At 44.8% G+C, this 65968-nt stretch overlaps 2 protein-coding genes and 2 pseudogenes across 4 annotated transcripts in view; 3 read left to right on the top strand and 1 right to left on the bottom strand.

The window, feature by feature from the left end:
* Window positions 1-2798, bottom strand: part of LOC143517657 (caspase recruitment domain-containing protein 11) — a 22701-nt gene extending 19903 nt beyond the window's left edge. For both annotated transcript variants that reach the window (XM_077010390.1, XM_077010391.1), the window contains exons 1-3: window positions 2607-2798; window positions 563-799; window positions 1-43 (exon numbers count right to left, since the gene is read on the bottom strand). The exon at window positions 1-43 is cut by the window's left edge and continues 95 nt beyond it. In XM_077010390.1, coding sequence (XP_076866505.1) covers window positions 1-43; window positions 563-799; window positions 2607-2613 — 287 coding nt within the window. In that variant the 5' untranslated portion in view covers window positions 2614-2798. The remainder of the gene's footprint in view (window positions 44-562; window positions 800-2606) is intronic.
* A 2790-nt stretch (window positions 2799-5588) lies between these two features.
* On the top strand, window positions 5589-17458 carry cdc42ep1b (CDC42 effector protein (Rho GTPase binding) 1b). Its single transcript, XM_077010405.1, has 3 exons — window positions 5589-5937; window positions 10208-12178; window positions 16063-17458. Exons 2-3 carry the CDS (start codon window positions 11716-11718, stop codon window positions 16641-16643), a joined length of 1044 nt encoding a protein of 347 aa, XP_076866520.1. The 5' UTR covers window positions 5589-5937; window positions 10208-11715; the 3' UTR covers window positions 16644-17458.
* Window positions 17459-35555: 18097 nt separating this feature from the next.
* On the top strand, window positions 35556-37729 carry LOC143517672 (GTPase IMAP family member 8-like; annotated as a pseudogene).
* A 382-nt stretch (window positions 37730-38111) lies between these two features.
* Window positions 38112-53058, top strand: LOC143517649 (interferon-induced very large GTPase 1-like; annotated as a pseudogene). Its single transcript, XR_013132005.1, has 3 exons — window positions 38112-39294; window positions 47278-47348; window positions 47545-53058. The product of XR_013132005.1 is annotated as an interferon-induced very large GTPase 1-like (transcript).
* The last annotated feature ends 12910 nt before the right edge of the window (window positions 53059-65968 follow it).

The following is a 65968-nucleotide window of genomic DNA, read 5'->3' as shown; positions in this document are numbered from 1 at the left end:
AGTCCCCGTTCACCACGCCCCCTCAGGATGTCCAATAAACGGCCTGGGAAACATCACAGCAACCAATCAATCACTCAAATACTCATACATCATAATGAGCTGTCACAGAGGAGAGGCGGAGCCAGCCAGCAGCTCGGTGGGAACTCTGGGAGTGTGAATCACTTCTACAGAGAGAGAGAGCTGATGTCAACAGACATTTAGCAGCAACAGACGTTAAAGTCACTTCAGAAGGGGTCAAATGACTGAAGGGGTAAAATGGCTGAAGGGTTGAGGGGGTAAACGGGCAGTGGGGGTAAGTGGGCACGTGGGGGTAAACTGGCAGTGGGGGTAAGTGGGCAGTGGGGGTAAGTGGGCACGTGGGGGTAAATGGGCAGTGGGGGTAAGTGGGCAGTGAGGGTAAGTGGGCAGTGGGGGTAAGTGGGCACGTGGGGGTAAATGGGCAGTGGGGGTAAGTGGGCAGTGAGGGTAAGTGGGCACGTGGGGGTAAGTGGGCATGTGGGGGTAAATGGGCAGTGGGGGTAAGTGGGCAGTGGGGGTAAGTGGGCACGTGGGCAGTTCTGACCTGCTTTGCTGATGCGCAGCGGTAGCTGGGTGGAGTTGAGGACCTCGTCCTCGTCCTGCTCATCGATGACCTTACACTGGCGCAGGTACGGGGTCAGCTTGGCCGGGTTCAGGACGCGGGTCAGCTTGTGCCTGACCCCCTCCACCCGCTCCCACAATTCCTCATAGTGCTCCTCACCCCAGGGGGGCGCCAGCGAGCAGACACAGTCACTCACATCCAGTGGCCGCTCACTCATCACTGAGAGAGAGAGAGAGAGAGAGAGAGAGAGAGAGAGAGAGAGAGAGAGAGAGAGAGAGAGAGAGAGAGAGAGAGAGAGAGAGAGAGAGAGAGAGAGAGAGAAGGGTGGAGGAACAATATTTTGATATCAAGCGATGAGGACCAACAAGTTGACCTGAAGTGTCCAGGTTCTTACAGCCGGACAGGTTCACACCCCTGGAGGGTTTTAGTGTCTGGAGCAGATGTGTGTGTGTCTCAGGTGTGTGGTGTGAGTGGTGTGAGGGGTGTGTGTGTGTCTCGGGTGAGTGGTGTGAGGGGTGTGTGTGGTGTGAGGGGTGTGAGTGGTGTGTGTGGTGTGAGGGGTGTGTGTGGTGTGAGGGGTGTGAGTGGTGTGAGGGGTGTGTGTGTGTCTCGGGTGAGTGGTGTGAGGGGTGTGTGTGGTGTGAGGGTTGTGTGTGGTGTGAGGGGTGTGTGTGTGTCTCGGGTGAGGGTTGTGTGTGGTGTGAGGGGTGTGTGTGTGTCTCGGGTGAGTGGTGTGAGTGGTGTGAGTGGTGTGAGGGGGTGAAGCTGAATGGGGTGTTAGTTTACAAGCTTGTCCAAGGGGGAAGACAAAGACTGGCATGTCTCACTCCTGAAGAATGTTAACTGAGATGTGCACAACCTCTTTACACCGTGAGACGCATCAGAGGCAGATCTCTCCACTCACAACCCAACACCACCCCAAACCTAACACTCTCCACTCACAACCCAACACCACCCCAAACCTAACAGTCTCCACCCACAACCCAACACCACCCCAGCCCCAACTCAACATACACACACCTCTACCACCTCAGATACCAGTCTACATACACACCTCAACACCACCTCAGACCAGCACAATTAACCTCCACACACAACTCTGCACGACACCTGACACGTTATATTGAAATATGTCTTATTCTGTTACATTGTTAAATGAACTCTTTAATGTAACTCTTATATCCTTCATCTGGTGAATTTGTACAGACACTGTGGGCTGGTATTCCAGACATGCATTAAGACTAGTCGTGGAAAATATGTCTTATATTTAAATTAATCTTACTCTGGTTCTGGGAAACAGGCGTTTTAAGATCAGGTGGATGTGAATAACGCGATAATAACGGTTTGGCTGTGCAGAATCAGCGACAGATACGTTCAGAATGCCACATGGTTATGTATTAACGTTGATATCTTTTGAGTTCTTGAATTAGAATTAGGAAATACTTGCCCGACAAATATCCGCGGGCAAATTTATTGTTTTCTCTTAATCTGTTGCGTCCCCTGAGCGCAGATACCGGGCAGGTTGGGGCAGGATGTTGGAATCCGTAGATTCTCATCATCGCGGCTGTCACCTGACCTGTCCCCTAACTAACCTGTCCCCTCTCCTCCCCTAACTAACCTGTCCCCTCTCCTCTCCTCCCCTAACTAACCTGTCCCCTCTCCTCTCCTGACTGCGCTGTCGAAAAGACACTTTTTCAGTCCGAATAAGTAGTAAAGACACAAGTATCACTAATACCTAATAACATATGTGTCGAATCATTAACGACGAGGCAGGACACTCATCGCAGGAACTGGTCACAAATACAACTAAAAGACAGTTTACCATAAAATACTGTTACTCGAAAGAAAGAAAGAAAGAAAGAGGTTTGTGTGCGTATCAATACATTATTGATGTGTAAACATCTGAAATTATGACTATAACCTAATCTCTCCTCCGGTAAAAAAAAAAAAAAAAAGCGCACACACATACAGCAGATCACAGCAGTTTCGTCATGCATTTGGCGTTTTAAAAGTCGTAGTTTCTTACCACTCATTGCCTTAAAGAAATATGCCTGTTCTTCCAAACCAAATCTGAAGTTACTGCAAATGTAGAAGACGGAAAACAGGTTTGAACCTCCACCCTGTCGAGACTGAACACAGCGCGCGCAGATACCTGTCCCTCGCTCTCGACCCACATACCCACACACCTCACACACACACACAGACACACACACACACACACACACACACACACACACACACACACACACATCTACAGACTATCCACGCCCTTCGCACACAAAGCGCAATGCTCAGTTAACGGTGTTGACCTACCCGTGTACATTTGTCTCTGATCACCTTAATAAACACACAGTAGGTTGTCGTTAATCATTTGACGTTTTGTTGGGCATTGGGTCTTCCGGAATACCGACCGTCAAACACAAAACTCACACCGTAGAGTTCAGCGTGGATGACTAGAGATGTAACCACTGAGATTGCTGTAGTTTATCTCATTCCACGGGTAGTTTATAAAGATGGACAAAACGGGCGGTCACAGCAGGACACGTTGTTGTACATCACCTTTTTACACCAGACATGCTGGTTATCGTTTAACTAGATTTGAGACTCCATCAGTAGATTCGCTCCCGAGAGTCAAAATCAGACTTATAGTACGTATGATCAGGCCATGGAAATACTGCTGATGAACTCATGGCCTGGATCAGACAGGAATTCCGTACCGGCGTGAGAATCTTCTCATCTTCTGAGAGCCTTTCTGTGCTGCTCAAAGGTATTCTTCATTGCAGTTATTCATGGGAATGTTTACTCAGTGAGTCGTGGTGTGATTAAAGGCTGATAACAAGTATAACCAGAGCTCTGAAGATTAAATGAACAATTTAGGGTGAAGTTAAATAAAACAAAAACACATACACACAGTTAGAAACTGGGACAGCTACAGTACCCTGAACAGCCAGTAGGAGGAACTCTTATTCCTGTCAGACCAGCTGCTCAGTGAAGGGCAGCGAGATTCCAGCGACCTCCCAGGGTCAGTTCAAAACAGCCTACTACATACTGCATACTGCAGTAAGGGTGTACTGGATACTGCATACTGGTCCTCGTAGTAGTATGCATTATTCTATCCAGTATTCAACAAATGCAAATCATACTTCACATGAAGATACGAAGGTTCCGCCCTCTCAGATTCTCTTCCACCTTTACACCTAGTGCATCATGGGATTGAGACACTATGAAGATTCCTCTGGCTGCATAGAATATGGGCATGTTACAGACTGAAGTTCAGTCCATCTTGTGGTTCAGTCAACGCACAAATTGGTATGAGCTCTGGCTGACCTGAATTCTCCCTGGACAAAAACAAGTTCCCACACTACCAGAGAGAAAGTACCCTGCGTTCTGCCCACGCACGCAGTCATGCCCAGGAATACCGTGGAAACTCTTAGTCACGCTGCCATAGGCACCTCAGAGACTGCTGAGGAATTCCATAAGTTAGTGACTCATTAGCTTTGAACATGGTGAGGGGAGATACAGCGGCAGCTGATTGGCTGACAGAGAGGGGTGATATGGGACAGCTGATTGGCTAACAGAGAGGGACGAAGACAAGAACCCCCCGAGCAAGCAGGAACATGAAGGAGAAGAAAACAAACCCAAATGAGGGAGAGAAACCGTGAAAAACAGAGTCAGACAGAGAGAACACAGCAGGACAGGAGAGAGGAGGGTGTGACTTACCTGCAGTAACTCACCAGCACAATATATTAAAAGTTACAATTTCCAGGAACCAATTAAAACACACATCACACAAGTCTCACACACTGCTTTCCTGTCTTGATATCCTACTTATGACATGCTTTGGAAATGGGTACATTTAGATCTAATTGATTCAGCTGATTGTTCAAGGCAGAGAGAGAGGGAGAGGTGGAGAGAGAGAGAGAGGGAGAGGAGGAGAGAGACAGAGAGAGGGAGTGGAGGAGAGAGAGTGAGAGAGAGGGAGAGGAGGAAAGAGAAATGTATCTGAGGAAGTTCCTCTCGTGTTGTGCTACTGCAGAGTATGAATGTGGCGTCCCAGAGAGACACAGCCGGACCAAATCATTGGACCAAACCATTACACCAAACCATTGGAGTGACCGACCCCTGCACTCTTAACGGCATGGGTCGGTCCGCCCCAAAGCCAACAGCACAATCGGCACTTTGTCTGGGGAAGAATGACCCTGTCTCACTCTGAGTTTGGTGGAAACACAGAAAGGACTGGAGTGTTGGCATCAGACTCAAACACTGTGACATCAGTCAGATGCTGCAGGGCACAAGGGGGTCTGGTGCACACACAAAGCCCCAGCTCTGTGGATCAGACGCTGCTCTGTGGATCAGATGCTGCTCTGTGGATCAGACGCTGCTGGGATTTAGGGTGTGTGTGTGTGTGTGTGTGGAACACTTGTTTTAGGGTGTGTGTGTGTGTGTGTGTGTGTGTGTGTGTGTGTGTGTGCTTTTAATGGATTGGGTATTGAGAGTAGGAGGGTGTGGGTGCCATTTTAAAGCATGTATGTGTGTGTGTGTGTGTGTGTGTGTGTGTGTGTGTGTGTGTGTGTGTGTGTGTGTGTGTGTGTGTGTGTGTGTGTGTGTGTCTGTCTGTCTGTCTGTAGATGAGACAGTGACTTAACTGATTTGTGTGGGTCACACAGAGGTTAGCAGGGTCACATTGTGCTCCAGAATTAGATGTTTCACAGAACATCCCTCACTGCGTGGTGCAGCTCCTGACGGCACTGGACACAGCAGCAGTGTGTGTGTGAACACACTCTCTCTGTTCTGCCCTTTCTCAGAAACCAAATTTCCGGATCAGGGCACGTCAGTGCTCCGTTTCTCAGTACGTCTTTAACAGCGAGCTGGAGTGTCTATGTGTTGTGTTAGGTTAGGTTAGAGTAATTATAGCATTCTAAACAAAGCCAGGAATCCATTGAATATAATTACTGAAAAGCAGACACATGATGTACCTATCCAATGGCAATTACAGTTAAGACTTCGGTTCCGCTTCTACGCACGTGAAGCCTCGTTCATCCTCGCGCCCCCCGCCCACTTCGCCGTCTCTCCGCGCGCGACACACACTCAGGTTTATACTAGTGCTCTGCCCCGCGCGCCACACACACTCAGGTTTATACTAGTGCTCTGCCCCGCGCGCCACACACACTCAGGTTTATACTAGTGCTCTGCCCCGCGCGCCACACACACTCAGGTTTATACTAGTGCTCTGCCCCGCGCGGCACAACTGCAGCTGCGCGTTCTTAGTGGCGCGTCTGAAACAGCTTTAATTCACAAGTAGAACGGAAGAATACGTGTTTGTTTTTATTCTCGTGATTCTGTTATCTTTATTACTGGTAAGTTTTTAGTGCGTTTGGAACAATGATTTATACTTATTGTACTTATTACCCACAGACATATTGACGATGTGTAGTTAATAGTGAAATGATGAGTAAGCTATTTTTGCAACCAAATTAATAAGCAAAATAGTGGTTGTCGTGACTCGTGACTAAATTCAATTATGTCATCCTTTTGTGGAGGAAGGATTGTGCGTTCGTAGAAAGCTAGACCACTTCGGGAGAAGTGTGAGTTGTGTTGTGTGTGTTGTGTGTGGTGTAACCCGTTAAATATAAAACACGGAGTCAGAAATGCCTGGCGCGCTTATTTGTTATAACTTAAGAATTAATTTCGATTTTATGAACGTATATGATATATCTATAATGCTGCATGAGAGAGAGAAAAGATGAAGATGGGGGTGAAGGTTGCGGAGCAGTTTCAACCCTAACCCTATAACCCTGGACTGGGATTGTGATGGACTGTGGGTGTTATGCCTGTGATTGTGATTATCTGTGATTGTGATTATCTGTGATTGTGATTATCTGTGGTTGTGATTATCTGTGATGCACTATAATGGACTCACTGACTGTGATCAAAATTATGATGCTTGTGATGGCATGTGATGGTGGTTGATTATGATTGGGTGTGAATGTTGGTAGTGGATTATGATGGTGTGTAATGGTCAGTAGTGGATTAGATCTGTCCATTGGCCTGTGTCTGTCCCTTGGCCCGTGTCTGTGCCTTGGCCCATGTCTGTCCCTTGGCCTGTGTCTGTCCTTTGGCCCGTGTCTGTCCCTTGGCCCGTGTCTGTCCCTTGGCCTGTGTCTGTGCCTGTATCTCTGTCTGTGCACAGAAACCTTTGCTGCATTCAGCACCTGTCTCCTTCACTCAGACACTCAAACACCAAACTCAACTGTGATTTATTCCAAAGGCATCTGTTCACCTTCAGAAATGTCTGGAAATATCAGCGACTGGGTTTGTCAGCATGTGTATTAAAACTGGAGGGAACAGACAAGCTTTGAAACAGCACAACACCATTACGATAAAAACAATAAGATCTTTCCTATAGTGCCTGTCTGATCCAGTAATAATCAGACACACATATGACCTGCAGGATCATTTGAGATATCAAACCTTGAGTTCCTGGATCATAATTCACGTAGGGCATGCTTCTGGTGTTGATTGATTCTGTCTGTGGTAGGCACATACAGTATATGTTAATGATTTGTTCTGTCTGTGATAGGCATATACAGTATCTGTTAGTGATTGGTTCTGTCTGTGATAGGCACATACAGTATCTGTTAGTGATTGATTCTGTCTGTGATAGGCACATACAATATCTGTTAGTGATTGATTCTGTCTGTGATAGGCACATACAGTATCTGTTAGTGATTGATTCTGTCTGTGATAGGCACATACAGTATCTGTTAGTGATTGGTTCTGTCTGTGATAGGCACATACAGTATCTGTTAGTGATTGGTTCTGTCTGTGATAGGCACATACAGTATCTGTTAGTGATTGATTCTGTCTGTGATAGGCACATACAATATCTGTTAGTGATTGGTTCTGTCTGTGATAGGCACATACAGTATCTGTTAGTGATTGGTTCTGTCTGTGATAGGCACATACAGTATCTGTTAGTGATTGATTCTGTCTGTGATAGGCACATACAATATCTGTTAGTGATTGGTTCTGTCTGTGATAGGCACATACGGTATCTGTTAGTGATTGGTTCTGTCTGTGATAGGCACATACAGTATCTGTTAGTGATTGGTTCTGTCTGTGATAGGCACATACAGTATCTGTTAGTGATTGATTCTGTCTGTGATAGGCACATACAGTATCTGTTAGTGATTGGTTCTGTCTGTGATAGGCACATACAGTATCTGTTAGTGATTGATTCTGTCTAACACACTCTAAAGGTTTCACTGATATTCCAGAGCAGCTGGTGTGGAATCAGTGGTGTAATCAGTGGAGTCAGTGATGTGACTCTGATATAAGAGGTGATGTGAACTGAGAACCCATCTTTTAATCTGCCATGACTGTGTGCAAGTGTGTGTGTGTGTGTGTGTGTGTGTGTGTGTGTGCATGTGTGTGTGTGTGTGTGTGTGTGTGTGTGTGTGTGTGTGTGTGTGTGTGTGTGTGTGTGTGTGTGTGTGTGTGTTTCACTATCCTCCAGCTGTTCATCCTCACACACAGGAGGGCTTGACTAAAATTATTCACTCTTTGTTATCTCACTTTTAGCCCCAACACTGCTCCCCCCAACACTGCCCCCCAACACTGCTCCCACCAACACTGCCCCCCCTCCCCCCAACACACAATGCTTGAACTTCTACATATGTGGTTAACTTGCTGATATTTGTGCTGTTCACTGTACATTTTATCAGCAAGATACCAATTAATTGGATTTTGGCATTTAGAAATGTGTTTAAGCAAGAGAGAGTGGGAGAAGACTGGGACTGTATCAGTGGGTCACTGCACCAGAGTGCTACTGAACTCTTAGGGGAGGGTTACTGGGACACACACACACACACACACACACACACACACATACACACACACACACACACACACACACACACACACACACACACACACACACACACACACACACACACACACACACACACACACACACACACACAAACACACATATACACATCAAGAACAATAACAGAAAAGTAAAAGATTTGCCACAGGAGATCTCTAAGTGTTTGTTCTACACTATGTTATAAAACTATGCTGAGTGGTGCCACATTGCATGATCTTGGTCTATTTGGGAGACTTCCTTTATGGAGGTGGTTACACAGGTGCTCCAATATCATCCTTCTCTCTCCCTCTCTCTGTCTCCCTCTCTTTCTCTCTCTCCCTCTCTTTCTCTCTCTCTCTGTTTGTTTGTGGATGTGTCTACACACTGGTACTGTTAAACCCCTCATGTGTGACACAGTTCCACATACCAGTGCTGCATGCGTGTGTTCACACTATATGAGTTTGTTTACTGTTACAGACACATATACAACACATACACAAACACACATACACTTACACACAGCCCCCACACACATATACACAACCTTTACACACATACTCACAACATACACAAACACACATAAAACACTTACACACAGCCTCTACACACATATACACAACCTTTACACACACATACAACACTTACACACAGCCTCTACACACATATACATAACCTTTACACACACATACAACACTTACACACAGCCTCTACACACATACACACAACATACACAAACACACATACACTTACACACAGCCCCCACACACATATACACAACCTTTACACACATACAAACAACATAGGCCTACACAAACACACATAAAACACTTACACACAGCCTCTACACACATATACACAACCTTATACACACACATATGACACTTACACACAGCCTCTACACACATATACACAACCTTTACACACATACATACAACACTTACATACACACAACATACACACACATACACCATTTACATGTGCCTTACAGACCGCCCTAACACATATATACGCAGTCCTTACACACAAACACACAAGATGTTGTTTAACACCTGCAGAAACATCTAAAAAACAAAAAAAGGATCTGAGAAGACCAAAGGAGTCTGGTCAATTTGTGTGTGTGTGTGTGTGTGTGTGTGTGTGTGTGTGTGTGTGTGTGTGTGTGTGTGTGTGTGTGTGTGTGTGTGTATTATCAGAACTGGAGTGCTGTAATGGTAAATACAGGTGGGTGGAGACAGCACTGTGTGTGTGTGTGGTGTGTGTGTGTGTGTTACAGTAATAGCTTTTACAGTAATAGCTGCCTTTGTTTTTACAGAAAACATGAAACTTTTTATATATTTAAGGTTTTGAAGCTTAGGTTTTCATTTTTGACATGATGTGTGCAGGCATTTGTAAATAAGACAAAAATGATCCAACATTTTGTTATTGGGTAACCTTATGTGTATAGAAAATTTAAGAATTGTAGAAACATATTAAATGACTGCATTTTGTGCAAAAACATCATGAATTGTACTAATTGTATAGCTAATTGTATTGTATTGAAAATGTGACTACAGATTGGACAAAAGGATGTTAGCAGTTATAAAAAACACCGATATAAACATGTATCTAATCCCATAGTTTGTTAATGGTTGAACATTACTTCCTGGCTTTTGTTACAGAGAGAAGAGAAAGTCTAACAGAGCTTGTAGGTGATAAATTGGAGACAAGGTCTGCAGATTATATAAATAAGATAAAAGTATTTTGTTTATTGTTTTTGATAGCTCACATCACAAGACTTCCTGCCAAAACAGGACCCCACAGTCAGCACTGGGTCCCAGCCACAGACACAGTGTGTGTCCCAGCCACAGACACAGTGTGTGTCCCAGCCACAGACACAGTGTGTGTCCCAGCCACAGACACCGTGTGTGTCCCAGCCACAGACACAGTGTGTGTCCCAGCCACAGACACAGTGTGTGTCCCAGCCACAGACACCGTGTGTGTCCCAGCCACAGACACAGTGTGTGTCCCAGCCACAGACACCGTGTGTGTCCCAGCCACAGACACCGTGTGTGTCCTAGCCACAGACACCGTGTGTGTCCCAGCCACAGACACCGTGTGTGTCCCAGCCACAGACACCGTGTGTGTCCCAGCCACAGACACTGTGTGTGTCCCAGCCACAGACACCGTGTGTGTCCCAGCCTGCAGACAGCTAGATGGTGAATCCAATAGAGAGCAAAATCCACCGAATCCGCCACTACTGAACACACTCCTCCAGAGGGGCCACTACTGAACACACTCCTCCAGAGGGGCCACTACTGAACACACTCCTCCAGAGGGGCCACGACTGGACACTCCTCCAGAGGGCCCACGACTGAACACACTCCTCCAGAGGGGCCACTACTGAACACACTCCTCCAGAGGGGCCACGACTGAACACACTCCTCTAGAGGGGCCACCACTGAGCACACACCTCCAGAGGGGCCACTACTGAACACACTCCTCCAGAGGGGCCACCACTGAGCACATTTCTCCAGAGGGGCCACCACTGAGCACATTTCTCCAGAGGGACCACGACTGAACACACTCCTCCAGAGGGGCCACCACTGAACACACTCCTCCAGAGGGGCCACCACTGAACACACTTCTCCAGAGGGGCCACCACTGAACACACTCCTCCAGAGGGGCCACCACTGAACACACTCCTCCAGAGGGGCCACCACTGAACACACTCCTCCAGAGGGGCCACCACTGAACACACTTCTCCAGAGGGGCCACCACTGAACACACTCCTCCAGAGGGGCCACCACTGAACACACTTCTCCAGAGGGGCCACCACTGAGCACACTTCTCCAGAGGGGCCACCACTGAGCACACTTCTCCAGAGGGGCCACCACTGAGCACACTTCTCCAGAGGGGCCACCACTGAACACACTCCTCCAGAGGGCCCACTACTGGACACACTCCTCCAGACGGGCCACGACTGAACACACTCCTCCAGACGGGCCACCACTGAACACACTCCTCCAGAGGGGCCTCCACTGAACACACTCCTTGTTTCCACTCTACAGCCTGCCGCTCACCCACTGTAGACTACAGTTATTAAGACATTGGAGCAGACTGAACACACTCCCAGTGTTATAGTGGCCTGAAACTCGTGGAGACACTTTATGATTTCATATCACGAAAAACAATGATAGGTTGCTCTTTTGTTGATTGATTCAAGGATTCAAAGGGATTGAGGTCTCTTCTTGTGGATCTGCACCTTAAAGGGATCTTATTTTGTGTCACCATGAGTCTGGGCAAGCTGGCGAGCTTTAAGGGTCTGACGCTGACGTCTCACAGCAAGGGGCGCGTTAAGAGCGACCTCTCTGCCGACATGATCAGCCTGCCCCTCGGGGACTTCCGCCACACCATGCATGTGGGCCGTGGGGGCGAAGTGTTCGGTGACACCTCGTTTCTTAGCAACCATGGAGGTGGGGAAGGAGCTGAGTCTGAGGGCAGCGGCCTGGATGGCTCAGACTGGAAGGCTTCCCGTTTTTTCTCACGTACGCTAGGCCACGTGAGGCGGAACCCCCAGCCCAGGCTGAGAGGAGAGTCACGTGACCTGTCCCCACCACCTCCGCCCGTCTCACCCATCATAAAGAACGCCGTCTCTCTGCCTCAGCTGCCCCTGACCACTCCCAACGGCCACACACAGGGGGCGCTGTTTCCCAGTTCCTGCAGCTGCCTGGAGCAGCCCCTCTACTCCTACGGTAAGAAACCTCAGCTGACCAGAGACCAGACATGTTTGTGTGGTTGTCCATGGTCAGGTCTCTTTGGCAGGGCCTCTGACTGGGCCCCGGATAATAAACACTCGTTTCTGAGTCATGCCAACACACACACACAGTTACAACTACAAACACACCTACGTATAGTCACTAACACACACACACACACACACACACACACACACACACACACACACACACACACACACACACCATCCCAGACAGTCACCGTTCTCCTATCCCAGGAATAACTGAATGAGGATGTGAGGATGTGAAGCTTTTCATTTGGCCAGGTGTGTACTTGGTACTTGGGGGTTTGTGTGTGTGTGTGTGTGTGTGTGTGTGTGTGTGTGTGTGTGTGTGTGTGTGTGTGTGTGTGTGTGTGTGTGTGTGTGTGTTGGGTTTTCATTGCAGAATGTCTGGAATTCCCCCTTGTCCTGGGAGCACTTACCCAACACTGAAAGAATTCAGCCTCAAAAAACAAAAAAGTGCTTAGAGGGGGAACAAACACTGGCAGTGTGTGTGTGTGTGTGTGTGTGTGTGTGTGTGTCTCGCGCTGTCTCTCTGTCTCACTTCATCTCTCTCACTGCCTCTGTTTTTCGTCCCACTCCATCTTCCTCTGTCTCACTTTGTCTCACTTTCTTACTCCGTCTCCTTGTCCTTCACTCTCTCTGAGGTGTCCGCTGAGCCACATAAGTTCTCTCAAGTTGCTCCCAAAGTGAGCTCATACATAATGGTATACGTGTGTGTGTATGATTGAGAGAGAGTATGTGACTGTGGTAAGAGACCAAGCACGTCCACAGCTGTCTGCCACTGCCACCTTGTGGACATCAGGACATAGTGCAGACAGTGGCAAATCCTACAGTGTAGTGAGTCAGGTGAAGGGAAGGAAGCAGAGGTCACAGCTGCAGCACGACTGATCCCCACATCACTATAATTCACAGCACTGATCCCCACATCACTATAATCCACAGCACTGATCCCCACATCACTATAATCCACATCACTGATCCCCACATCACTATAATCCACATCACTGATCCCCACATCACTATAATCCACCGCACTGATCCCCACATCACTATAATCCACAGCACTGATCCCCACATCACTATAATCCACAGCACTGATCCCCACATCACTATAATCCACAGCACTGATCCCCACATCACTATAATCCACCGCACTGATCCCCACATCACTATAATCCACAGCAGTGATCCCCACATTACTATAATCCACAGCACTGATCCCCACATCACTATAATCCATAGCAGTGATCCTCACATCACTATAATCCACAGAAGTGATCCCCACATCACTATAATCCACAGCACTGATCCCCACATCACTATAATCCACAGCACTGATCCCCACATCACTATAATCCACAGCATTGATCCACACATCACTATAATCCACATCACTGATCCCCACATCATTATAATCCCCACATCACTATAATCCACAGCAGTGATCCTCACATCGCTATAATCCACAGCACTGATCCCCACATCACTATAATCCACAGCACTGATCCCCACATCACTATAATCCACAGCATTAATCCACACATCACTATAATCCACATCACTGATCCCCACATCATTATAATCCCCACATCACTATAATCCACAGCAGTGATCCCCACATCACTATAATCCACAGCAGTGATCTCCACATCGCTATAATCCACAGCACTGACCCCCACATTACTATAATCCACAGCAGTGATCCCCACATCACTATAATCCACATCACTGACCCCCACATCACTGATCCCCACATCATTATAATCCGCACATCACTATAATCCACAGCAGTGATCCTCACATTGCTATAATCCATAGCAGTGATCCCCACATCACTATAACCCACAGCACTGACCCCCACATTACTATAATCCACAGCAGTGATCCCCACATCACTATAATCCACATCACTGATCCCCACATCACTGTAATCCACAGCACTGACCCCCACATCACTATAATCCACAGCACTGATCCCCACTTCACTGTAATCCACAGCACTCATCCCCACATCACTATAATCCACAGAAGTGATCCCCACATCACTATAATCCACAGCACTGATCCCCACATCACTATAATCCACAGCACTGATCCCCACATCACTATAATCCACAGCATTGATCCACACATCACTATAATCCACATCACTGATCCCCACATCATTATAATCCCCACATCACTATAATCCACAGCAGTGATCCCCACATCGCTATAATCCACAGCACTGATCCCCACATCACTATAATCCACAGCACTGATCCCCACATCACTATAATCCACAGCATTGATCCACACATCACTATAATCCACATCACTGATCCCCGCATCATTATAATCCCCACATCACTATAATCCACAGCAGTGATCCCCACATCACTATAATCCACAGCAGTGATCTCCACATCGCTATAACCCACAGCACTGACCCCCACATTACTATAATCCACAGCAGTGATCCCCACATCACTATAATCCACATCACTGATCCCCACATCACTGTAATCCACAGCACTGACCCCCACATCACTATAATCCACAGCACTGATCCCCATATCACTGTAATCCACAGCACTGATCCCCACATCACTATAATCCACAGCAGTGATCCCCACATCACTGTAATCCACAGCACTGACCCCCACATCACTATAATCCACAGCAGTGATCCCCACATCACTGTAATCCACAGCACTGATCCCCACATCACTATAATCCACAGCAGTGATCCCCACATCACTGTAATCCACAGCACTGACCCCCACATCACTATAATCCACAGCAGTGATCCCCACATCACTGTAATCCACAGCACTGATCCCCACATCACTATAATCCACAGCAGTGATCCCCATCTGTGATACCCTCATTTTCCTTGTGTTACTAATGCTCATTAAAACATGTTTGGTTTCAAGTAGTCTGTAGTTTTTGCACACTCCACCTTGTACTCTTAGATGTACTAGATGCACTCTTGGTTAAGAAAGCAAAAATGTCAGGATTTTTTGAGCTATTTTACTATTGTGTTTGAGATGAATACTGCTTGTGAATCTGATGTAAAGTCATTACTGCTGTGATGTCATAGTTCTGCTATTGTAGAGGCTTGTTCTTGGTGAGACCTCTAGGAATGTGCTGTTTCTTACAGTGACGAACTCTCCGATCCCGAAGTTGCTGTTTCACGCTGAATGTCCGTGTAATTTGAAATAAATCCACTCCACCACGTCTTGAAATGAAAATTGAAGTTTAATCTACCTTTTTAACACTTACAATACAAACATGAACTAACTAAAATATCCACTGATTAAATAAAAAAGTTCTAAATGTCTGTCGTTGTCTGCAGCAGCACGTAAGAAAACTGTTCGCTTCCAAGACTCCTAGTGATCTGAAAAGAGCAACGTGAGAGTGCATGGTAGCTGACTCGGCCAAGTATTAAAACGACAGTACACATTTTTATCCATATACCACAGATAACCTAAACATATGAATTCTAATTCTTTTAATTTTCCAATGTAATAATCATTTTAACCACAAAAATAAACAACAGTACACATTTTTATCCATATATCACAGATAACCTACATATGAATTCTAATTCTTTTAATTTTCCAATGTAATTATCATTTTAACCACAAAAATAAACATCTAAGAAATTATAAATCCAAACAAAATTGTTTATAATTTTTAAACATTAATTTCTACTTAAAACACCATAAGGTCTATCTTGGCCGCTACAGCTATTATGTCATTGCTCTGTTGTGACATCATAGTTCTGTTGTGATGTCATTACTGTGCCACACCCTCATAGTTCTGTTGTGATGTCATGGCTCTGTTCTTCTGCAGGCCTCCATTCGGGCTTTGTTACATTGCCTCGTCTGACTCGCCTCAACAGGAACTCTGCAGAATCGTCACCGTTGCCGGAGCATCGATGTGGCTCTCTGCCAGATGACATCACTCTGCCTCTCACACGCTCTGATTCTTTCAACTCCTTCACCATTGACCTTGGCCCCCCCCTCATGACTGAGCTCCTGACCTTGATTGACAGGTCCTGTACCTTCACCCGGACCAGTCAGGACCCAAAAGTGGAGGAGGAAGAGGAGAACCCAAGCTCGCATGTGTGCTCACATGCTGCTTCTCTTACTACGACTCTGCAGAGAGACAGTGTGAACAGCAGAGGGCGCTCCTGCAGCCCTGACTTGGTCCAGCAACACACAGAGAGGGGTGAGAACTATGCTGCTCTTAAAAGGGCAATGCCAGATGCTTCTCTGTGGTCCCCAGTGAGGGTGGAGCCCATTATGGAGGCGGAGAGGTTCCAGCAGGCAGCTGACATGCTGGCGCGTCATTATGGAGGAGGCGGTGTCTTAAAGGGGCAATGGAGGTCTTCACACTCCTCTCCTGAGGAAAAAGAGGGAATCAAAGTGTAATTATTTTTGAACACATTTAAAAAGACACAGTACTGCACAATACATTAAAGCTGAAGGAAAGAGTGAGAAGAACCTGGAGAAAAGAGTGAGAATGTGGAGAAAAGAGTGAGAAGAACCTGGAGAAAAGAGTGAGAATGTGGAGAAAAGAGTGAGAAGAACCTGGAGAAAGAGAGCAGAACTTCACTGGCTCCACTGAGCTTCTGTCTTGTTTCTGTCTTTGCTCAGATTAAACAACAGATTTGTTTAACATCACTATAAGATATAAGACGCCTGCATTAATGTCCATTACAGGAGTCTGAGATTACAAGCACACTGTTTGTGTAAGAGAGAAAAACAGAAACCATGGATATAAGGCATGAATGTGGCGTGAAAACAAATATTACTTACATTTTTTATTATGTTGTGCTTTTCAAGACTAACAGGGAAGTGTTATTACATATCTGATGGTTTCTGTGCAAATATTGCCACCTAGTGGACATTCACTGTTCAGACTTCAGCCAGAAGATTCAGAGTTCATTATGGAATTGTCACCATGACTGTCCCTAATGTGTTGTTATCTTCAGCCCAACTAGAGTGTCTGTAATGGATTCTGTAGTGTTAAGGTCAAGTAGAACATAAATATTCTTAGTCATGTTCATATAACTTGTGGGACTAAGATTTTATACATACAGAGTAGTATTATAGTAGTATAAGTACTGTTCATTGCGTTTGAGATGCACTTAAAAATGTATGTGCATGTCTTGTCTGAGAGTGTATAAGTTAAGACATAATTCTAGTTATATGCATAATAACAGACATAATTCTGTAATAAAGCTAGAACTGTAATTAATGCTGTGCTGCTACTACCTTTGTTAAGTGGACACACACACACTCACACACATGCACACACACCCAGCATACTACCTCCTTAATACCCTCACACTGCATACTGACCAGTGTTGGGAACATTACTTTTAAAAAGTAATTAGTTATAGTTACTCACTACTTGTTCAAAAAAGTAACTGAGTTAGTAACTGAATTATTCTATAATAAAAGTAACTTGTTACCAGGAAAAGTAACTATTTGCATTACAGTTAAAAAAAGTTATATGACAATGAATAAGGATTTTTTGAAAAAGCAGTTTTCACAGTCAGTTGAAATGAGTAGATCAGAAAGGTGTTTAACTTTTGATATTTATTGCACATGAACAGACCAGTGCAGGATAAAATCCTTTAAAATCTTTGTAAAAAAAAAAAAAAAAAAAGCAAAAGTAAACAGTAAACACTATATAAAGTGCATTTACATCTATCATATTAAATTTAATTCTCTCAACCTGAGAGATGCAACTCTCAACTGGTTTGTTCACAACAGAAGTAAACTTAACAATAAAACCTTTATTCTTAATTAAATAAATCAAATACCCAGTCTGGTAGACATTCAGGAACTATATATATATATATATATATATATATATATATATATATATATATATATATATATATATATATATATATATATATATATATATATATATAGTTCCTATAGTTCAGGAACTATATATATATATATATATATATATATAGTTCCTGAATGTCTACCAGACTGGGTATTTGATTTATTTAATTATTTTATTAATAGTATATATATATTTAATAGTATATATATATATATCCATGTTCTTCCTTTATTGTTTGTGTTATGTATGATAATAATAATTTTCATATAAAAAATGATGTTCAATAAAAAAAAAAAGTGTCCTTGTCCGGCAAGAGTAAGGCAGGATGAGCTTTTTGAATTATTGAACAGTTTAATTTGCAAATAAAGAACGCGCAACAGAGAGATGATGTTCAAACAACGATGAACAAAGGACACGACAGAGATGTACACTTAAATACGCATGCTAACAAAATATATGTATGAACCAAGAAACACAAACAGACAAACATAAATGCACAAACAGACGAACAATCACAGACAAACATATACATACACTGGCGATCCTGAGAGAGGACTCTCAGAATAAGGCTAATTTATATAGACATGCATTTTTCACCAATAAAGAGTCAGATGTCTACAGTAGTGAAACATATAACTCAATAATATTTACATTAGACAGCATCAATAACCATTACCACACAAACACCCACTGTGTAGGTTGTGAGGCTTGGTCAGGTATGCCAGACAGAGCATGTGGGTGTTTGTACAGGTGATTCCGGAGGCAACATATCTTCCATATTAATGCTTACAATCCCAGGAGAAACATTGAGTCAATTCTGTCTTTACTGTTAGGACCCGCTATATGTACATGTATAACAGCTCTAGAAAATGATTTATGCATTCAGGAAACCCACAATTATTAAATTGCCCCCCCCCCCCCCCCCCCTTCCCCGTGTCTGTATGTCCAGTGCTGGGTGGTGCTCTCTCCTGGGTGTTGTCCTCTCTGTCCTCCCTGTGTCTGTGTTAATTGCCTGTGTTAAACTTCAATACTCTATAGAACATTCTACACCATATGTCTATATTGCCTTAGCTAACTGGCTAAAATGACACTCACAAGGGCCAAGCAGAGCCAGCAGAGTGGAACACACCGACGCTGTCCAGTGGACCGCTCTGATCCTATGGCCAAATGTTGGACACTTCAAAACATGACTAATTAATATAAACGGAATCAACAGAAACCAACAAATAGCGGTCATATAATTATATTGTAGTTGAGAGTCGTGGCCTGGTGGTAGGGAACTGGTCTTGTGACCGGAAGATCGTGGGTTCGATTCCCAGACCTGAGGCCATGACTGAGGTGCCCCTGAGCAAGGCCCTTAACCCTCAATTTCTCACTTGTATAAAAAAAATGAGATAAAAATGTAAGTTGCTCTGGATAAGGGTGTCTGCCAAATGCCATAAAATGTAAATTGTAAAATGAGAGGGTGTGTACTGTTGGATTGTGGGTAAAGGTGGAACCATAACTGTAGCAGTTGAGCACTTTGGACTTTAATAAACCAGATAAAGAAGATCAGGGAGTTCTAACAACAAGCGTCATCGGTACAGTACTCATGTATGATCCTGAAATGGAGTCTGAAATTGGTGAGTTTACTTTTACTAGTCCATCTGCTTAATATTTTATATTCACTTACTTCACAGCTCCTCAAATATTTCTATCGGGTTATCACACATTATTTGCTACAAACTGTATAACACTAATGTAGTTTCCCTTAAAAGACAACATAATGCTCCTTTCTTAAACGTATTTAAGCTTTCAGCAGTATATTGAATGAACACTAGATAATTCATCTGTCAGAAGGACATATGAGCTTCAAATGTGTCACGTAGGGCAATGCCCCCTCTCGTAGCTGTCACTCTGGGTTCCCTCGTGTCTGTGTTCCTTGCCTGTTTGTCCCGCCCTGCTCGTTGGTTTTGATGGATTCCTTGTTTGTTACCACGCCCCTGTGTCATTGTCATCACCTGTCCCTAGTTTAGTCCTGTGTATATTAGTCCCTGTGTCTCCCAAGTCTAGTTATCGGTCTTTTTGTTTTCTCTGTGTTTTGCCTGTTCGCCCTAGTGCTGCTGTTCCGTGAGTCTTCCTTGTTGTGTTCACTATGTCTGTCCGTATTTCGTGAACAGTGATGAAGTAACTTCAGTAATGAAGGAATGTTTGACAGTAATAAATTATTACAGTAATTAACTGTTACTGTTCCGAAATATTTTTTCACAAGTAATTTAATTTGTAATTCATTTTGAAAGGCGTTTACATCCACTCTTCTACATTTTACTGAACATGTAATCTTACCTGTTAACTGTGACTCTTCACCTACGCCAGTACCTTTTAAGATATGATAAGACTGTCCTTCATTTGACCCACACTGGGGATATTTACAGTGTTACAGCAGCAAGGCATATAGTGCAAATTTAAACTAATATCACTGCCATTTCTCAGTAAATTCGCATTCTGCTTCTTGCTCCTGCACTCTCTATTTTTGCCCCCATCTGTGAACGTTCTGGGATCTACACTGCAGCCATTCTGGGATCGTGGTGCTTTACTCCCAAAGGAATGAATTTTCGTTGCCTTGTACTTGTGACAATGTGCAATGACAATAAAGCTTCTTTCATAACCTTCTTTCAAATAGCTCAGATTTTTTTTCTTGTAACATTTATCCAAAACATACCCCCAACAAAAAACATATATACCTGGGACCATGAGGACAGTGAATAGATGGTCACAGGAGACTCATGAGGTACTGCAGGACTGCTTTGAGACTACAGACTGGCCGGCACTCTGTGAGCCGCACAGAGAGGACATCGATGGGTTTAGTGAGTGCATAACGGACTATGTCAACTTCTGTCTGGACTCCACTGTCTGAACCAGGACTGTAAAGTGTTAAACAAGGCATTCTGGGGGAGAAACGGAGGGCGGTATTATCTGAACGTGAGTTAAGTGGAGGCATGCTCCAACACAGATGAGAAACCAGGTGTACAGGTACAAGTGAACTATCTCAGACTGTCTCACATAAACGTGTTCAACTAATAACAGCCAGGACGTCACACCAGTTCCCAACCCCTTCACACCTCACTAAGTCAGCAGTTCAGCAGTAGGAGACACTTTCAGATGTTTCTGTTTCACAGAGACATTTCCAAACTGTCTCTGCCCTCTTCATCCTAAATGCTTTAAACAGTCATCACTTCTGTGAACATTGTCTATAAATTTTTTCTGTGTTAAAGGGTTCAGGAATCATTACCGAAGTTTGGATATTGACCATCCAAACAGTAAGTAGAACTCCCTATGTTAACTCCTTATCTTTTAGCTCCATGTCTTTATTGTTTCATTATTACTTAGCATTTATGGTGAAATACTTACACTACCTTTCAAAAGTTTGGGGTCTCCTAGACAATTTTGTGTTTTCCCTGAAATCTCATACTTTTATTTATCAAATGAGTTGCAAAATTAATAGAAATATAGTCCAGACACTGACAAGGTAGAAATAATGTTTTTTTTTTATTTGAAATAATTTTCTACTTTAAACTTTGCTTTCGTCAAAGAATGCTCCCTTAGCAGCAATTACAGCATTGCAGACCTTTGGCATTCTAGCTGTTAATTTGCTGAGGTAATCTGGAGAAATTTCACCCCATGCTTCCAGAAGCCGCTCCCACAAGTTTGATTGGGTTAATGGGCACTTTTTTCGTACCATACGGTCAAGCTGCTCCCACAACAGCTCAATGGGGTTGAGATCTGGTGACTGCGCTGGCCACTCCATTACCGATAAAACACCAGCTGCCTGCTTCTTCTCTAAATAGTTTGTGCATAATTTGGAGGTGTGCTTTGGGTCATTGTCCTGTTGCAGGATGAAATTGGCTCCAATCAAGTGCTGTCCACAGGGTATGGCATGGTGTTGCAAAATGGAGTGATAGCCTTCCTTATTCAAAATCCCTTTTACCTTGTACAAATCTCCCACTTTACCAGCACCAAAGCAACCCCAGACCATCACATTACCTCCACGATGTTTGACAGATGGTGTCAGGCACTCATCCAGCATCTTTTCAGTTGTTCTGCGTCTCACAAATGTTCGTCTGTGTGATCCAAACACCTCAAACTTTGATTTGTCTGTCCATAACACTTTTTTCCAATCTTCCTCTGTCCAATGTCTGTGTTCTTTTGCCCATATTAATCTTTTTCTTTTATTAGCCAGATATGGCTCTTTCTTTGCCACTCTGCCCTGAAGGCCAGCATCCCCGAGTCGCCTCTTCACTGTAGACGTTGACACTGGCGTTTTGCGGGTACTATTTAATGAAGCTGCTAGTTGAGGACCTGTGAGGCGTCGATTTCTCAAACTTGAGACTCTTAATGTACTTGTCTTCTTGCCCAGTTGTGCAGTGGGGCCTTCCACTTCTCCTTCTACTCTGGTTAGAACCTGTCTGTGCTCTCCTCTGAAGGGAGTAGTACACACCATTGTAGGAAATCTTCAGTTTCTTGGCAGTGTCTCGCATGGAATAGCCTTCATTTCTCAGAACAAGAATAGACTCGAGTTTCAATTGAAAGTTGTCTTTTTCTGGCCATTTTGTGAGTTTAATCAAACCAACAATTGTAATGCTCCAGATTCTCAACTAGCTTAAAGGAAGGTCAGTTTTATAGCTTCTCTAATCAGCAAAACTGTTTTCAGCTGTGCTAACCTACTTGCACAAGGGTTTTCAAGGGTTTTCTAAATATCCAATAGCCTCCTTATACAGTTAGCAAACACAATGTACCATTAGAACACTGGAGTGATGGTTGTTGGAAATGGGTCTCCATACATCTATGTAGATATTGCATTAAAAACCAGACGTTTACAGCTAGAATAGTAATTTACCACATTAACAATGTATAGAGTGTATTTTTGATGCATTTATTGTTAGCTAAATTGAAAAAAAAAAACTGCATTTCTTTCAAAAATAAGAACATTTCTAAGTGACCCCAAACTTTTGAACGGTAGTGTAGCTGTGAAATGCTTAAAATACTACAGTACACTGCCCAGTGAGGGAATGTAAGGTACAAACAGACCCACCATCACTGTTATTTAAACAGTATTCAGGGTATGAATACATACTGTGACAAAAATCTTTGAAACAAGAGTCTTTGTTTACTACATTGTACACTTTTGTTAAATGTGTATTGATCTTAGATTCAAACATGAAACATCAGGTGAAAGGTCTGTTGACATGTAAATGATAAAAAGATTTAAAAAAAAATCCCCCTTGTTATACAATACAGTACACATTTCTTCCCATGATCTTGTAGTGTCTGAACTGAGGATTGTGGTTCTGGGGAAGGATGTAACAGAGACCAGCAGAGTGGGAAACTTCATCCTGAGAAGAGACGCATTTGAGAATGAAGCTCCTCCTCCTTCAGTAGAACATCACAGTGAGAGAGTCAGAGGACACGTGGAGGGGAGATACATCACCCTCATCAACTCACCCCACCTGTTTGATACTGAACTCACTCAAGAGGAACTGACTCAGAGAGTGAAAGAGTGTGTGTCTCTGTCTGATCCTGGACCTCATGTGTTTTTACTGGTGCTCCAGTCTGATAATTTCACGCAGGAGGACCACGAGAGAATCAGAAGTGTCCTGGACTCTTATGGTCCACTGTGTCTGAAACAGTCAGTCGTGGTGACTACAGGTGAAGACCAAGACACAAGAGGATGTTTATCTACATTCATCAGAGAATGTGGAGGGAGACACCACATATGTGAGGACATATCTACATCTAATGAAGATCAGGTTGTAGGGGTTTCACCTACTAATCCTTTAAAGTAGATATAATTTGTTTTACCTTAATTATTAATCAGTCTCATTAATTTTAGAATCAGTCTCATATTCTAATTATACCAGAACCACAAGTTTAGTTATCAACTAAAGGTAATGAATGGTTTGGTATCTGAAGGATTTAACTATGAATTCTTTGGAGGTTTTGGCAACAACCACTTTTGAATGACATCAACACAGACAATTTGGTGAAAATAAATGATACATTTATTTAAAACCAACTATTCTAAAACAGACGGCATCAACTAGGTATCAGTATATTAACAGTGAAGACTGGGTATCTAGCAGAGGTGGGACCAAGTCAGTGTTTTGCAAGTCTCAAGTAAGTCCAAGTCTTTATACCTCAAGTCCCGAGTCAAGTCTCAAGCAAAGACACTCAAGTCAAGTCAAGTCTCGAGTCAAGACAGGCAACAGTCAAGTCAAGTCCCAAGTCTGAAACTTGGAATTTCAAGTCCTTTCGAGTCTTTTTTTTTTTTAACCAATGTTGCAGGTATATTTTAAATGTAAATAATAGACATGCGTTTTAAATCTGTATTCTCCTCAAATCTTGATAAAACGTGCAACTGAAAACACGAAGTATAAAAAAAATTAAAATTACACCTCTTTATTGCACAGTTCAATTTGTTAAACTTAGCTGCAAAAATATTCAATTTTCCAGAAATAAATATTATGTGAAAAAGTCATAAGTAGAACTCCACGTTCAAATAAAAAGTGCTGATATTTTCACAGTACAATACAACGAACCATAACAGCATTTTCCCTCTCTTATCTGGTTTCTTGGAGAACATGTGTGAGTGACACAAGACAAACAAATATAAGAACTGAACAATTAACAGGAATCTGCAACTTTAGACATTTCAGTAAACTATTCTGCATTGCATTTCTGGCCAAAAGTCTGTATGTCATTTGTGCACGATGAATGATGTCCCCATAGCTGAAAACTCGCTCCACTTTTGTCAATATATTTTTTTCTCGACGTAGATGTCTTCAAATACACAATCCATGCTGAGATAGAACTGGATATTATGATGGTGACAGAGAGAGGCTCTCTTCCCCGAGTTCAGATACAGAACCCAGGGTTGCCAACTCTCACGCATTGAGCGTGAGACACACGCATTTGACCGTCTTCACACGCTCTCACGCCACACATCCGATTTCTCACGCCGGAAAAAATCTAGTTTATTTACCTCTGATCCACATCTATGATTCAATGAGTTACTAGTTCGCTCTGGCACCAACCACTGGCGATCGATCGATCGCGATATAATACTTAATTTGTGTCCATTTTACACCCCGCCCGGTAAAAATGTATGTTCGCCAACCCCCCATTTGATTGGTTGTGCTGCAGCTCATGCACACACACACGTACAGAGTGTGGAAAAGCAGAGGACTGGTCGAGGGGGGAGGTCTGCATCAGAAGGACGGAAATGAAATTAATGGGGCGCACTTTATAAATATTAATATGCGTTTTAAAATTTAGATTTGGGGTAAAAAAAATGAAGTCTTTGCAAGTAAACAGGTTCAAGTCCAATTCAAGTCCCAAGTTATTGGTGTAAAAGTCCAAGTCAAGTCTAAGTCTCTGAATATTTTTTCAAGTCAAGTCAAAAGTCTTAATATTAATGACTCGAGTCTGACTCGAGTCCAAGTCATGTGACTCGAGTCCCCACCTCTGGTATCTAGTGTGTGTGTGTGTGTGTGTGTGTGTGTAAAAAAAAGGGGAAGTGTGCGCGCTTGTGCGCGTGTGAGGAGGCGGAGTTGTAATCTCAGTTCTCCTATGGAGAACAAAGCAACTAAAATGGCGCTGACTTTAAACAGTAGAGCAGCGCGACTGTATGTTAATGAGCTCAGCTGGTTTATTCCAACGTGGTCAGAACAAAGAGTAATGGCGCTGGCTTAATAACTAAAAATTAATGTAGTGTGTCTGAGAATGGGAACTACAAGTTGTCAAATATTCAGAAGATAAAACATGGAGATTGCATGCCAGGTGGAGAACTTGTGTGTACAAATCTTAACGAAGTTTATGAAAATAAAGTTAAACACAAACATTCAGAATGTATTAACAAAAAAACTTAGTTAACTCTGTAGTTCAAATAACTATGCCCTTTGATGAACTATGCCCAGCGGTAAGAGTCTCACGTGTTGAGGATTTGGGGTTTTGTCGTCCTCCCTGAATTCTCCTGGAATTGGGAGGGAATTTCCACAGGCTCCTCGTTGATTAAACGACGTCGTCCAGGTGTGCTGGGGAATCGTCCAGGAACGCGAGTCTCGTTCACGGTTTAACAACAGGGAGTTGATCGCCTTTGTTTCAGTCCGTGTGGCCGCGTTAGCTAGCTTGATTGAAGCAAATCGGTGAATCTGTCGTCACGGTAACGTTGATCGGTTGGTTGGTGTAACTCGGGCTCGTTAATGAGGTAATACGACATTCAGCTGTTTGCTGTTAGTCATATCAAAGTTTGCGTGCTCTCAGAGAAAACCGGAGAGAGAGGAGTGGCGGAGCCTCTCTTTAATAGGTCTAACCTATGTGTCGGTCAAACCAGAGAGAGATATTACGGAGCCTCTCTTTAATAGGTCTAACCTATGTGTCGGTCAAACCAGAGAGAGAGAGATGAATGGCTGTTCAGGGTATTTAAACACCTGAACTGTAGACACACCCTTACTTCCGTCAAAGCAAGCTTGTTCCATGTGTTGCCAGTGGTACTGCCACCTGCTGGTTTAGCATGGTACCTACATTCCCCCCTTGGTCTTCAGACTGGGGCTGACGTCACAGTCCTGAAGAGCACAAAAGGTTATCCATGCAGTCCATGTTCCTTGTAGCATCCACTGGGAGGTGATCAATTCCATGAGTCAAGTTGTCCATCCCGCTCATAGCATGATCCATGAGATGGCTGGGAGATGCTGTAGAGACACATCTGGGCAACAAGTTCACTACTGGGCAGTTCTTGAACAGTAACTAAGGTTAACCAAATCAAGAAAAACAATGAAAGAATAATGCATGGCTTAGATTTCTCTTGGCTTTATACAAAGAAAACAAGGTCACATGCAGGGTTAAATGCCTTTGATGGAGGAGAGGAAGTACATCAGGCATGGAGAAAGGTGTGGAGTTAGCACATGTTGGTGTTAGTCTGTTGGCTGGAACAAACCTAACAATGTTTAAAGTGAAGGATCTCGTTGGACCACGACGGACATTTGGGTTAATGTCTAGTTAGAGTGTGGTTCCTTGTGGGATCTAAAGGTAATTGTAAATTGTAAAATGTAAATGGGGGTTTAACTGAGGTGTAATGCCTCATCCTATCTTGTGACAGTGAAGTATTTAAACAACCAAAATGCATTTCTAATGCTGCTATTGCTAAGTGTAGACTTGAGCATCAGGAGCTGTCATCATGCACTAACTAACATCTCTAGTGGTCCTGAGGAATAGTTATGCAATTTATGCCAGACTTATTCGCCAAGTCTGCATCACAGTGGTAGCGGATGTGCTTTCCTATATTCTGTGCACATTTGAGAAACGGTTTCACTAGTCTTGTTAGATAAAGCTGGATTGCCATATAGCGTCTCAAAAGTTAATAGCTCTTGCTATGCTGGTAGAGAAGAGAATACAAGATGTGTGAGGGGTAAAATGTAGTATAGCAGTTAGGAGGTAACGCCGGGTACACCCCCCTTAGTAAAGAACCTATTGCAAAAGTACAGAACTGTGAGCGGAGATGATGCCAGGAACATCTCCCTTTAAAAGATCAGAGATCTGGAAACATAGCTACATGTTTACAGGCTGAAGGTTTACATGTAACTTCGTATAAAGTCAGTTCTACCTCCCCCCTGGCTCAGGCTGGAGGTCCACTGACTGACCCTTATCTATGGCTGTCCCCCCTTCCACTGGTTCTGCCTCTCTTTCCACCTCTTGGCTCTGTCCCTGTGACGAGAGTAGTGAGAGGGGCCTGCAGAAAGAACAGTGTCTGAATTTACAGGGAAATCATAGGGAGGATCTTGGAGCTCTTTGGAGTCTCCTTCAAGCATACTGGGCTGCACAACAGTCTCCCAAACTGCGTGGTCTTTCTGATCTCACGCATCGACAGGTCACCTTGGCGTGCTAAAAGTGTGACATGGGTTCTCACACAAGGGTGGAGATTGTGCAAAAATAGGGATTTGAAGGTTCGGTCTTCTGTGAGACCTGGTCCATTTCTTCCCTGGAAAAATGTTTGTTTCAAGCGATTAAAGTAATCCCTGGGATGCTCTGAACGCTTGTGCTTAATTTTAATGGCTGACATGAATGCTGACGCTTCGTCAAAATAAGGGGAATACTCCTCAGCGAGGGCTTTGCATAGCTGAGTGTAACTATCCCTAATGGAAAACGGCTGTGATTCTATGAATGTGCGAACTGATCTAGAGGTGGTTTTCCAAATCAGCTTCACTTTCTCTCGTTCTGTTGCATAAGGCAAGTCCGAGAGGCTACACTCAATTTCTTTGAGGTAGTCTTCAACATGGTAGTTTGACCTTGCTGGGTCGAATGGCTCCATGTCCTTGGCTAGTGAATCTAGTAACTTTAACCGAGGGAAATGTTCAAGGACATGTCTATTAGAATAGGAAGGTGGACCTTCACTATCCAAGTGGTGTAACTCTTGGTCAATAGGATGCCTACTGCCTCCTGTCTCTCTCTGCCTAGGTGGCAGTAATGAGCCTTTATGCATCTCAAGTTGAGAAATATCTGTATTTCTCCTTGAGGAAAAAGCTGTAGCATGTACGTCACTGTGCCAGCCTGTTATCTGCTCTACCTGGTGAGACGTCCCTTGTCTGTACGTTCTGCCAGTGGTGTACATCAGCATGCCTTCTGCCGTCCTGCTCTGTGTCTATAGGGGGCAACAGTGAGCCTTTGTGCATCTCAAGTTGGGAAATTTCTGCATTTCCTCTTGAGGAAATAGCTGGAGCATGTACGTCACTGTGCCAGCCTGTGCGTGGGTCAGTGGAATGATGCTTAGCATTCATACAAGGCTTCTTAACTGTGGTACCTAATGAGATGTCCCTGGTCTGGACATCATGCGGAGGATAATGGTCACCAGCATGCTTTCTACCTTCCTGGTCTCTGTCCATAGGGGGCAACAGTGAGCCTTTGCGCATCAAGTTGAGAAATACCTGCATTTCTCCTTGAGGAAGAAGCTGGAACATGTACGTCACTGCGCCAGCCTGTGCGTGGGTCAGTGGAATGATGCTCAGCATTTAAGTAAGGCTTCCTAGCTGTTGTACCCGACGGGATGTCCCTGGTCTGGACATCATGCAGAGAATAAGGAGGGCCAAAAGACATAGCAGGATTAGTATTACTCTTTTTGTTACTCAAGAGTAAGGGGGCAGAAGCTAGGGACGAGTATGAGGGCTCTGCTGACTCGTAGCAAGAGGATGCAGACAGGGCATCTGCTCTTGGAGGGTGATTCTCCACAGAGGCTTCACTTTGAGCTTCAGAAGCTGAACCGTCAGTAGTATCATATGGATACTCTGAGGAAGAACTAGTTGCATCTAATCTAAGACTCATGGGGACTGGAGCCGGGGCCTTAGGATGTATGACAGGTGCATCATCACCTGTGGAGTGCTGACTATATGGGCTTTCTACTGTAACTAATAAAGAAGGTCTAGAGGTGCCAGATCTAGTTGCAAGGAAATCTTGCGCACTCGCACAAGCAAGCTCACTCTCCCTTTGGAGGCGGGCAGTTTCTGTTAAGCCCGTGTGACGTTCACTTACGGTGAGCACGTCATTCAGCGCATGAGTGGTCAGTTGGAGGTTGTGGCGAAGGCTCTCAACCTCAGAACTGAGCTTAGCAGTATCCTGTTTGAGGAGTCCATTTTCCTTGCGTAGTGCCTCTACTTCTAAGCGAGCCTGCTGCTGACATAGAAGGAACATTTTAAAAACTACATCTGGAACGGTAGGGGTCTCCTCAAAGTAGTCCTTTAGAGGTTTGTCAACATCCTTCCTACCTGGTTCAAGCATCTGAAGGAGCTGAAGCAAAGATTGACAAGTATTCTGTTTTAGAAAAGCCATGGTTAGTCTAAATGTACTTATAGACTAGCTCAAAAAAGGGACAAAATCAAGTCAGCTTCAGTACAATCTGGCTTAGCTATTGTGCCAGGACCTTGTGTCTGGGCAGGTAAAAAGGGTAATTACCTAGGTGGACAAGCCAAATTGAAACTTGGGTAAAAAGAATTGTGCCAAGGTTCTTCAGCTTCTGAAGAAGATAGATGAGGTGGTGGAGCATAACAGAAGATATTTGACCTGTGAAGTGACTGAAGCACCTACACTAGAGTTTAAAGAGGAGAGGCAGTCAGGACCATCTGGGAGAGGACCAGACCAGACCACTGGAACACACCAGACCACTGAACCAGACCAGACCACTGGACCAGACCAGTTCACTAGACCAGACCAGTCCTCTGGAACACACCAGTCCACTAGACCAGACCAGACCACTGGAATAGACCAGACCACTGGACCAGACCAGACCACTGGAACAGACCACACCAATGGAGCAGACCAGACCACTAGACCAGACCAGTCCTCTGGAACACACCAGTCCACTAGACCAGACCAGACCACTGGAACAGACCAGACCGCGGGATCAGACCAGTTCAGTAGACCAGACCAGTCCTCTGGCACACACCAGTCCAATAGATCAGACCACACCACTGGAACAGACCAAACCACTGGACCAGACCACATCACTGAAACAGACCAGTCTACTGGACCAGACCAGACTACTGGAACAGACCAGTTCACTAGACCAGACCAGTCCTCTGGAACAAACCAGACCACTGGAACAGACCAGACCACTGGACCAGACCACACCACTGGAACAGACCAGTTCACTAGACCAGACCAGTCCTATGGGACATTCCAGTCCACTAGACCAGACAAGACCACTGGACCAGACCAGACCACTGAACCAGACCAGTCTACTGGACCAGACCAGACCATTGGAAAAGACCACAACACTGGAACAGACCAGTTCACTAGATCAAACCAGTCCTCTGGTACACACCAGTCCACTAGACCAGACCAGACCATTGGAACAGACCACACCACTAGACCAGACCACACCACTGGAACATACCGGTTCATTAGACCCGACCAGCCCTCTGGAAGACACCAGTCCACTAGACCAAACCACACCACTGTAACAGACCAGTTCACTAGACTAGTTCAGTCCTCTGGAACACACCAGTCCACTAGATCAGACCACACCACTGGAACAGACCAGATCACTGGACCAGACCACACCACTGGAACAGACCAGTTCACTAGATCAGACCACACCACTGGACCAGACCAGACCACTGGACCAGATCACACCACTGAACCAGACCAGTCCTCTGGAACACACCAGACTACTGGAACAGACCAGTTCACAAGACCAGACCAGTCCTCTGGAACATTCCAGTCCACTAGACCAGACCAGTCCTCTGGAACACACCAGTCCACTAGACCAGACCAGTCCTCGGGAACACACCAGTCCACTAGATCAGACCAGACCACTGGAACATTCCAGTCCACTAGACCAGACCACACCACTGGATCAGACCAGTTCACTAGACCAGACCACACCACTGGACCAAACAAGTCTACTGGACTAGACCAGACCACTATAACAGACCAAACCACTGGAGCAGACCAGACCACTGGACCAGACCAGTCCCCTGGAACACACCAGTCCACAAGACCAGACCAGACCACTGGAACAGACCAGACCACTGGACCAGACCACACCACTGGAACAAACCAGTTCACTAGACCAGACAAGTCCTCTGGAAAAAAACAGTCCACTAGACATTACCAGACCACTGGACGAGACCACACCACTGGAGCAGACCAGTTCACTAGACTAGACCAGTCCTCTGGAACACACCAGTCCACTAGATCAGACCACACCACTGGAACAGACCACACCACTGGAACAGACCAGTTTAATAGACCAGACCAGCCCACTAGACCTTACCAGACCACTGGATCAGACCAAATCACTGGAACAGACCCGACCACTGGAACAGATGAGTTCACTAGACCAGAACAGTCCTCTGGAAGACAACAGTCCACTAGACCAAACCACACCACTGGAACAGACCAGACCACTGGACCAGACCACACCACTGGAGCAAACCAGTTCACTAGACTAGACCAGTCCTCTGGAACACACCAGTCCACTAGATCAGACCACACCACTGGAACAGACCAGACCACTGGACCAGACCACATCACTGGAACAGACCAAACTACTGGACCAGACCAGACCACTGGAACATACCAGTTCACTAGACCAGACCAGTCCTCTGGAAGACACCAGTCCACTAGACCAAACCACACCACTGCAACAGACCAGTTCACTAGACTAGATCAGTCCTCTGGAACACACCAGTCCACTAGATCAGACCACACCACTGGAACAGACCAGACCACTGGAACAGACCAGACCACTGAACCAGACCACACCACTGAAGCAGACAAGTTCACTAGACCAGACCAATCCTCTGGAACACACCAGTCCACTCGACCAGACCACACCGCTGGAACAGACCAGTTCACTAGACCAAAGCAGTGCTCTGGAACACATCAGACCATTGGAACAGACCAGACCACTGAACCAGACCACACCACTGGAACAGACCAGTTCACTAGACCAGACCAGTCCTCTGGAACATTCCAGTCCACTAGACTAGACCCATCCTCTGGAACACACCAGTCCACTAGACCAGACCAGACCACTGGAACAGACCAGACCACTGGATCAGACCACACCATTGGAACAGACCAGTTCACTAGACCAAATCAGTTCTCTGGAACACACCAGTCCACTAGACCAGACCAGACCATTGGAACAGACCACACCACTGGACCAGACCAGACCACTGGAACAGACCAGTTCACTAGACCAGACCAGTCCTCTGGAACAAACCAGACCACTGGAACAGACCAGACCACTGGACCAGACCACACCACTGGAACAGACCAGTTCACTAGACCAAAGCAGTGCTCTGGAACACATCAGACCATTGGAACAGACCAGACCACTGAACCAGACCACACCACTGGAACAGACCAGTTCACTAGACCAGACCAGTCCTCTGGAACATTCCAGTCCACTAGACTAGACCCGTCCTCTGGAACACACCAGTCCACTAGACCAGACCAGACCACTGGAACAGACCAGACCACTGGATCAGACCACACCATTGGAACAGACCAGTTCACTAGACCAAACCAGTTCTCTGGAACACACCAGTCCACTAGACCAGACCAGACCATTGGAACAGACCACACCACTGGACCAGACCAGACCACTGGAACAGACCAGTTCACTAGACCAGACCAGTCCTCTGGAACACACCAGTCCACTAGATCAGACCAGAGTACTGGACCAGACCAGACCACACCACTGGAACAGACCAGAGCACTGGACAAGACCACACCACTAGAACTGACCAGCCCTCTGGACCACACCAGACTACTGGAACAGACCAGTTCACTAGACCAGACCAGTCCTCTGGAACACACCAGTCCACTAGATCAGACCAGAGTACTGGACCAGACCACACCACTGGAACAGACCAGACCACTGGACCAGATCACACCACTGGACCAGACCAGTCCTCTGGAACACACCAAAGTACTGGAACAGACCAGTTCACTAGACCAGACCAGTCCTCTGGAACATTCCAGTCCACTAGTCCAGACCAGTCCTCTGGAACACACCAGTCCACTAGACCAGACCACACCACTGGAACAGACCACACCACTGGACCAGACCACACCACTGGACCAGACCAGTTCACTAGACCAGACCAGTTCTCTGGAACACACCAGTCCACTAGACCAGACCAGACCATTGGAACAGACCACACCACTGGACCAGACCAGACCACTGGAACAGACCAGTTCACTAGACCAGACCAGTCCTCTGGAACAAACCAGACCACTGGAACAGACCAGACCACTGGACCAGACCACACCACTGGAAAAGAACAGACCACTGGACCAGACCACACCACTGGAACTGACCAGTCCTCTGGACCAGACCACACCACTGGAACGGAACAGACCACTGAACCAGACCAGACCACTGGAACAGACCAGACCACTAGACCAGACCACACCACTGGAGCAGACCAGTTCACTAGACTAGACCAGTCCACTAGATCAGACCACACCACTGGACCAGACCAGACCACTGGACCAGACCAGTCCTCTGGAAGACACCAGTCCACTAGATCAGACCACACCAATGGAACAGACCAGACCACTGGACCAGACCACACCACTGGAACTGACCACACCACTGGACCAGACCACACCACTGGAACAGATCAGACCACTGAGACAGCACAGGCACATGATGATGAGTATGGAGGTAGGGGATGAGGAAGGAAAGGATAATTCAGAGATTTCAACCTTTTGATCATAATTTCTGAATTCAGACCTTATTAATCTTTGAAAGTGACAAATTATGTAAAGTGATCAAATTTTAAATAATCAGATGAAAAAAATAAATTATGCCATAAAATGTTTAAGACCAATTTTTATTAAACCTTTATCCGATTTAAATATGCTTAAATAAGCATCTATTGTGTGAAACTCATAGATTTATAGTCAAGGCAACGTTTACAGTTCATGACTTTGTCCACTTTGTACAGTAACAATAGAAGAGGTAATGAGATATATTCACATTGTACAGTAGCAGTAGACCCTCATCTAGGGTTTAACCTACCTGAATCTGCACATTCAAATAATGTGAAACAGGGAACGGATACTTTACAATCTGACAGACCAGTATTAACACGGCTGAGATACAGCTGAGAAAAATATTAGCAACAGAACTGTTTTTGACACACTCAAACCAGCACAATACAGCACTACAATGAGAGTGTTATCACATTGTTGACATTAGACTGACAATAACATCCAGTCAGCAGTGATCCTGTAGTCTGAAACTAACCAGTAAAAACAGTGAAAAACTGGGTGGCATGTGGCTGGAAACATGTACCTAGCAACAGTGAGGCTACAGTTGGACATTGTGCACACCTGTATACCTGTAAGGTAAAGGTGGGTGTATGGTAGGAGTTTCTTATAAAATGAGTGGTGAGTGTATGTCACGTCTAGCCCTTCCCTCCTCCCTGGTCCCGCCTAGCTCCCCTCTCCCATTCGTTCCTCCCTCTGTCTGTCACGCCCCCGTCTTTAGTGCCCACACCTGTGTCTCGTTTGCTCCCCTGTTTTAGAGTATATATTCCCCTCAGTTTTACTCCCCTGTGTCGGTCTTTGTGTTTCTATGTGTTCATTTCAACCCGTGCTGGTTCCCCCACGTTCGGTAGCCTGCACCCTCCTGTTACTCCTTCCTCACGCTGGTCTGGTTTGTTCCGTTCGTCTTCCTGGTTTTGATTCTCATTTCTCGTAGTAGTTCGTTTAGTTATTCCTTTGTATGTTTTGCCCTATGTTGGTTTGTCTCGCCTTAGTGGTTCCCTCTCTGTCTCCTTGGTTAGAGTTTTATGCCTGCGTGTTTGCGTCACCCGCCTCTGTGATTCGTTACAGTGTACTTGCTGTGAGCATGAGGATCAGTGAAGTTCGTGGGTATGGGGTGATGTGGAAGAGATGATGATTATTCAGACATATTCCTTTAAAATTATGAAACACTTTCACACTGTAAATATCCCCAGTGTGTAATGAAGGACAGTCTTATCATTTCATGCTTTAATTGTTATGGTTTTGCTATTTTAATTTCAGTCTGTCCAAAGTTGAACCTGGTTCTGTGTGGCAGTGACGCAGCAGTGAAGACCTCCATATCAGACCTCATACTGGGCCAGAGAGAGCAGAGTCCAGATCCCAGATCAGTGTGTGTGAGAGAGGGACACGTGTTTGGACACCTGCTCACCCTGGTGGAGATGCCAGCTCTCTACAACACTCAGCTCTCAGAGGAGGAAGTGATGCGTGAGACTCTCCGCTGTGTCTCTCTCTCTGTGATCCTGGAGTCCACGCTTTCATCTTCATCACTACTGTTGGTCCCCTCAGTGATGAAGACAAAGGAGAAATGGAGAAGATTCAGAAGATCTTCAGCTGTGAGATCAACAACCACACCATAGTCTTCATCACTACAGAGACCCCGCGTGACACTTCACAGCTGTCTGAAACAACTCAAGTGTTTATTGACGCCTGTAGAGGACGTTACCATGTGATGTCACTCAGTTCAGATCCATCAGAGCTACTACAGATGGTTGAACAGATGGTGTTGGAGAATAAAGGAACCTGCTACACTACAGTGACGTACCTGAACACACAGATGGAGGCAGGACTGAAACACCAGGCAGACATGAGGAGGCACATCTGTGAACTCCTTCAGGGTTAGAGTTAGGGAGATTCAGGGTAACAACAATATTAACATATTCTAAAAAGATCTGACTGTGTGACTGTCAGTGGAGAATCACATTTAACTCACATTTAACAGTATGATACTGTAAAAGGAATGGTAATTTATGTTAATTTCACTGACATTTTAAGAATGAATTCAATTAATTGAAATGAATTTTTGATGAATTGATAGTCTTTCATTTTTAAATACTGTACAAATTGCTGTACAGACTGAATAAACATTCAATAATTCTTTATTAATTCCTCACAGCATTAAGAGCCAGCAGTCATAATCTCCGCATCGTTCTGCTGGGGAAGACTGGAACAGGGAAGAGTGCTACAGGAAACACCATCCTGGGGAGAGACGTCTTTAATGAGGACGCAGGATATGAGTCAATTACCAGAGTGTGTCAGAAAGAGACAGCTGAGGTTAATGGAAGACTGATTAGTGTGATTGACACTCCAGGACTGTTTGATACTGAGTGTGATGATAAAGAGATAAAGAGAGAGATCAGTACGTGTATCTCTATGATATTACCAGGACCCCACGTCTTCCTTCTGGTGCTAAAGGTCGGTCAGCGGTTCTCAAAAGAGGAGAGAGAGACTGTTAAAATAATCCAAGACATATTTGGTGAAGGATCTGTAAATTACACCATAGTATTGTTTACCAGAGGAGATGAGTTGAAGAACAGGAGCATTGAACAGTATTTTAGAAAACCTGGATCAGTAATTCTGCACCTCATTGAACAGTGTGGGAACAGATACCATGTGTTCAATAACAACACCAGAGACCACTCACAGGTCACCACACTCCTGGAGAAGATAGACGCCATGGTAACAGAGAATGGAGGGAACTACTACACTAATGAGATGTTCCAGCAGGTAGAGAGAAAAATAAAAGAAGATCAGGATAGAAAACTGAAGGAGAGAGAGAAGGAGAGCGAGAGAGAGAAAGAAGAACTGAAGATCAAATAAGAAACAGAGATAGAGAGGATGAATATAATCATACAAGAGGAGAAACAGAATCAGTATGATGAGAGAAAGAGAAGGGAGGATGAGTTTAGTGAGAAAGAAAAACGACTCAGAAAAGAAATGGAAGAAAAAGATGAACAGCAGAGACTTGCTGCTGTTAAAAAAGAAGAAGAATATGAAAAAAGAAGGAAGGATTATGAGAAAAAGACTGAAGAAAAGGAGAAAAGATTATACACAGAGATAGAATTGCAGAGAGAAGAGTTTAAAAGACAAACACATGAGGATCAATTAAGGAGAGAACAGGAGGATGAGAAAAGGAGAGAGAGAGAAGAGAGAGAGAAGATAGAAAAAGAGAAGTGGGACAAGAGACAGGAGAGAAAGAGAAGAATTGAACGATGAAATCCAGGAACACAAGAGAAAACTGAAGGAGATACAGGAACAGAGTGAGAGAGAGAAACAAGAACTGAAAGTTAAATATGAAGAAGAAATTACAAGGTTAAAAAACACTTTACAAAATGAAACACAGAATCAATATGATGAAAGAAAGAGAACAGAGGAGGAGTTTAGTGAGAAAGAAAAACAACTCAGGAGAGAAATGGAAGGAAAAGAGGAACAGCAGAGACTTGCTGCTGTTAAAAAAGAAGAAGAATATGAAAAAAGAAGAAAGAATTATGAGAAAAAGACTGAAGAAAAGGAGAAAAGATTATATACAGAGTTAGAAATGCATAGAGAGGAGTTTAAAAGACAAACACATGAGGATAATTTAAGGAGAGAACAGGAGGATGAGAAAATAAGGGAGAGAGAAGAGAGAGACAGGATAGAAAGAGAGAAGAGGGACAAGAGACAGAGGAAGGAGAGAGAAGAACTGAATGATGAGATCCAGGAACACAAGAGAAAACTGAAGGAGATACAGGAACAGAACGAGAGAGAGAAAAAAGAACTAAAAGCTACATATGAAGAAGAAATTACAAGGTTAAAAAACACTTTACAAGATGAAAGACAGAATCAGTATGATGAAAGAAAGAGAACAGAGGAGTTTATTGAGAAAGAAAAATTACTCAGGAGAGAAATGGAAGAAAAACAGAAAGCAGAGACTTGCTGATGTTGAAAAAGAATATGAAAAAAGAAGGAAGGATTATGAGAAAAAGACTGAAGAAAAGGAGAAAAGATTATACACAGAAAAAAGAAGAAAGGATTATGAGATCCAGGAACACAAGAGAAAACTGAAGGAGATACAGGAACAGAGTGAGAGAAAGAAACAAGAACTGAAAGCTACATATGAAGAAGAAATTACAAGGTTAAAAAACACTTTACAAGATGAAAGACAGAATCAGTACGATAAGAGAAAGAGAAGAGAGGATGAGTTTAGTGAGAAAGAAAAACAACTCAGGAGAGAAATGGAAGGAAAAGAGGAACATCAGAGACTTGCTGAAGAAGAATATGAAAAATGGAGGAAGCATTATGAGAAAAAGACTGAAGAAAAGGAAAAAATGTTATTCACAGATATAGAAATGCAGAGAAAGGAGTTTGAGAGACAAAGACATGAGGATCAATTAAGGAGAGAACATGAGGATGAGAAAAGGAGGGAGAGAGAAGAAAGAGAGAGGAGAGAATTGGATGAGAGATACAGGAGGGAAAGAGAAGAATTGAAAGCTGAGATCCAGGAGCTGAAGAGAAGAGATCAGAGTAATGAGAGGAGGAGAGGAGAGGAGGAACAGAAGAGATCTGATCTAGAGGAGAAACTAAAACTCACAGAGGACTCACACAGGAAGGAGAAAGAATCAAATAATCAACTACTGAAAGAGATGGAGGTGAAAGTTCTAGAGGAAGTGAAATCTAGAGAAACACTCATGATCAAACATCGAGAGGAAATGGAGGCGATGAAGACAACCATGGAGAAGGAGAGACTGGAATCAGAGATAAACAGAGAACAAGAGAGAAAACACACAGCGAAGGAATTTAGAGAGAAGGAACGTCAACTGATCCAGCAGATGGAGGAAAAAGAGCAAACCTTCACTGAACTTGAGAGAGAAGTAACCACGTTAAGAGCAGGTAATGATCTCTGTTATTAGTCTATGATATATTATTAGCAAAGTTAAGAGCAGGTAATGGTCTCCATTATTAGTCTAAAGTACAGGTAAAGACTTTTCTCTGTTATTAGTCTATGATACTTAATTTCACCAAGTTAAAAACAGATATGATTTGTTATTAGTCTATTTAACTTTATATCACCACGTTAAGAGCAGGTAATAATCTTTGTGTGACGGGCAGGGTGAGCGAAATAAAATGGAAGCGATCACGCCAAGTCTCAGGGGAAAAAGGATGGTTTCATTGAAAAAGTGCGCAAACCAAAACCCGTGAACTGATCCAAATTAAGGATATAATAACCAGCGGTCAACTGGTACAAAGACAAGACATATATAGACAAACAAACGACCCTCAGGTGAGACGGATCACGGGCTCCGCCCACCCAAGAGCCATGATTGACAGGACAGCTGCCGCTGTAGACGAGGGCGACCAGTAGGGGGCCCTCCGTACCGTGACACTTTGTTATTAGTTTAATATGACACTTAATAAGCCCCAGTAAGGTGTGCAAAAGAATGCTAGAATGGAATAATGGTTATTCCAAGACAAATTCTATGAAAACTCACAGCATGTCTACAGACTGCATTTCTAAGGGTACATTAACGTTTTTCAAGGCAAGGCAACTTTATTTATATAGCACCTTCAGAATCAGAAGGTTTTATTGCCATATGAGTGAACAGGTTCACAACATTAGGAAATTGCAATTGTACTTGGTGCTAACATAAAATAAATAAGTTAAAATATGCAATGAATACAGAATAATAAAAAAACAAGAAAGGAAAAACACTTTAATTAGACACTATAACCCGATATTACAAAACATGCAGTACGTATGTTGTCTGAGAGGAGTTGTAAACATTTAGTGCAGAGCATAAACCAGTAGGTGAATGCTAAATTGACATAAGTGACTGTAGAAATAATAATAAGTAAATTATAGTCATGTTATCATGTAATGAACATTACAGTGCCGTGATCAGCCCAGACAGACAGGTGCATAAACATAAGATCATGAGCGTTTCACCTTGATCATGAACAATCACCTTCTCAGCAGAGCGCACAATGCGCTGTAGTCTCTGTCTGTCCCGGGTGGTGGCTCCAGCGTACCACACAGTGATGGAGGAGGTGAGAACGGACTCTATGACATAGACATGGACCATGGTCCTTGCTGGCAAGTTGAATTTCTTCAGCTGCTGCAGGAAGTACATCCTCTGCTGGGCCTTCTTAATGACAGCAGTAATGGTGGGCTTCCACTTGAGGTTCTGGGTGATGGTAGTTCCCAGGAAGTGAAAAGAGTCCACTGTGGTGATAAAGGTGATAGTCAGGATGATACTCCGCAACACTCCACTTTGCTGCCACTGCTCCTCCGCGCACAATAGGAAACCCACGCAGACACATGGAGAACATGGAAACTCCACTCAGAACAGTACTATACAATAGGCGATACAACAGTACTACACTACAGTACTATATACAATAGGCGACCAGACTGACAAAGAGAGAACTGTAATTGTAGTCAAGGAATAGCTGACACAGGAGCTAATACACATAACAAACACCCATACAAATATCACCCAAACAAACGCACAGGATCACAACTGGATGCAAATGCACATCAAACAGATAAGCAGAATCTGGATCGAAATAAGCCTCTCTTCCTCCTTCCTTCCGGGTCAGTCTTCATTCCCAAGCCAGTTTACATGGAGTCATGCGAGAATAGACAGCCAACAGGATCGTCGGAAGGAGGCGGTGAGAGAATAGACAGCCATAAACACACAGCGACCAAAGGGGTCGTAACATATCCTGTTTACATTTTAGAATAGCACTGCATACATGTTGCAGTATGTTCCATGCTTTAAAATACAGGATACAACATAGAGTGAATCTTAGTACTCTGTTGTTCATATTACTGACTCAAAACAAACTCACCTTTACATAAATGGTATTTATATAAAAGTGATTTAGTACATTACACCAGGTTTAATGCTATTGACTTTAACTATTTTTTGTTATGTTTATTTGTAAACTTGATTTTTAGATCAAAGTTGAATTTTTATAGCTCATCATTTGAATATCTTTTGGGAGAGGTTTTTGAAATAATTAAAAAATCAGTTGTCTTAATTTTTCTACAGTGCAATTTACATTTTAAGCTGCAAGAGGAAAAGTGAACAGTGTTTCTCTACTACAGAAATAAATGTAGTAGTCCTGTGTTGTTCTAACATAGTACCATGGTAACCTGCATGTACTTCTTTGTTATCCTTGAGTGTTTCCCTTCAAGTCTGTTCAGAGGTGGGTAGGAATGCGTTACATTTACCCCGTTAAATTTACTCAAGTAGCTTTTTGGACAAAAATGTACTTGTGAGAGTAGTTTTAATATGAACAACTTCCACTTTTACTTGAGTAAATATGTGGTGAGAAAAACGCGACTTTTACTCCGTTACAATCGTATTTGCGCCACGCGCTACCGTTACTTTCGTTTTGCAAGTAATTCATCTTGTCAGTGAGAAGACTGACCAACGTCTTGTCACCTGAGTATGAGTGACCAATCAAATGAAGCCGGTAGAGCTGGGCGATTAATCGATATTATGTATTAATTCGAATTTACAGTTAAGGTTGATGTGTTTTTATGAAAATCGATTTTCTGAGTTTTAATTTTCACCACCGACGCTGCACTGTGGGCTCCCGTAGTTCAGTGAGTTTAGCACCTCCCACCCATCCACCCTCAACACACACACACACACACATAAACATGACGGCGGAGCTTGTGCCCAAGAAAAGAGCAACTAGCTCCGTGATCTGGAGTTGTTTCGGTTTTGCGGCGTCAGACGTAGACCAAACAAGTCCTCGCTGTAAGGTGTGTTTGAAACCGATAGAGGGAGAGAGCAAAGAGTATTGTTTAGTTGTGTTGTGAATAGTTTCCCTCCACGGATTATTTAGGATTAAGCAGTTTCTGCCTCAGTTACCGAACCCGCTTCAATGGATTATACTTTCGCGAGTGACCGTAGTGCGCAGCTCCGCACACCTTGCGCGGAACTGCGCGAACGGTGGAAGCGTTTATACTCCGAAACGATATGTGGTAGTATAAAGAAACACTCCTCAAAAACAGGGGAATGAACATTTACTTGACAAAAATTAATGTTGCATTGTGTTCCAGGTTTGAAAAGTGCTGGAATTTAGGCTAAAGTGAGGGCAGCCCTGTTCTTAATCATAATGTAGACAGCGTGACTGTCAGTACGCAACATGCAACAATTGTTAAATTGTATTTGTTTTCCATTTTATTAAAAAGGGCACCAAATTATTTATATCTATTTATTTTTTGAGGGTGTGTTTATTTATTTATTTTAAGTTTGAGGGTGCATTGTGTCAGTGCTTAAACTATGTTGGAGAAAGCCTTCTAAAAGTTACTGGATGTTCTCACATGTTTACAATTGTTTTTTGCTTGTTTCTGGTTGCACTTTAACCCCAAAGGGGAAATTTAAGTTAAAAATAAATTAAAACTTTTTTTTACCATTCCTTTATCATCTGTAGTTTTTTAGTAGAGGAAAATAAATCTATTAAAATCGAAGATTTTTGGGGGGGGCCATATCACCCAGCTCTAGAAGCCGGTCAGTCACGTGATCACATACGCAAACGTTCTCCACCGGTAGCAAGAAAGTGACAGAAAAACCTACCGAGCATCCCTGACCTCATACAGCCAATGTTTACATTACAAACGTGTAAAAAGGACAGTTATATAATGCGCTGGTGGCATGGTGGTGTGGTGGTTAGCACTGTCACCTCACAGCGAGGCGGTCTGGGTTCGATTCTCGGTCTGGGCTGCTCTGTGTGGAGTTTGCATGTTCTCCCTGTGCCTGTGTGGGTTTCCTCCGGGTACTCCGGTTTCCTCCCACAGTCCAAAGACGTGTGTGTTAGGTTGTTTGATTACTCTAAATTGCCCGTAGGTGTGCGTGTGTGTGTGTTGGCCATGCGGTGGACTGGCGACCTGCCCATGGTGTACCCTGCCTTCGCCCGGAGATGCTGGGATTGGCTCCAGCCCCCCCGTGACCCCGACTAGCGGGATTAAGCGGTTCAGATAATGGATGGATGGATATAATGCGCTGTCAGTTGTGTCTGCCAAACATGTGAACATTTCAGCCTACAAGAACTCAACATCAAATTTGAGGAAACACGATTCGAAGTTTGCCATATGTATAATTATGTGTAATGCTTTATCTCTGAGGCATAACGTTTGTATGATGTCAGTGCAATACTAAGAACCAGTTCTCATTCTGAGTGTTCACACTAGTAATATATGATGATTAAGTTTGCTACAAATTGATTCAGTTGGCGTCAAGTTGTAGCTACAGTATCGGCTGACAGTCTCCTCAGTTAGTGCCTTTGTAGAATACATTAAAGTTACACAGGCCTAATAATTAGCAACAAACAAAAATACAAATTATTTATAATAAATACATTTTATATATTATATTTATTTATAATAAATTATTTTTATTATCATTAAAAGTCATTGTTTCCAGTAATTCAATTTCCCATGATTTAATTTATTGACACAAGACAGTACTCATGCATTTACTCACTACTTGAGTAGCTTTTTATCAAAGTACTGTTTTACTTTTACTCAAGTAAATTTTTGGATGCATACTTTTACTTTTACTTGAGTAACATTTGGTTCAAGTAACAGTACTTTTACTTGAGTAAAATTGTTGAATACTCTACCCACCTCTGAGTCTGTTCTCCCAGAAATGTGTGTCACGCCTGGCTCCGCCCCCTCCCTGTCTGTCTAGCCCGGCTCCTCCTCCCCTGGTCTTCTGTTTAGTTCCACCTCTCATTTTGTCATTGGTTTCAGCTGTTGCTTGTTTGAGTGTTCGTTTGGGTTTGTATTTATTCAGTGTGTTTCAGGTCTTCAGTGTGGGTCAATGTTGATGTCGAAAGTCTTTGCTTCTGTTCATGTTGAAAGCTAGGTTGTTCTTGTTCTACAGTTTGGTTATCTTTCTCTAGGTTAGTTGTGTGTAAGGTTTGTTTCTGGTTTGCCATGTTCCCTTGGTTGTGTTCAGTTTACCTGGTGTTGTATATGGTTAGTTTTGGTTGAGTCACATTTCCTTATATTGTATTCTAGCTGTGTGTTGTCCTGAGAGTTTGTGTTTAGATTAGTAACCTATGTGTTCAGTGTTTCCTAGTTCGGAGTGTATTGTATGTATTGTATGTATTATGGTCTTCGTCTGTTTGTTCTGGTTATGTTTCGTGTTTGATTCGGGTGTCTTTGTATTGTCTTGTGTCGTATGTTTTGGTTCCTTGTGTATGTTCATCATTCTTATGTGCTTTATATAAATCAAGTTGTTTTGAGTTTAGTATGTGTCGTGTTCTGGTTTGATTAGTCTATAGTTGTTGTGTTTGTTCTAGTGTTTAGAATTCCACGTAAAGGTAAAGCGGTACGTGCAAACGCTACACGGTTAGCCAGTATGGCTACTTCAAACAGCCTTGAGTCCCGCTCTCTAACGCCAGTGCGTCCGCTCCCTAGTCATGGTACCACCCCAGCATTACAGATTGACCCACCTGATCAGGACGCAGCGAGAGAGCGCACGGTAGAGAGCCTCACCATTCCTGGTGACCTGCGTGAACGGGTAAAACGGGGAGAGCTGTTTGAACCAGCCTACGCCTATGCCAGCCGCCCAGGAGCGGTCAGAGAGCGTACCCGAGGTCCAGGTGCGGTCAGAGAGCGTACCCGAGGTCCAGGTGCAGTCCGAGAGCGTACCCGAGGTCCAGGAGCGGTCCGAGAGCGTACCCGAGGTCCAGGAGCGGTCCGAGAGCGTACCCGAGGTCCAGGAGGGTCCTGCCTGCGAGTTCGAGGCCCCGGAGGGTCCTGCCTGCGAGAGTGAGGCCCAGGAGGGTCCTGCCTGCGAGTTCGAGGCCCCGGAGGGTCCTGCCTGCGAGTTCGAGGCCCCGGAGGGTCCTGTCTCTGCTGTCCGGAAGGGGTCGTCGCCGTCACCGCCACCGCCTGTCCCCTTGACCCGTAGGTGGTCAGAGCCATCGCCGCCTGTCCCTGTGTTCCAGAGTTGGTCACCGTCGTCGTCGCCACCTGTTCCCACTGCTGGGAGGTGGTCGTCGCTGCCCGTCCCGGTGTCCTGCAAGGGGTCTTTGCCTGACCCTCAGACTGCTAAATTTGGGCCAAGATCTACTCCGCTTGGGCCAGGACCTGCACAGCCCGTTCCCACTATCCTGCCACAAGGACTGCTGGGAACAGCCACCCAAGGGGACTATGACCATGATACAGGGGTTAGCATAACCCTCATGATGTGGGAACTGTTGGAACACATGTCCCAAATGAAACTGTTGCTCTGGACTCCTGTTTCTGATTATGTGTTTGTGCCAATTCCCATGACCTCCTATTGTTCCTCTGTAGTCTCTGTACCCATGTATGTTTCAGGTTCATGTGTTTTTGTGACCTGTAAGATTCCCGTGCCTTGTCTGTGTGTTCAGCTTGTTCCTGTTCATGTATCTGTGGTTTTTTGTATACTCACCTCTGTGTTCTCTTGTTCCTCCGATCCGGTGTCTCCTCCCAGGTCCACTACTGTACTTACCTCTTCTCCCTCTGACGGTTTGGCTGGTTCCTCTTCCACTCCCATTCGTACACCCGACAAGGTCTCCTTTTCTGCAGCCTCGCTTTTTGGAGTGCCCCCAATGGGATCTGGTCCGTTCTCTGTCTCTGGGTCACTTGTGCCGTCCGGTGGTGTGCCGAGTGTGTCCGGTGTTTCGCTTCCATTCACTACCCCTGTGTCCCCTGCCTCTTCCGTGTCCTCAATGTACGGTTCTGGTTTTAGGTGTTCGCCTGCTTCTGCTTCTGGTCCTGCCCCCATGTCTCCTGTCTTGTTTCCTGGTTTCCGTGTTGTTCGTCCTGGTTTTGCCCCAGTTTCTGCGTGACTTGTTTTTGTTTTCTTGTATGGTTTTCAGCGCCCCGGAGTGGCGCTTTAGAGGGGGGGTTCTGTCACACCTGGCTCCGCCCCCTCCCTGTCTGTCTAGCCCGGCTCCTCCTCCCCTGGTCTTCTGTTTAGTTCCACCTCTCGTTTTGTCATTGGTTTCAGCTGTTGCTTGTTTGAGTGTTCGTTTGGGTTTGTATTTATTCAGTGTGTTTCAGGTCTTCAGTGTGGGTCAGTGTTGATGTTGAAAGTCTTTGCTTCTGTTCATGTTGAAAGCTAGGTTGTTCTTGTTCTACAGTTTGGTTATCTTTCTCTAGGTTAGTTGTGTGTAAGGTTTGTTTCTGGTTTGTCATGTTCCCTTGGTTGTGTTCAGTTTACCTGGTGTTGTATATGGTTAGTTTTGGTTGAGTCACATTTCCTTATATTGTATTCTAGCTGTGTGTTGTCCTGAGAGTTTGTGTTTAGTTTAGTAACCTATGTGTTCAGTGTTTCCTAGTTCGGAGTGTATTGTATGTATTGTATGTATTATGGTCTTCGTCTGTTTGTTCTGGTTATGTTTCGTGCTTGATTTGGGTGTCTTTGTATTGCCTTGTGTCGTATGTTTTGGTTCCTTGTGTATGTTCATCATTCTTATGTGCTTTATATAAATCAAGTTGTTTTGAGTTTAGTATGTGTCGTGTTCTGGTTTGATTAGTCTATAGTTGTTGTGTTTGTTCTAGTTTCTAGTTCTTGTTTAGAATTCCACGTAAAGGTAAAGCGGTACGTGCAAACGCTACACGGTTAGCCAGTATGGGTACTTCAAACAGCCTTGAGTCCCGCTTTCCAACGCCAGTGCGTCCGCTCCCTAGTCATGGTACCACCCCAGCGTTACAATGTGTCCTTGTGTACTACTAACACTAGTAGTGTTGTGTGTACTGGTTGTTCCCAATGAAACTGTATTTAATCCTATATTTTAATTCTAATTTCTAAATTTCTAACATGCTCTGAGTATTTCAGTTAGTTTCTCTTAAATCTTCTATTTGTATATTTTTATTCCCAGGTCAAAGAATTAACCAGCAGCAAGACGAGGAGATCACACATACGACTCCAGAACCAGAAGGAGGAGCACAGGTATTTGTTGTTATACAGTTATTACATGACGTGTAATCTTTGAATAAAAGACCATGTACATGAATTCCCTGTTCACTGAACAGAGCAGTGCTGAGTAAATGGTAAAAAAAGTTCACATGAGTGCATTTTGTAGTTCTTATTAATTTTCTGAATGATGATTTGTTGTTTGGACATTAATTACATTTTTACTTTACAGGAACAAATGTCACAGCTCAGAGTAGCAAAAGATGAATCAACAAATGAAGAAAAGCAAAATGCTAAAATAGAACAACTGTTCATTAGGCTTAATCTCACTGAAGAGTATAAAAACTAAATGAAGACTTCAGATATTCTTCAATTAACTGGACTATATTCATGTTCTTATGATCTCTGTAAAGAGAAAGATAAGATTTGTAAGATTTTCTTACAAAGACTGTTGACAATGGATTACAGAGCAAGGTACATTACTACAGAAGAGGCAGACAAGACTAAATTTGACACTTTTCTAAGAAAAGGAGATAATGTTTTCTGTGATGCATTACAAGACTATTTCTCCAAAGCCTCAATTGATTCTGAAGACGATAACCATAAACATGCCATCCACCCCATGGATGTCCAGATGGCAGTGTTCCACTGTTCAGACAGCTTCCTAAAGCAGCTCATAGTGACCAAACTGTCCCAGTGTCAGTACGCTCTGCCTCTGTAAGTGCCTGATCCCTTCACCAGAGAGATTGAGTTTCCTCTGTGGACATTTAGATAAATCAAGAAGAGCTGGAAGACCATGGACACCTCTGGTAAAAAGACGTCTTTTACTAAACCAATTCATGCAGCTGAAACACCAATGGTGGCGTTCTTCAGGCTGGGCTCTGTGTCCTCATCCAAGTCTCAGCTGACGAACAGTTTGATCAATGAAAAACACAACACATTCTTCCACAGACATTGTCCAGGCAGCAGCAGAACCCGTCTACTGATGGATGGAGTGGTGGAGATCACCTGGTACCTCCCATCTGGGAAAAGCACTGATCATTTCCCTGACTATGTAGCGTTCTGTAATCTACATGGCTGTGCAGAATCTAGTCAGAAGCAATTGGACCTTCTAACTGAAATGGCCACTATAAATGTTGTACTTATATCTGATCAAAGCACAGGGAAAGAAACATTGATTAAACTCTTTCAGGGCCCAAAGCCACTCATCTGTCTGCTTTCTGAGGATGACTGTAGTGTCACTGGGACACCAAAGAGAAAATACAAAATTGGTCTTAAAGACAGAAACCAATTAGGTGTAATTAATGAACTCAGATGGACAATCAAAGAGTGTCTCAGAACCTCTAAACCTTCATTTACACTTGAGGATGTGAGCAAATACAAAACAGTCACCACAGATGAGAACCAATCAGAGTGCCAGAGAGGGAAGGAAGCTGCAATCCAGATTAAGAAACTGCTGGAGGGAGATGAACTGTACAAGCTAAAGGAAAAATATTTGCCCCATCAAGGGAAACTGTGGAATGAGTGGTGTCAAAAAAACAAAGAACTACATCGACTTCAAGGAAACAACATAGAAATGTATATTACTGAAAAAAAAAGAGAAATTACGAAAATCCGTGAAAAGCAGAAAGAATGTGGCCAGTCACCTTATTCAGATTTTTGCTAAGATGTTGAATTCAGGTGAGAATCTGTATTTTCTTATATGGTTTGAGAACTTCCTTAACCAATTAACCTTGAATTACCTATATAAGCTTCATCGAAAATATGAAGGAAAGTGGCATATAGTTTTGAAGTATAAAAACAAGACTGAAAACACTGCTCAACAAATACATGAACTAAAGGAACTAGAGAAAATATCAGAAAAGATGAATTCTGCATCTTTTGGCTTAGAACACATTCTGAGGGAGATGGGTCGGGAATTTGAATCAGGCTTTGAAAAATGAAAAGTTAGTAACATCTCAGTCAGACACTTTACTCTATCCTAGACTTGCTGCAAACCTCATTCTAGCTGGGTTTCCACTGGAGCTGATGGATGGAGATGCTGGTCATGTTCCTCTGGTCTGGGTTTCAGCAGTTCTAGATGAACTCATCAAGATCCTGGGAGACCAGAGAGTGTTTGTGCTGTCAGTGTTGGGGATCCAGAGCTCTGGTAAATCCACCATGCTCAATGCCATGTTTGGACTCCAGTTTGCAGTCAGTGCAGGCAGGTGCACCAGAGGAGCCTTCATGCAGCTGGTCAAAGTGTCAGAGGAGATGAAGGCAGAGCTGAAGTTTGACTACATTCTAGTTGTTGACACTGAAGGGCTCAGATCTCTGGAGTTGGACGGAGTTTCAGCAAGGCACCACGACAATGAATTGGCAACATTCGTTGTAGGTCTGGGGAGCCTGACCTTGATCAACATTTTTGGAGAGAACCCTGCTGAGATGCAGGACATCCTTCAGATTGTTGTTCAGGCCTTCCTGTGGATGAAGAAGGTCAAACTGAACCCCAGCTGCATGTTTGTACATCAGAATGTTGGAGACATCAGCGCTGGTAAACAAAACATGGAGGGAAGGAGACGCTTACTAGGGAAACTGGATGAGATGACAAAATTAGCAGCCAAAGAAGAAGGCAGTCAAGCTGAGTGTTTCAGTGATGTCATAAAATTTGATGTTCAGGAGGATGTGAGGTACTTTGCACACCTGTGGGAGGGCAGCCCACCCATGGCTCCACCAAACCCATCATACTGTGAAAATGTTCAGGAAATTAAAATCAACATCATTTGCCGAGCCAAAGAGTCTTGCTGTTTAACACTGACACAACTTAAAGACCGAATTAAAGATCTATGGCAAGCACTTCTGTCTGAGAATTTTGTTTTCAGCTTTAGAAACACACTGGAAATAGCACTGTATAGGAAACTGGAAAAAAAAGAATGGGAAATGGACCTGGAGTCTCAGGAGTGCAATGCTAAATATTCAAGACAAGCTCCACACTAAAATCAATAACAGACAACTACACACAATTGAGTACAGAGACCTTGTGAAAGAAATGAAGGAAACACTTACCAAAGTGCAAGAATCAATGAAGACTTACTTTGAAGAAAATCAGGAAGGGAGTGAAATTCTCCAACAGTGGAAAACATCTTTTGATAAGAAGGTTCACAGTCTACATGAGGAAATTGTGTGGCAAGCAAAAAGAGAGTTGGATGAAATTATTAGGCAGAAAGATGCATGCAGAAAACTAGAAGAGGAAAAATCTCAACTTGAGAGAAAATTCTTTGAGAAGAGCAAAGAGTTTGCATTAAAACTTAAAAACAAAGCTAACAGTGAAAGAGAGTTGAAAAGTCAATTTGATTCAGTGTGGGGAACATGGGTCTCTGATTTGACTGCAAAAAACATGCCTTTAAAGAGAATTAACATTGAAAATGATATATTTGAGATCTTGTCTGAGATATACGAAGGACAACTTGTGAATAATAGAAAATTCACAACGTATGGGGAAATAAGCATGGCAGTTGATTACACTAAGTATGTAAAATTCCTGAAGAAACAACACTGGTTTTTCTCAAAAGACACATTACTACCAGAGGATCAAAACTCAATAAAACAACTGGTAGATACAGTCATTAACAAAACTAAAGACTTGGTGAAGTCAAAACCAGTAGCAACAATGGGCTACAGTTCAAGCTACATTCAAGAGATTGCTCTAGATGTAAAAAAACACTTGGAAGAATACAAATCACCAAAATACAATAAAGAAAAGAAGGCGCCAACATTTGAGCTCAACAAAGATTTCTCAGTGGATCTGTCACTGTATGTGTGTGATATCGCACAAATGGAGTTTGCAGAGCAACACCAAAAATTCAGAGAGGGAAATGATCCTGTGATCTATCTAGAGAAGATGAAACCAGAATTCTACAGTGTCTTTAAGAAATACTGCCACGGTGCCACATCTGCAGTAGATTTTGGAGGTTTAATCTGCAGCAAACTTGGTGAGTCCATCCTGCAGAGCGTCTACAACAGAACTGCCAGTGATCTGGCTGGAGAAATGAGGTCAGTACACCCAGCGTTTAATGGAAACAGGTCAAACCTGGAAAAGCACATTCTAAAGTCACTGGCAGAAATGGAGAACTTTGCATATTTCAACATTTACCTGTTAAATCCTCGGCAACACTTTGAGAACTTCATTAAAGTTGAGGTTCAAAAATACATAACAAAAGATAATCCCAGAGCCATGGAAAAAATTGCAGAGATCATTGCTAGCAAACAACAGTGTGTTATAACTGCAGCAAATACTGCAACACGTGTGGTGACTGAGGACAAAGGAAATGCAAATATGTGGCTGGAGAAATTTTCAGAGGGCCTCAAAGATGAGCTGGAATATAATACTGATCATCTGAGTGTTGATGAGTGTCAGGACATCAGTGACTTCCAGTTACTCACAGAGGTGGTGAAAAAAGAAATCTGTGTAATTACTGAAGATCTGAACAAAAAAATAAACAGCCTGTCTGACCTTAAAATGGAGAACTTCAGAAAGAGGCCAGATGAGATCCTGGTTGAGCACTTCTGTAGGTGCTGCTGGGTACAGTGTCCATTCTGTAGAGCCATCTGCACCAACACGATGGAGGATCATGATGGAGATCACAGTGTCCCTTTCCATCGAGTAGATGGAATCTGTGGCATATCTTACACAGATACAACAAATCTGTGTAATACTTTCTGCACAACTAATGTGCAAAGTGATAGAGTTTTACCCCAATGAATCAGATTGGACAGTACCCTTCAAACAATACAGAACAGCAGGTGACAGGTTTGCTAAGTGGAGCATCACACCAGATAACTCTGAGTTGCCATACTGGAAGTGGTTTGTGTGCAGATTCCAGAAGGACCTGGAGGGATATTATAATAAAACATTTGAGGGAGAAGGTCAAATTCCTGATCAGTGGAGAAAGTACACAAAGAAAGATGCCATTGAGAGTTTGGATAAATATTTTTAAATTTAACTATAAAGATACTGTGCAGTATAACTACAGAAATCATATGTCAGGATGGATTGTATTGTGATGTATTGCTTTGATATGTTTTGTTATTTTGCTAGAATGTTGAACTTGTGGTCTTTTATTTTGTGAGGCAGGTGAATGTCCACCTGGGACTAATTAGTTACGTTAGGGGAAGGATCCTAACAGGCTGTTTCATGGTATTAAAAGAGAGGGGAACATCCAGCATGAAAAAAAGAACTCCAGTCATGTGGGGAAAGACTTGGAAATGGAGACAGTTGAGATGTGGAAATGCCCTTACTCAATACTTACTAGACTAATTTAACAAATGTTTAATGTGGCAGTTAATCAGGTTTTAAAGAGTGAATAAATTAATGGAGACAGTGGAGCTGTAGAAATGCCCTTCCTCAATACTTATTAGACTAATTTAACAAACATTTAATGTGGCAGCTAATCAGGGTTTAAAGAGTGAATAAATGAATCAAGATGAGAGAATAAAAATTAGGTGATCTTTATAATAATCTAATATATCTAATTATCCAATATTGGCAAATCATTCAAGACAATTTTATTATTTTTTTAAATGAGCTCTTTAGTCTTCATTCATCCTTTAGTGTTCTCCAACTTTTTATTCTGTTTAATAATTTTGATGTGACTCAATAAGTTTTTCAGTCTTGTAAATTGAATATTTGAATAAATTCAGTCTATAAACTGCTTTACAGAACCTATTGTGAGAAAAACACTGTTCACATTGTGATTTTAATGTTGCCTACATGCAAACATACTACATCTGAACTGTAATATATTGTATTTGTTTTAATAGTTTTAAGTTTTAAATTTTTTAAAGTGAATAAATGAATGAAGAATAAAAATTAGGTGATCTTTAATCTGTGATTAAAGGTGTAATTAGGTGATCTAATAAACCAATATACTGTAGTGGAGACAGCCCAAAAGCATGCATTTTGTATGACACCCGAAGGGATTCCTTTCCGTGCTGAACTGAGAGACTGGCTCACCCAAATCTCTTTGATTATATGTAAAGATAAACACTGATTCTTTACCCAGCAACAGGCCCCGAAGGATCCACATTCACAATGGTGTTTGTCTCCCAAAAGCTTACAATGCTGACCTTATGATCTCCTGAGCTTGGGAGAGAGGCCATCTAAGAGTTCTGGTCAAAATCAACCTTCTTTGGAGGACACTGGGACCAAATTTCCCGTATTATAATATAAAAAAAGAAAAAAAGCATTCAAGTGCCTCTTCAAAATTATGTCGCTAGCCTCGCAAAAATGGCAACCTGCAGTAGCCCGAGTGTCAGTTCTTGCGAAGCTGACAGTGGGAACAACAAACCCGAAAAACAAATCAGAGATGGATGAATGTAACGAGAGAGAAGGCGTTTCTACTAAAAAAGTGAAGACGTCGTGTAAAATATAAGGGTTCCTGGACCTTGGTTGGGCTGGTGGGAATGCTCGCAGTAGCCAGCAGAAATTGTCCCTTATTTTAAAATCAAAAACTTGACAGGTATGCCACAAGGGAGTTTATATGTTTCTACATGCAACCGGGGGGCGTCGCTGGGCTTTGCTATGTTCCGCTTGTAGTTTCGCTTCAACTTCTTCTGACGCGAAGGGGAGACGAGGGTTCTTCCTTAATTACACAGTGTGCGTTTTGAGTGTAACATAACCTTAAGATAAGATAATCCTTTATTATTATTTAACGGGGAAATTTACAATATTACAGCAGCAGAGACAAAGGGACAGAGAAAGGAAGTATATTTGGGTGAACTCACAAGTGGGCGGAGGTGGACAAGGAGTAGTCTCTCCAGGGTCTTCATCAGGTGAGATGTTAGTGCTACTGGCCTGTAGCTGTTGAGGTCCTTGGGGTCTTTGGCACCGGTACCACGCAGGAAGTTTTCCACAGCTGTGGGACTCTCCCTAACCTCAGGCTGAGATTAAATAGCTACAGGGTCACTCCGCACAGCTCATCTGCACAGGTCTTCAGGAGCCTTGAGCTGATGCCATCTGGACCTGCAGCTTTCCTGACCTTTATTTTCCTCAGTGCACATCTCACCTGGGATGTTGTCAGTGTCAGACTGGAGTGGGGGTACTGAGTGCTGGAGTGTGTGTCAGCAGGAGGTGGCTGAGAGTTGGGAGAGAGCAGGATGGGTGTGGGAGTGGGAGGAGGGGAGTGGGGACTTCATCTCCTCCTTGTCACCCGATCTAAAAACCCTCTTCTTCTCCATCAGGAGAGCCTTTATATCAGGGTTAATCCAGGGTTAACAACAGGGTTTGTTGTTGGAGAAACACAGCACAGTCCTGGATAGGACAGTGTTTTCCACACAGAAGTTGACATAGTCCGTTATGCAGTGTGTGAGGCCCTCAATGTCGTCCCCATGAGGATCACACAGTTCCTCCCACAGTGTTGTGCTGAAACAGTCCTTCAGAGCCTCTTAAGCTTCTGTAGTCAATTTCTTCACTGTACCAGTGACAGCTGGCTCTCTGTGTACAAGGGGTTTGTACTGTGGTTGAAATTCTGTAAACCTTAAATGGTGAGCACAATAATAGTCAAAAGCAGTTGGGTATGGTAATAAAGTAAAATGTATTTTTTAAGCAAGTATAAATTATCCGGAGATCTCCGTTACAGACACACAAGGCATCTGCAAAAGAGAGCTAATTCCCCTCTCTGAACTCTCTTCTTATATACTAATAATTCATAAGCACACAAGGTGAACATGAGGTGATTAAATGAACATGATTGGATAAACTTGGCATAATTTACACATGATTTGATAAATGTATATTGGCCCCTCCCCTCATGCCCCATCCACGCTTGGCGGTCTCTTGATGGTCTGAGAGCCGACGTGGCCACTTCCATGTTGAGACTAGTAGACCAGCTGGTGTCTCCAGTGTGGATAAGAGTGAGGTCACCCTAGGAACATCAGGCACCCAGAGTGGGCTGATGACGTGGCAGAGGAAAGATAATACAATTCTAATGCCTACTGAGTCATATCCTACTTACATGATTAACACACATATATATATATATATAGGTAAATATTAGATTAGATTAAACTTTATTGTCATTGTGCAAGTACAAGTACACGCCAATGAAATGTAGTTAGATGTAGGCATCTAACCAGAAGTGCAATAAAAACATTATTTACAGAAAGTACGGTAGTAGCAGTGCAGATTCATAAGTATTCAATGTATAATTGAATATGTAATACAGCATATAATATACAGTATATATAGTAATATAGTCTGTATAATATACAGCACAACAGTACTATGACTAGATTATTGTATACATGTTGAAATGTAGGCATGTGAATATAATAGATATTGTACAGATAATGTTTTGTATATGTCCTGGGAGCAGCAGTCCAAGTGTGGTTTACATGAGGAGGTATGTTAACAGTGCATAGGAGGTGCAGAGAGAGGTTGTGCAATGTTGTGATGTTTAAAGTGACTGTGCAGTGTTCATGAGAATAACCGCTTCAGGAAAGAAACTCTTCCTTAGCCTCCTGGTGCGGGAACAAAGGTTCCGGTAACGCCTGCCAGATGGTGAGAGGCTGAAGAGTCTGTGGTTTGGGTGGGTAACATCCTTGATGATGTTTCTTGCCCTGCCCAGGCAGCGCTTGCGATGGATATCCTCTATTCTCTACCAGACTGGCAGCAGCTTTATCCAAGATCTGCAGAACATTAGGGAAAACATCTACTTAGGTGATTTTTAGAAAATGTGTTATTCAATTAAAATAAAATATTTTTAAATGAACAGTTAGCTGTGGTGTGTAACGTGGCTCACGCCACGGAGCGAGGAGACGGACACAAACGCTGAGGAGAGCGAGATTTATTCAAGGGAATACCAAAATCATGATTGAAAGGACAGGCGTGGGTCAAACCAGGAGGGCAGCCAGAACAGGTAAGGTAAACGGGCATCTCAAGAATGGACTAAACACAACGGGGAAACACGGAACGGATAACTGAAACACAGAGCAGACTCACGTAAAACAGCGAACAGGGATCAACAAAGCATAAGCCGACTGGAAGACAAAACAACCGACAACCAGACAGGGGAAATACAGGGACTATATGAACACGGAACTAAACTAGGGACAGGTGCTAACAATGATGACAGGGGCGGGACTAATGGGCAAGGAATAACAGAAAACACGAGGAACAGACATTGGAGTGACAGCGGGGAGAGGGGGGCGTAGCCCTACGTGACATTACCCCCCCTCAAAGCGTGCCACTCCGGGGCACGCAAGGGCAGGACGCTACGGGACAGACAAGACCGGGCAAGGCAGGACAAGGAGACTGAGGCAGGACAGAGACAGGGGAACCAGAGACCGGCCAGGAGCTGGGCTGGGATGTAGCAGGACAGGAGACACAATGAGACCGGACAGGGCCAGGACGAGGCACGGGAGCAGGACTGGGAACAGACACAGGAGACGGGCCAGGGGACAGGGCAGAGGCACACACAGAGGCAAAGACGCTATGGACAACAGAGACCGGGACTGGAACAAAGTGAGTGACGACTTGGGGAACAGACACAGGGACCGGGACAGAGACAACCCCACCAGACACCGACACAGGAACGGGCACAAGGACACGAACAGGCACACACACAGGAACAGGAACCAACACAAAACCAGGCACAGGACACGGGAGCAAGGGGAACATGGGAAACGAGACAGGATCACAGGGCAAAGCAGGGAACACATTCAGTCCAAGCCCACACGTAGGCAGCACAGTCTCTTGGGGGGCAGGCCTGGCTGGCAGGCGGGCATCGGGAACAGGAGCCGGCAGACAGGCAGCGGGAACAGGAGCCGGCGTGGACGACCTCCTCCGGGTCGCGGGGACAGGAACCGGCGTGGACGACCTCCTCCAGGTCGCGGGGACAGGAACCGGCGTGGACTGCCGACGGGCAGCGGGGACAGGAACCGGCGTGGACGACCTCTCCTGGGTCGCGGAGACAGGAACCGGCGTGTACGACCTCCTCCGGGTCGCGGGGACAGGAACCGGCGTGGACGACCTCCTCCAGGTCGCGGGGACAGGAACCGGCGTGGACTGCCGACGGGCAGCGGGGACAGGAACCGGCGTGGACGACCTCTCCTGGGTCGCGGAGACAGGAACCGGCGTGTACGACCTCCTCCGGGTCGCAGGGACAGGAACCGGCGTGGACTGCCGACGGGCAGCGGGGACAGGAACCGGCGTGGACGACCCCTCCTGGGTCGCGGGGACAGGAACCGGCGTGGACTGCCGACGGGCAGCGGGGACAGGAACCGGCGTGGACGACCCCTCCTGGGTCGCGGGGACAGGAACCGGCGTGGACCTCCTCCAGGTCGCGGGGACAGGAACCGGCGTGGACAACCTCCTCCGGGTCGCGGGTACAGGAACCGGCGTGGCCCAGACGTCCTCAGGGGGCGGAGCCGCCAGGCTGACGTCATCGGGGGCGGAGCCGCCAGGCTGACGTCCTCGGGGGGGCGGACCCGCCAGGCTGACGTCCTCGGGGGGCGGAGCCGCCAGGCTGACGTCACCGGGGGGCGGAGCCGCCATATCGACGTCACCGGGGGGCGTGACCGCCATATCGACGTCACCGGGGGGCGGAGTCGGCCACTCTTGCCGTGAGTGTCCACTACTCCCCCCCAAAAAATTCTTTGGCGTCTTAAGGGGAGAAGCTGGCAGGATCAGCAGAGGGAGGTCCTCCTCATGGAAGGCGACTTCTTTGTGCGCTGTGGCGACGGGGCTCTGAGTCGGAGGCGTGGTCTTCCTCCTTCCCCGGTCTGGTCTGCGCCTGGAAGAACATACAGACACAAATGCTTCTCGGTGCCTTTCATGGTAACTCCGCCTCGTCGGAGGTATCGGGAGCTCACAATGACTTTTGAAAGCCAACCGAGAGCCAAGCCAACGCTCGTCTGCACATTCATTCCGTCTGCCCGAATCTCGTGCTACAGGTTGCTCCTCCCTGTAGCGTGTGTCGAGTCGGGCAGACCCATAGCGCTTATCAGGGAGCTCGTCGCTAAAGCCAGAAACCGAAAGTGATTTCACTTTGTTTTTACAGCGACGAGACTCCCCTGTACCCACAGCGCAAGGGGAATTCCTGTCTCTGGTTCGTTCACGCTGTAATACCGGAGAGTCGAACCGAATTAAACCAGCCAACATCTCATTACAGCGATTGAACTTACCAGAGTCTCGCTCTCTCGCTGTGTGTCCTTGTATGGTCGGTTGTTATGTAACGTGGCTCGCGCCACGGAGCGAGGAGACGGACACAAACGCTGAGGAGAGCGAGATTTATTCAAGGGAATACCAAAATCATGATCGAAAGGACAGGCGTGGGTCAAACCAGGAGGGCAGCCAGAACAGGTAAGGTAAACGGGCATCTCAAGAATGGACTAAACACAACAGGGAAACACGGAACGGATAACTGAAACACAGAGTAGACTCACGTAAAACAGCGAACAGGGATCAACAAAGCATAAGCCGACTGGAAGACAAAACAACAGACAACCAGACAGGGGAAATACAGGGACTATATATGAACACGGAACTAAACTAGGGACAGGTGCTAACAATGATGACAGGGGCGGGACTAATGGGCAAGGAATAACAGAAAACACGAGGAACAGACATTGGAGTGACAGCGGGGAGAGGGGGGCGTAGCCCTAAATGACATGGTGTTTAATTATTACAATTAGAATGTCCATTACAAGAGTAAACACAGAGACAAATACAAGAACTTGGCAGATGCAGAGCGGCACAGGCATCTGAAGATTTGCCAGCGAAATTGCAAAGGCAGCTGTGATGGGGTCAGAGGCCTGACCCATCACCTGGACTGCGTGTATGAGTATGTATATATGTGTAGAAGGAATAACTCACTGGATGTCCTGTGTCCTCAGGGGAGGAGGGCCGTCTTCCAGGGCTTCCCTGGCGCTGGCCGGTAGAGCCCACGATCGTCGGCAGAAGGGGGGGCAGGTCCTACTGAACCTGTAGGAGGAGGACAGGAAAAGTTGTAATCATGCAGAATGTGATGTACAACAAGTAATAGCATACAGTTATGTCTGTGTATGTTGTGAGTGTTTCAACGGCGATGTATGTAGTCCCGCTCCAATGAAGGTGGTAGAGTCTAACGAGGTTGGGGGCGGGGCTACTCATTTAAAAGCCGAGCAAAGGACCTTTCAAGAGAACTTCCCGGGGGTAACGAGTGTGCCCCGGCATGCCGCCAAACTTTTATTGCACAGTTTTACCGATGTTTTATTTGATCTGAGGGACTATGTTCACGTGTGTGCTGCACAAATAAAAAATCATGGGTGAAGTCTATCATTGGAGTCAAGCCTGATCTTTTCGGGGAGAACCCTGGTCTCTTCAGTGTGTATATCGTTGTGGAGTCGCATCTACCCCAAGGCACATCCTAATCCTAATCCTAAAAGCACAGCGCTAATTTGTCCTTAAAAATGGTTAAAGACAATATGGATCAATTCATGGAAGAGACACACACACAGATGTAATTTGAAGGGGGGCTTTTTTTCAAAAGCCGGTTTTGGTCCCCTGCAGTTTTTATGGTTAAAAACAAATATTTAAATAGCGACAAATCAAGCCCTAAGTATCATAGATTAATGTAACGTGTATGAAGAGAAGTCAGATACACCCACTAGATGGGCTATCAGACAATACACGTGTGAGATAGTCTAGACACGGGAGGAGGAGTAAAGGTGGAACAACTCAACAGCCAAATGTAAAGTCTTAACAAATACAGCCGGCATTTATTTAACCATTACACATTAGAAGGACAACAGTCTTTTCTTACACCAATCACCCTACATTCAGTACCTGGCCTTGGCACGAATGGCGGAGAAAGGAAAAAATACCCCAGAGCTCAAAATAACAAAAAAAGAAAAGAGGAATCTCTATACAACTACCCGGGTAGTATAGGTTATGTACTCAAGCTTATCTGTCCTGAAGGAGCAAGGAAGTGTCCACTGTGGAGTGTGAGGGCGCTCAGCACGTCCTTGGCGTAGGGTTCTCGACGGCAGCTCCACGTGCAGTCGACCTAGCTTCTTCAGACGTACAAAAAAACCAACCGGGGAATACAACTGAAAAGGGTCTTGATAATCTCTCAATTCCCAATACTTCTTGCAATTTTATGTTGTATAAAGAAACAATTAACATTTCTTTAACATCAATGTGAAAATATCCGTTAACTTTTCTTTAACTTTTCTCTTCTCCGTCGTTCACAGTATCAGCGACACAACGTGCTACCGCTTCTTCTCTCAATCTATATATTTTTAGGAAATATAGCGATAGTGAACAAATAAACCACCTACTGGTTGAAACTAGTACTGCATCGTGATATTTTAAAATGAAAATAATCAGTGTGTTTAACTTAGGCGGGTTACATTAATAACAGAGATCATGGTGTAATCAGAGAAACATTCTATCAAGTCCTACTGCTCTATCTGATCTGGAATATCATCTCCTGCAGACTGCTGTGGTTACCCAGAGAGATAACAGGAGTCATTGCTACCACAGTGTGCATCCCCCCACAGGCAGACATGGACTTGGCACTGGGGAAACTGTTTGAGGCTATTCACAAGCAGGAATCCATGCGCCCTGAGGCTGTCGTCGTTGTTTGGGATTTTAACAAAGTAAAACCTCCCAGACTTCTTTCAGCACATCACTTGCAGCACATGAAAAAAGGGTGGTTCTGTGGTTCTTTGGCATCTGTGGTTGGAGCAGTCAGAATCTATGCTCCAGGACTGTATTGAGGCCGCTGACTGGGAGATGTTTCGGGAGGCGTCCAATAACAACATTAATGAATACACAGACTCTGTCACTGGATTCATTAGAAAGTGCATAGAGGATGTTATGCCCACAAAAGCAGTCTGAACCCTGAACCCAGTCAGAAACCCTGGCTCAACTGTGATGTCTGCTCCTCATGATCTTCATGGTGAGTTCATGATCGTACTGTTGCATTTAAATCTGTAAGTGTGTCGGAGTATAAAAAAGCGATTCCATTAAATTAGCGAAACACGTGTTCACTCTCCACTCAACATCAATGGGTCCTCTGTGGAGATCGTTAAGAGCACCAAGTTCCTTGGTGTCCACTTGGCGGAGAACCTCACCTGGGGCCTCATGTACAAAGACTTGGATTTCTTACTAAAAATTGGCATACGTACAAATCCAGAAAATGGCGTAGGCATAAAAAAACTGTGTATCAAACTGTGCGTACGCCGGAATCCACGCACATTTCTTTTGTACATCCCAATCAATGTGGAATTGAGCGCACTCGGTGACACGCCCCCCTATAAATATGCAAATTCATTTAAATTTGCCCTGCACCGGAGAAGTTTCCTCTCTGATCTATCACAAACCATGTCTAAATGGGGAAAGAAGAGGAACTTCACCGAATGTGAAAGTGGAGACGCTCCTGAATGAGGTAGAGGCGTGGAAAAAGTGTTTGTTTGGCACGTTGTGGCATTACGGCAAAGCGCAAAAGGTCTGAGTGGGACAGCGTGTGTGAAGCTTTAAATTTTGTGGGGTCAGAACAATGCACACTGGCAGAATAATATAATGCACCTAAAAATATCAGTGATGCGCTCACTAGCATCAGAGACTCAATAAAATAATTGGTTAAAATTTGCGCTGCGCATTCATTTGTCCTGGCTCTGGGTTCGCTGGGTGCTCCACCACCTCTAACAATGGCACGGCATACCTGTGTGCAACATTGTGCAGGACCCCACATGCCCTCACAATACGACACACCTTCTCTGGCCGATACAGGAGCATTCCCCCGGTCCTGTCCAGTCAGCGCCACCGGCTTTCCAGCTGCCCAATCACCCTCTCCACAACTGACCGGGTGCAAGAATGGAGAGAATTGTATCTCCGCTCCCGGTCAGTCTGTGGATTACAAAGGGTCATCAGCCACGTCTGAACGAGTAGCTGCTGTTCCCTAATTTAACAATTACCCATGTTTTAAATTAATGATTCTAAGCTGGAAATGTCAAATGCTTTTATTTAAATGCTTAAAATTTGTTGCTTACCAAGAAGCCACCTGTCATGCACTCTGCTAGCTTGTAATCTTATCCCAACCATACTGTTTGTAAGTGTCACGTTGAGGACCCCGGCCCCTCCCTTTTGGGCGTGTGTTTACGTAGTCTACGTGCATCGTCTGCGTCTGTGGATATTCCGTGGTGATGGCTATGTCATGTGATAATCCGTCTCACCTGTGAATCGTCTCGTAATCACGTGGGGTTAACGTGGTTTGTCTATTTAATGTGCGCTCGCGCAGTGTCCTGTGCTCGTCGTTGTCTAAAGTCTACATGTTGCTGTGTCGGTGTATTGTTCTCCGTGCGCTATTGCGCAATCTTTGTTAAAATTAAAAGTGACGTTTGCTGCTCTAGAGTGATTCTGTGTCTCGTCCTTCACGCCGCACCCATCGTCACAGAACGACGAGCCGTCTGAGACACCAAGTGGAAGATGCCAGGCTATAAACCAAAGCCAAAAAAGGGGAAGAAACCCAGCAAGCGGCATCACCGCTCTTCTCTCTCTCCTTCTCGGGAGCTGTCGCCCCTGCGGGTGGGCATGCTCGAGCTGGAGGAGGACACCCCCGGTCGAGAGGAAGGCTCCTCTCCGCGCCAGGAGGCTGTGCCTACGTAGGAGCAGCTGGAGCAGGATCCTGTCTGCGCTTTCCAGCTGGCCGCGGCACGGGGGACGCAGTAGCCCGAGTTGGCAGAGGAGCTCCGCGAGGGGGCGGTGCGGATTTGGCGTGAGCGCCAGCGACGCCTTTCTCCAGCACGTGCCCTCTCGCCTCTGAGGGTGGACTCCTGCGTCTACGGGGCGGTCGAGTCCACCCCGGAGAACGAGTTCGGAGAGGGGGACTCCGAGGAGGAGCAGGACGAGGAGGAGGAGGATTATCCTCCGTCCATCTACTCCGCTCCCACCGTGGACTATGTTGGGGAGGGGGAGGAGGAAGAGGAGTACCCTCCCTCCGTCTATGACGACACAACCGTACACTACGGTGAGGTGGAGCAAGAGGACTACCCTCCGTCCGAGAGCGACGCGTCTACCGTCGACTACGGGGAAGAGGAGGAGTCGGAGTCGGAGGAGGACGACTATCTCCCTCCGTCCGTAGTTCCCACTCCCTCCGTAGAGGAAGGCGAGGAGGAGCAAGAGGGCTATCCTCCGTCCGTGGGCTCGGAGAGGTCCGAGTTCGCGGACCACGACCTCTACACCGAGGAAGACGCCTACACGGAGGATGAGGAGGAGAGCCTTCCCTCCTCCGTGGGCACTGTAAAGGGGCGGAGGACTCCGGGGGAGAACGCGCCCTCCAGATCCTCCGGGGCCAGCCCCATGGACTGTTCCCAGGGTGAGAGCCAGGCAGAGTCCATGGAAGGGATCCTGGAGGGTGAGGAGGAGAAAATGGACATAGCGGAGGAGCTCCCTCACGCTGCACCCGGTACGTCCTACAGCCATGCTGCACCGGGCACGTCCACCGGCCATGCTGCACCTGGCACGTCCGCCCGCCGCGCTGCACCGGGCACGTCCGCCCGCCGCGCTGCACCGGGCACGTCCGCCCGCCGCGCTGCACCGGGCACGTCCGCCCGCCGCGCTGCACCGGGCACGTCCGCCCGCCACGCTGCACCGGGCACGTCTGCCCGCCGCGCTGCACCTGGCGAAGAGTCCGCAGCGAAGGCAGGAGGGGGACTGCCCAACGCAGTGCCAGCAGCTCCGGATCTCTCTCCCCTGCTCGCTCTCCTCCTGGCGCGCAGCCTGGCGCCCATGTCGTGTGTGTGTGTTCCCGTGTTTGTCAGTCTTCCCCTTTGTGTACCAAACCCGTTTTTCCCTCTTGTGCCACTGTGTGTGAACGTGCCTGTGTGTGTGTTTGTGAATGTGCCGTTTAATGTGTTTAACGTCTTTTCCCCCGTCTTCCCAGGGAGGGTGTGCTAGGCGATTCGTGACGGACGCTTCGCCAAGGGCAGTCACCTCCCAGACGCAGGACTGAGCGCGTTGGATCCGCCCATCGTCGTGGGTTCGGGGCACTCGGTCCTGTTGGCACCCCGGGACGGGTAGTGTCCTTGGAGGGGGCGTCTGTCACGTTGAGGACCCCGGCCCCTCCCTTTTGGGCATGTGTTTACGTAGTCTACGTGCATCGTCTGCGTCTGTGGATATTCCGTGGTGATGGCTATGTCATGTGATAATCCGTCTCACCTGTGAATCGTCTCGTAATCACATGGGGTTAACGTGGTTTGTCTATTTAATGTGCGCTCGCGCAGTGTCCTGTGCTCGTCGTTGTCTAAAGTCTACACGTTGCTGTGTCGGTGTATTGTTCTCCGTGCGCTATTGCGCAATCTTTGTTAAAATTAAAAGTGACGTTTGCTGCTCTAGAGGGATTCTGTGTCTCGTCCTTCACGCCACACCCATCGTCACAGTAAGGATGTATGAATCATTGGGTTTGTTGAGAATATATTTGTTAGGAAGATAATTTATTTAGAACACATGATGTAAATGTAATAGTTAAAGCAATATTAATGTAAGTTAATTCAAATTGGTGTCATGTGTCAGATATGAAAAGAGATTAAAATGAGACTGTAGGTCAGTTTATTCAGGAATATATAGGAAATGGACTTCATTACCCATGGGACATTGCGCGTGTTAGGATGTACACACAGGGATTCTGGGGGTCTGGTGGCCTCATGTTTTATGTTGTTGTGAAGGATGCAGACAATTCAAGTCGACTACCCGCTGTAAACGTGCTAAGTTTATTTCAGTAAACAGTTTGAAACGGAATGACGTCTCGCTTCATTATTTTTAGTCGCCAACACGATTAGTTAGAACATTTTGGTGCCGAAACCCGGGAAGGTAGAACGAGATGGCTGACGAAGAGAGTGAAGAGAGACCACTCGCAGCGGAGCAAGGAGAAAGGGCGCGAAGAAAACACCGGACGATTCGGAGCTCCGCTACGCGACTGATTAACACTAGAAGTCCCAGAGAAGGGTCTTTCAACACTTCTACCATCGGAACCCAGAGAAGGGTCGAGAGAACTGAAGGATTTTAGATAACACCCTATTATCAGCTGCGAGCAGGCACTTTTGTTCTGTAAATAAGGCCATTACTGGCGCACCACAGGAGGGGGCATGCTTCAGCTCACAACTAATTGTTGTTTTTCATTGAGTTTAGCCATTTAGTTAGTTCTATTCAGTTTATTGTATTTTATAATATAAAGGTTATATATATTGTATATAGTTTAGTTTTATCTGAGCAACAAAGCACAAACAATAAATTATTTTTTTATATTTTAAATAGAAAATTAGAAATTTTATAGCCAGGTACATGTGAGTAATGACCAGAAGCATTTGTGTCTAAGTCAGGAGGACTGAAATTTCAGCATGAGAAACATACAAAAGAACAACTGTTATGTTTCCATGCTTTTTTATGTTCCATGCTTTTTATTATTGCCATAAAATTATACAAAAAATACAAGGAATAAAACAATTCCACACATATTTACAATAGGCTGCAGTGCAGGGCTGTGTGTGTGTGTGTGTGTGTGTGTGTGTGTGTGTGTGTGTGTGTGTGTGTGTGTGTGTGTGTGTGTGTGAGTGGTATGTCCTTCTTGTGTGACTAGCACTTCAGCAGTCTGTCAGAACATGCCTGGCACTGCCAGGGTATCTCCCTGGTACATTTG

The sequence above is a fragment of the Brachyhypopomus gauderio genome, chromosome 6 (genome assembly GCF_052324685.1).
Source record: "Brachyhypopomus gauderio isolate BG-103 chromosome 6, BGAUD_0.2, whole genome shotgun sequence".
In the NCBI taxonomy this organism is placed as follows: Eukaryota; Metazoa; Chordata; class Actinopteri; order Gymnotiformes; family Hypopomidae; genus Brachyhypopomus; species Brachyhypopomus gauderio.
This window is presented reverse-complemented; position numbering and strand designations above follow the sequence as displayed.

Bases quoted from the DNA above. Each gene is read 5' to 3' on its own strand.
- cdc42ep1b (XM_077010405.1), top strand. From the start codon at position 11,716: ATGAGTCTGGGCAAGCTGGCGAGCTTTAAGGGTCTGACGCTGACGTCT. The intron at 12,179-16,062 runs GTAAGAAACCTC...GTTCTTCTGCAG, and splicing joins GCAGCCCCTCTACTCCTACG to GCCTCCATTCGGGCTTTGTT.